The following is a 72,089-nucleotide window of genomic DNA, read 5'->3' as shown; positions in this document are numbered from 1 at the left end:
GGCTACCAAAAACCAGCATCATCAATTGGCACTGTCTGTGGGAAACGCTACAAGAAGCTAAGTTCTCGCCTTCTAAAAGGATAAGTCCTCATCTTCTAGAAAGCTAAAGATCTCACCTATTAAAAATTTAAGTTTTCACTCTCTAATTTCAATTTTTTTTTGAACTCAAAGGCATTTTTGAGCAGCACCAACATCTAGAACGAATATCAATTACTGGGGGGTAAAGACATCCGTGATGAACCTTGAGGACTCCCCTGTGACAATCAGACAAGTTCAGGCCGAACTCAACATTCCTAGTGCCTCAGATAGATACCCCACTACCGCATGTGAAGCCCTCTCCCACGGTAGAGCCATCAGCGGTTCCCGCCGGGATTGAAGCTCAATGGGAGAAGCTCGATGTAGACAGCAGCAGAACGATCTCAACTCATCCTCAACAGCAGTCAGCCAGAGCGAGGCCTCACCAGCCCCATGTCGGGAGGTCGCCTCTACAAGCCGAGTCCTTCGTAGCTCCCGTAGTAGTCGATAGCTAGTGGACTGCATGGACGACCTTGCAGGTCAAGCCCTCCAAGGCTCCAACGCAAGCTGGTGACCTAGAGTCGGTAGTGCTGCTCCCGCAGGTCGAGCTCCCAGTGGCCTCTTGTAGAAATGGATGACCGGCGTCACAACGAGGCTGATGTAGTGCAGCCATGGCCCCGAGTTGCCAACTCACACCCACAACAACATTATGTATCGGCCTTCGCAGAGGGGCAGAACGCGTACACAACAGTCTCATAAGCACATGCCCAGAAAGATAATCCAATGGGATGACGTAGTAGCAGTCATATGAGAAGTTACTACAGAATAACCACCCACTTAGGCGGAAAGGTCAGGTTGCATGTCGGCTAAATAATGTTAAGGAGAGTAGACCATGAGTCGCTCCCAGAGCCTAAGGGCTGAGATGCTAAGCTGATAAAAGACCTTGGCACCACATGAGACCCAGTTGCCTCTTCGGTGTGGGCAAGGATAAGGAGAGTGGACCACGACTCACTCCCAGAGCCTAAGGGCTAAGGTACCGAGCTGATAAAAGGCCTCAGCACCACATAAGACCCAACCGCCTCTTTTGCATGGGCAAAATAAAAAGCAGTTCGCATTCAACACGAGAAAGAGAACAAAGGAAAGACTAGTTCGCCCTCAGCACCATGATGGATGCAAACTTGGTCGATCTCTTCACTTCAGTTTCAGGCTCCGCGTCGAACTCACAGGCTACTCTTTTGAGAACCAGTTCGAGTGACACTACGTCATAGTCTACCTAGGTGGAGCGACCTAATAAAGTAGTCACGCGGTTAGAAACCCTTCTTGAGGACGGCATGAGGAGCTCCGCTCTTGAGGTAATAGGTCGGATTGCAGAACCCCTTGATGGTTGCATCCCTAATAAGGTAAATGTCCTTGGGATACCTGCTTCACCTCTCTTCGAGCGGATGCGTCTGCTCTCATAACTCGAAAATCAAGGCGGCGAGGTCTTGTGTAAGGCTACAAACACTTGAACTCTTCCGACCTGAGAAGCAAATTGGATTGATGCATACGACTATGAGCTCATCAAATAGTCATTCTGGCCAAAAGAAATGATCTACTCCTTTCACCGAGCTGCCCTCAGCTCGGGAATAGGGGGCAATTGATGAGGGCAGATTTGGCCCTCTAGTCACGTCGTGACACATGGCATCTTGGAACAGTTGGATGACACATGAACACCACCTAAGCGATGATTTAGAGTCCCAGATCGCGGTTCGTCTTTGCTCTGACCTAGCAACTTCGACCACAACTGAGGTCGGCTAAGAGCACCTTGTCTAGGGCCGACTTGTAGCACCTCGTCACTGGCCAATGTGACCTCGACATGAGGAACGGCCTCCCTCGAGGGCTTGCTAACCTGACTGAGGTCCAAGAGGTGACTTGCGAGTTGTGCTCGCCAACAAATTCGGTATGCATATCCTGACACTCCCAAGTTTCTCGAAAGTTGCCCCACGTACCGAGTGTTCCGAAGGATGGTCAATGTGCGTAGCGGTTACCTCTGGGGATCTTGGACAGGTTAGGCGACCTCCCAGAAATCTTGGATGCAATACATGAAGCCCATGCTAAACAAAGCCTATATAAAGGCACCAACCCCAATGACACAGAGAGGTACATGCGATTACTTGCTCACTAACTTAGTTACACTCAAGTATTCAACTCGTAACCATAATATAGTACTAACTTAAGCATCGGAGTGCCCAACCCGGGCACTCTGACATTGATTCCTTACAGGTTTCTCTGAAGAGCTACCCAGCTCGGCACCCGATCTACCCCCCAACTTGGCCTAGTCAGCTCGACATCCATGTCTTCATCCGACAAAAATCCTTCACTTTGGCCTTTGAGTCATCAGCCACCAAGAAGTAGCCAGACGACTAGAGAACAGTCGGATTGCACACTACTAATCAGTATCCGAATCACCAGCCGGGGGCTGCCAAAATCAGCATCATCAACCTCCTTTGAAGATCGACCGAGCTAAGTAGGGTATAAGTGATGACCGTCTATGGGAACAGTCAGATCGCGCGACATCAATTGGCACTGTCTATGAAAAACCAATACAAAAGCTAAGTTCTCACCCATTCTCTGAGCTTCAAGTAATGCCATCCTCTAACAAACAACAACAATGCTTAGATCAAAGGAACCCCCTATGGGGCAGAATCAAAATGATTAGCCTAGACAAGTTCTCCCAGTTAGGTGGGTAAATAACTTTCCCACCTAAGGGAAAAGTTGCCAACACTTGAATGGGACAAAATATGTCCATCTTAATAATGAATTTTTATGGCTAAAATGGTCATTACCTTATTTACATGAGAAATAAAAGAAAATGGGTAAATGCACTTACCCGGATAAGTGTTTCCCAAGAAAAACTTATCCAAGTAAATGTATTTACATGGACAAGTAACTTACTAAAAAATGAACGAGGCCTAAGTGTTTGTTTTTGTTACTACCACTTTTTCTAGAGCTATTCTTTTTGCAAGTTCTTGGGGGTTTAGATGTCAAAATAATGTTTTTGGGTCAGTTTTTCGAATTAATTTTGACTTTTGAATTCTTTACATAATTATGCAGAAAAGGAAAAGTTTCTTTGTAGCGTGACCATTGCCTTTTATCATATTTGGAGGATTAGAAATGATTTGATTTTTCTTCTTTTTTCTGGTAAGAGATATAATTTTTCTTATTGCCAAAAGGTCTTTGAATTGGGTATTGCATCGTATGTAGAGCTTTTGAGAAAAAAACAAGAATAGTATGACTGATTTTGTGGCAGACAATCATTTATCAAGGGTGTATGAAAGCATTTCTTGGTCATATTTATCCTTTTTGGACAATATTAAGTATTTAGCAACTAAATTTAACACTATCAAGTTTAGTCATGTATATAGACAGTTTAACCAAACTGCTCGTAAAGTAACTCAGCATGCAAAATTTGTGGGAGGTATAGTCCAACATCATAGTTAGATGTTTGTACTACCAGTGTTTGATCCAGCCAGTTTAACCATTGACCCATTTGATTTGGTCATCGGGTTGATTGGGGTGATTTTTTGTTTTGTAAATTTAGGTAACTTTTCGAGATTTATGCATTTCAAGCGCCTTGCCCCATTATTTTTGTAGAAAAAAAAATCTTTTTTGGCCTCAAATCGCAATTTTTAATATTTTTATAAATAAAAAATAAAAACTGAATTAAAAATTAAAAATTAAATATAAAATAATGCATATATCATATCTAAAACATAATTATACATTGTTTATTGATAAAATATGTATTTATACACACACATGTATATATAAATGCTGATGTGGCACGATCTGACCCATTCAACATAGAGGCAAAAATGGTTCAGCCTCCAGGTCAGTTTTTAAAACACCGTGTACTTAGTTAACACTTTTGTTTATTTAGTCTTAAAAAAAAAAAAACTAATCTTTTATTCATTATTACCTACAATTTATGTTATCATATTTTTTAGTAATAATTTTATCATATGCATTTCCTGCCATAAGGGGTATTCTATTTCATGGTTTGTTTATTAATCAAACTAACAATTTTGTATTTTTAATCATTTATAAAAAATGTTAACTTATTTGTTCTTTGCTCATTCTTATGCTCCCATGTCTTCCCAATTTGCTACTAATATCTTTTTTTTTTTAATAACAAATTTGCTACTAATATATGCAGCTATTGTCAAAGTTCCTTGCATGTGCTCTGTCCTTTCAATATAGATAAGGTTGTTCCAGTGGCATAAAGAAACTAGAGTTCTTCCAGGGTAGAAATATATGGTGCATGAAAAGAATTATTTTTGTTATTAATCTTTTATAGGCTATTGTTATGATATCTCCCATGGTTTGATGGAAAATGTAAATGTTATGGCTTAAAAGATTGACTTAGCAATTAAACACAGTCTACAGCACAATTCCTACAAGTGAGACATAAGAAACACATAGTGTTTGAGGAAGGCGCCAACTGCCTCAGTTGGTAAGGTCTCTGGCTGGTTGTAGTGGAAACTTGTGACCAGTTCCCACTTTCACCCAGGTTAGGGGGCAATGGCCAATGCTTATGGAGGATGGGCAAGAACCAAGTTTAACTTACATTTGTATGAAAAGTACATATGGACCTATTATAATTTATAAATTTATATTATAATTCATGATAATTTGTATAAAATGTTTAGGTGTAAACCCAAAATATACATAAATACACAAATACAAATCAATGTGCATAATGCATCCAAGATTAAATAATATTTTATACATGTGATTGGTGAACCTATTGCAAATTAGTAGTGTATAAATATTGAATAACTAAATTTATAATTTCTACATTGGATCCAGAAAGCATAAAGGCATAAACCAAGTAAACATAGTATTTAAGATATTCGTTTCTTAAATATGTTTACAGGTATTAATATATAATTTTTGTATTATATTTTAATCAAATTTAAAAACATACAAGTTTTATATGTAGTTAAATCCATTCAATCTGTATCTGCCAGGTATTTATGTATGACAACTCTAAGTCTAAAGGCTTTGAGCGAAAGAAAAAGTCTAAAGGCTAAGATTTGTTGGTTTAACATAATTATAGTACTCATAGAGGTTTATAACTTTTCCCAACCTGGTCCAACCCATACTTTCAAGTTAGGTTGGATTTGGTTAGGGTTGACTGAATGTGGTGAGGTTATGTTAGTGTAGGTGCTTCAACACCTCAGGGTGGGATTAAATTGACCTCAACGCTGACAGTCTGACCAAATCCGGCTCAACTTTTACCCTATGTTCAATCAATACTAAAGGATAAAGGTGGAATATAGCCGACATATTGGGTTTCAATAAGTGTACAATGCCCTTGTATCAAAACTCAAAATCCAATGAATCTGGATCTGCTGTTAACAGGACTCTGCACATTGCTGTTAACATTATATGGTGCCACCATCTGTCCCTAACACAAGGGACATTTCACATGTGAGGAACCAACAGCACTGTTTTTCATGAATGCTTCTCAGATCTAGACATGTATGCCCTCGTGTTAGGGAAAAATGGCAGCACCATATAATGTTAAATATTGAATCCATACTGACAATGTTAATTTCAGTAAGCTTCCCACTCGATCTGTTTAGGGAACCTTTTTTTCCCTCTTAATTCCTCAAACTGAATGAATATGAAACTTTGTTGAACAGATTAAAGCGGTAACTTGAACCATTTATTCTACCCATGTAACCAATCTCAAATGATTAAGATGATCCAATGGAAATTAGATTCAAAAGTGTCCAAATGAAGAAACATTTTAGGAAAGAACTTGACTCTTTCTCCGTTGGCATTTTTTATATAGCATGAAGAGTACAGAGAAAGGTTTCCAAAAGCACCCACTAAGTAACATTAAATACTAGATAATCTTCCTCTAAACCTAGCAAACCTCCTATGCTGAAGATGTTCCTCCACTTTTTTTTTTCCTTTCCTTACCACTGCAGTGACTTAGATACTGCAATAACAGAACCTTTTTGGCTTGTAGCAGATGAGACTGGTACTACAGTCCCAGTCTTGTTGTTTGATGCCTGTCGTTTGGTTGATCCCATTGCTCGGAATATATTGACACATATTGAATTGCCTATTCCATGGCAGAACTCAAAGCTGCAGGCATCACCTTCAAGTAAACGATTTGCTTTAGAAAATTCACCCCACCCATCTGACAGAACAACACGACCATCTCTCCTGAAACAGACTTTCACTGGCCATGGCCTCCCTTGAGGATCCCAAAGCAGAACCATTTTCACCTTGCTTGCAAGGCAAAACTGTCTTGCCACAGCACTTGGAATCGTCTATCATCCAATACAAAAGCAAAAAAAGTGAGAAAAAACATACTGAAAGCAGGATTTTTATTTGTCAACAATGAGTGGGTGAATTGGACCCATTTCCTTATTTATGGAACACCTTCCCAACCCCATTTGATTAGAGCCAGGGCCTTGTTTGTTGTCCCAAGCCCTTATCTATGGGTGATCAGGTTGTAGGCTTGTAGCCATTGACATACCTGATACCTCTTCTGGTTGATCTAGAGGATTCAGGTATAGATTTTAATGAATTTTCTGTCTTTTGTTATAACTTCTCTGGAAAAATAAAAATATAGAACAGAGTAGTTCTACAATTATGCTTGTATCTAAAAATAAATATACTTCAAATTTGCAAAGTCAAAATCAGGAATTTGTAGCATCTTCGAATATGAAATGCTTCCCTTCTTCCAAATCGTTTTTCCTTATTTCATTTTTTAAACAAGGGATTGGCTCATTAGGCTGAACATTCAAATGAATCTGGATATTAATTAGGATAAGAAACTGACCATGTAATATCTTCTAGAGTTTCTCCAAACTCCAATAAAATATGGAAACTCTGTTTTGTATGAACAGGCAGCTTCAAACCCTCCATTTCTTCCATTCTTGATAATAGGCTTTCTGTTTGGCTTGACACATCCACCTTCAAATATGATGCAAAGTCATATTTTACTAAAAAGAACTAAACTTTTACCGTAAAAGAAGTACCTGTTTCCTTGGTGACTTTGGGCATCATTTTGCCTTGCTTTCCATTCGTTGGGTGGGAAACACTTGTGCTCTGAATCTGGGCTACAGGTGGTAAAGGCATTTGTTTCTCACAAGCACTTCGGTCGTATATCTTAACACTGAACTTTGAATTGCCATGGTAGCTGAAAACTAAAAGGTCTCCAACCACCAAATCATGATGTTTCACAAAGCTCTGCCAACCCTTTTGGAAATAGAATCTTTTCTCAATCTTTTTCACAGTTACAGGCCAACATTTTCCGGTCGGACTTCTAATGATGGATCTTCTGGGCACTGATCTATTGAAATGCTTGATAAAAGGTGGTGGTATCTGCTACAAAATTAAAAGTCGTTCGGCCAAAAGAAGAAATGGTAAATCTAAGCGTAGAGTAGAATGAAGAACAAAGCAGCACCAGAAAGGGTAAAGGAACTAGACATGTTCAGATAAACTGGAGAATGGAGACTAAAGAACTTCTGCTTGATATTCTTACCAGCAATTTGGAGTAGTGAGAGGGGAGCAAGACCTTGAAAAAGGAAGGCCTCTTGCGTCGAGAACACTTTGTAGTATTACCCAGTTGGGTTGAGCACCGATACTTGGTCATCATCTCCGGCTTTAACAGGGTGGTTATTCTTCGAAGCACAGAGATCAGGGAAAGACTAGTTAACTAGTTAGAAAACCTCAGCCTCCTCCTCGTCCTCCTCCTCGTCCTCTATCATCTGAACTCTGAAGGGTGATTTGCTGTGACCGATGAGACTTAAACGCAGCATTTTTAGGCGACTTGAAGCTTACTCAGGAGCCCAAAGTCCAATGAAGCTTGATGCCTCAACGAACGAGGCAACGAGCCACATCTCTCTCCGTATCCGTATTTATATTAGGGATGCAAACACTTTCGCTGTGGCAGAGATTCTTTACCCATTAAAAAAAATGAATCCACTGCAATGGCTCAAGTGGTGTCCAAACTTTAAAATGCGATGATTCGAACTTTCAATATATAATAATTCAGTATCCAAATTTCAAAATATAACAATTCAGTATTTTTCATTAATGATATTTGAAAAGTCAAAAATTTCTTAAGAATGTCATCTACTTCTCTTTATCAATCATCCAAATATTAACAATAAAATGAATAGTCTCAAATTCTATATTCTTCTAATTCAATTTTTTGTCACATTTGGATGGTTGATAAAGAGAATTAGATGGCATTTGAAGGGCATTTTTGACTTTTCAAATGTCACTTAATGGCTGATTAATGGACTGGTTAACGACAAATACTGGATTGTCACATTTTGAAAGCTTGAGTATTGGATTGTCACATTTTAAAGTTCAAGGATCAAATTGTCACTCGAGCCAAAGTAGAAGGTACTGATCGGGAATTTTCCCCTTTATAACACACACACACACACACACACACACTCTCTCTCTCTCTAACATCATGGACGACATGGGATTTGGTCCTTACGAGGCCGTGCTAACATTGTTCGCACGGTAAAGTATTAATCCACAGTCGTAAAAGGTTGTGCGAATGGTGTGAGCACTGAAGCACCCAACTCGAGCTTGATTCAAGTTAAAGATTTGAGCTCGAATTCGGTTCGAGTCAAAAGCTCGTAAATTCAAATCGAACCCAACTCAAGCTCAAATGTGACTTAAATGTTTTATAAAAATAAAAAAAATTATATATATATATATATATAACTTTTTATTTGATATTTAAAAAACTAAGAATTATAATAGTTAATTATTATTATATATATAAGCAAAATTATTATATATATAGCAATACAATCCACATTACCTATCTTCCCCTTGCTCCATTACCCCCAACCCATTGGGTTCTCTCCCTTCCCATTGGGTTCTCTCCCCCCCACAACTCAAGTCTCTCACTTTCTATAACAACCTAACTTCTCTCCTTAATTAGCTCAATAGATGTTTTATCATCTCCATCACTTCTATCTCTAATTCCCCTCTATTCTCTTCACGTTCCCATAAAAATAGGATCATAATTTATTAAGATTTGGTTTTCCAAACAAACAATATTTATATATATAGACGTGATTTCAAACAAAGAGAGGGAAATAAGGGGAATTCAATGTTTCTTATATATTCATGGCATCTTCCATTATTGTTAAATAATCTATTCTTAAATAATAGTCTATTGTTAAATAATCCATTAGTTATGAAAATTATTAAAAATTTCTAAAAAAATATTCTACCAAAAATTATGAAATAATTATTTCATAAATAATCCATTATTTAACAAATGTTTAATAATTTAATAATCTATCAGAAATTAATAAACAATTCATTATTTAATGATTTTTGTTATTAATAAATGTTCAAAATTTCAATGTTTAGTGTAATTACATTAATCATTGTAATTTAATAAAATTTCATTAAATTTTACAATAATAATATATTGATAAAAGATATTACTAATTAGCATAATTTACTAATTTCTATAAAATTAATAATTATAGTTAATAATTATCAAATAATTTAGGGAAACTCTTTAACTAATAATCCATAATTATTTTTTAAACAAGTAATTAAAAATTAAGAAATTAATCTATGAAAAGATATTCTCAATTGGCAAATCAAGACCGTAATCAGTCCAATTCTTGATGTAAATTAAGAGAAATGAGAGAAAGAGTGTGGGTTAACTTGAGTTGTGGCCCCACTCAACTATTTATATTAAAATTAAAATATAAAACAATAATTACACTAATGCCCCTACTGCTTAGAAATAACTAATAGCATTAGTGGGGACCCCAATAAATAAAATAACTGACAACAATATATTAGCACTAATTATTGCTCTACATCTCTCCATTCTCCAGAACTATTTAAATAATAATCCATTATGATTATCCAACTAAATAATTATTAAAAATTTTAAAAAAATTAAATTAAGAAATTAATCTATAGAAATTGTTTCATAATTTTTTAAATAAAAATACATTATTATTATTTTAGTAAATAAATATTAAATAATTTAGGAAAATTATTAAGTCTATCCACACCGATCTAGACCACTTGATTGACTTCGATCATACCTAGTTTTACATTAATTAACAACAAATGGTTTACTTTTAATTAAAAATACTGTAATGTACTACAACTACATTACTTTACTATAATTACATTTACTTTGATTAATAGTAAATAATTTAGGCTTAAAAAGTAAATAATTTGCACTCATTTATTGTTATTGTAAATAATTAATTTACTATTCATTACTACTATCAATAGCTATTTCAATATTTTTTTTTGGAAATTATCAAAAAATATTATAATTTATTGTTATTTAATTTACTATTATTTAATTAGTTGTAGAAAATTATTAGAATTGTAGGGATGGCAATTTTCCCTATAAAACTAAGGCCTTACCTTACCCCGCCCCGAATATCGCATGTTTTCTCAAATCGATCTTAAACAAGGACAGAGCAGAGATGGGGTGGGGATAGGGAAATATTTTTGCCCCAAATAAGGGATGGGGTTTGCATATAATTCCCAAAACCAATGATAAATTTGTAAAGTATCCATAGATTTAATATTGATTTTTAAATGTCTCTAACTTTTCCTCAAGGATCCCATAATTTCATTTATAAAATACCCCGAAATTGTTATAATCCAAATCCTAAAATACCCCCAAATTCCCATAATCCTATTTATAAAATATCCACAAATTAGATTTTTTAAGTGGTTACCTCAGGGTGGGAAAAATTTGGGGATTCCTCATCACCGATGAGGAATGGGTGCCTCGCCCCAAACCCCCTCGCCGTTGGGGGTCGGGTCGGGGATGGAGTAGAGTGCCTTGACTTGCGGGGGTGAGGGACAAGGAAGGGTGCCCCATCCCGTGCATTGCACAAGCCCCCGCCATATATATATATATATCCTATTTAATTCTAATCTCTAATTCCCCTCTATTCTCTCCACTTTCCCATAAAAAGAGGGCCACAATTTATTAAGATTTAGTTTTCCAAATCAAACAATATTTATATCTATAGACATGATTTCAAGCAAAAGTGAGGGGACTAAGGGGAATTTGATGTTTCCTATATATTCATGGCATCTTCCATTATTCTTAAATAACAATCTATTGTTAAATAATCCATAAGTTATGAAAATTATTAAAAGTTTATAGAAAAATATTCTAATAAAAATGATGAGATAATTATTTCAGAAATAATTCATTATTTAACAAATATTAAATAATTTAATAATCTACCAAAAAGTAATAAACAATCCATTATTTAACCATTTTTTGTTATTAATAAATTTTCAAAATTGTAATATTTATTGCAATTTACACAATAATTGTAATTTAATAAATTTTCATTAAATTTTTACAATATTAATTTATTGATAAAATATATTACTAGTTAGCGTAATTTACTAGTTGAATAGTTTCTATAAATCAATAATTATAGTTAGCAATTATCAAATAATTTAGGGAATATCTTTAACTAATAATCCATAATTATTATTTTTAAATAAGAATTAAAAAATTAAGAAATTAATCTATCAAAATAAATATTTTCCAAAACTATTTAATTAATAATCCATAATTATTATTCAACTAAATAATTATTAAAAATTTTAGGAAATTAATCCATTAGAAATTGTTTCATAATTATTTAAATAACAATCCATTGTTGTTATTGTAAATAATTAATTTACTATACAGTACTACTAATCAATAGCAATTTCAATAATTTTTGGAAATTATCATAAAGTATTGTAATTTATTGTCAGCTAATTAGTTATAGAAAATTATTAGAAATGTAGGGATGACGATTTTCCTTGTAAAACTGGGGCCTTACCCTGCCTTGCCCTGAACGGGACAAGTTTTCTCAAATCATAAACGGGGACAAGGTAGAGACAGGGTGGGGATAAAGAAAATATTTTTTCCCCAAATTAAGAATGGGGTTTGCATATAATTCTCCAAACCTAATGGTAAATTAGTAAAATATCCATAGATATAATATTGATTATTAAAATATCTCTAAGTTTTCCTCATCCAGTGCATTAAACAAGCCCCACTAGTATATATATATAGATAGATAGATAGATAGATAGATAGATAGATAGATACACACACACACACACACTAAAATACAAGAGTGAAGAAATTTTCTCCTTTTTTTTATTTTTCTATTTTTTATTCTATGACATTTTTTAAACAACCAATGAGATGCTCTCCTTCCCCATAAAAACTAGACAATGACTCCCGTACTAAGTACGGGGTAATTAAATGTATGTATAATTTATTTTGAAGTTTACTATTTAGTTATTAAAAATTAAATTAAAAAAAAAAACTAATATGGGTCTTGCATCTTTGTAATTGACAGTCTATTCTGACTTATTTTATTTGAAAACCATTATTAACTTATGTTTTTTTAATTTGATATAAGATATTAAATGAGATCTTATTTGTAAACAATAACCCACTTTATTTGGTATTTACTATTTATCTAATAAATCTATTTTGAGTTATCTATTTTTAAAAGTTAAATTAGATTGTTTCCTAAAAGTTAAATCAAGTTTATAATTAAGTATTTTCTTTTTGAAAAAAAATCATTTAAAAACAAACATGGGTTTATGGTAATAATAAACTATGGATAAACATGTGCTAAACTAATAAATAACTGTCTATTTAGAATGTTTAGGAGTGAAACTATCCACTTTTTGAATCCTATTTCTTGAATTAATAGGATGGTTGTGGGTTGTGAGCTTTAGCAACAACTTTTTAAAAAATGCCACATGTCTAGCTTTCCAGAAAAATGAGAAGGCCACATGGCTGAATGGTGGAGAGTTGTAGCCTAGTAGTGGGTTGTGGGCTTTAGTAGGAATTTCTCAAAAATTGCCACATGTCTAGCTTTCCAGAAAATGAGAAGACCACTTGTCTGAATGGTGTAGTGGGTTGTGGGTTTTAACAACAACTTCTCAAAAAATAATTATAATAGATTTAATAATATTTATATTATTAATAATTTAATATTTTTACAAAATTCAACTAAAAATTATGTACTAACAAAATAAAATATGGTTTTCCAGATTATTCAATCTAAATGCTATTCAAATAATAAGAATTTAACATTAAAAAATAAAATATTATTTAAATATTTCAATAACTAAACATCTTAAATAACAAAATATTAAAAATAGCTAAATAATTATATAACAAAATATTTAATATTACATAATAACTTTAAAATAAATAAAATTCAAATAACAAAAAGTTTTAAATATTTTATATATTATTTAAACATTTAAATACTTAAATATTTGAACTAATGAAATATTTAACATAACTGGATTTTAAATATTTAAAATAATAAATAATAATTTAATATTTTACAAAATTAATAATAAAATTATGTAATAATAGAAGAAATTATACATTTATGGATTATTAAATTCAATAAATAATTAATATTTTAAAAATTAAATAATTATATTATTTAAATAACGAAATAATATTGTAAATAACTAATTTCACTTATATCAATTAATAATTGTAGAAAATAACTTTCAAAAAATTTAATATGTATTCATAATAATTTTAAAATCTTTATCTATATTTATATATTTATATATAATAAAATTAATATTTATTATATTTAAAGTAATTATTTATTGTTTTTTGTGATAAATATATTTTCAATAATTATTGGAGATTAAACTATTTTTATTTATTAGAGATTAAACTATTAATTTATCTAAAATTATTAGTGTTCACGGGTTGGTTTGGTTCGATTGTTGGTTGTTTAGCCAATCAAATCGACTTGGTTAGGTTGGGGAGTTAGTTACCAGAAACCGACTGACCATTTGTGAAAACTAGCCAACTCAGGTTATATTAGTTTTGGTCAATTTTCAGTTTGGCCAGTCAGTTCCAAAGATTTAAACTGAAAAAAAATAAATTAAAATTTAAAATTTTAATTTTAAAAATTACAGTGGCATTATTAAAAAATAATTTTAAAAATTTAAATTTTTTATATCAAATATTTTATACTAAGAAATATGAGAATTTTTCCACTTTCCCATATTCTAAAATTATATTAAAAAATATAAAATATCAATATGTATCTATGGTTGGGTCATTCAATTTTGATCGATTTACAAATGGCCAAAGCAAAACTGATCCAACCTGGCCAAGTTGGGAAATGGTTGCATCAAAGCTAACAAAAATATTGGAAAATTAACCTACTCAAGCCAGGTTGGTCGGTTTCATTAGTTTGATGAACAACCATAGCTGAAATAAATTGTTGTTATTTTTGTACTTAAAAATTATTAAAAGTAGTATATACAATATAAGGGAAACTCTATGATGCGGGAAAGATATGGTATTGGAAGAGTTTTGACCAATCAAAATCCACCCACAAATTTTGATAAATAACACCTGATTGGCTACCATGTCGAAGGCACCAATTGATTGGTCAAAAAAAATTAGATATCATATCTTTCCCATATCATAGTCAAGCCCAAAATATAAATAATTATTAATTTTTTAAAAACTTAAAAATATAAAACAATTGTATACTTTTATGTGTTTCTGTTATTTAGCTTTCACTTAAGAAATCTCGTGCATTGCACGGGTCCCCACTAGTACTATATTAAAAAGTGATTAGGCCTTACGTCAGCAATCCTCTCCTTCTCCCATTCCCCCTTCTCTTTTCTCTCGTAAACCTCTCTCATTTCTCCCTTACCCCTTTCCAACTCTCTAATTCATTTTCTCTCTTTCCCCCTCTTCCCTCTCAATAGGTCACGTGGCAAGTGAGTCTCTGCCAAATAAAGTGACATATTAATCTAGGCATCGTGATTTTCTGTTCCCATTGAAAGAAAATCATGCATAATCTATATAGAAAGAGAGAGATAGACTTAAAATCAATCACTATTCTACAATATCTCTTCTCTTACTCCTCTCTCCTAAAATCTCCCCCCCCCCTCCACTCTCTCCCACACATTCCCAACAAACTAAATGATCTCTTCTCCTAAAATTTATCCTAAACTACCTCCCCCACCTAAAGAAGGATTTGCCTTCCTAATGTCTATCTAAGTGGCACCACTATCCCCCACTTTTTCCTAAGTTATCTCTAATTCCTATTTATCTTCTAAATTATCTCCAATTTCTATTTATCCTCTCCCCCACTTTTTATCTACTAGTAAACGTGTATGTGCATTTGCACGTCGCAATATCTCTAAGACAAAACTATTCATAATTCATGGGCATTTTCTAAATGATTATAACTTATAAGTGGGTACTTTCTGAATAGTTATGAGTGGACAGTTTCTAAAGTGAAAATAAAGGACATATATGCCCTCTTTATGCCCGTTGTGTGCTTAGACAAAAGGGGTAGAATACGTCCAATGAAAAGTCCAGAAAAAAGGGGAAATCGCTCTTTTATAGGTAGTATAGATATCTATCTAAAGAAAGTTTGAATAAAAAATTTAAGAGTTATTTAAATATTATAAAACATTATAATATTTTTAAAATATTTATGAAAACACAAAAAAATAATTATAATAGATTTAATAATATTCATATTATTAATAATTTTATATTTATCAAAATTCATCACAAAAGTATGTACTAACAATATAAATAATAATTTCACATATTAGTCAATTTAAATATTATACAAATGATAAATTTAACATTAGAAAATAAAATATTATTTAAATTGACCTCGTTTTTTGCACCTTAGTTTAACTTAGACATGTAGGAATGCAAGATGTGAAATGCATGTATACTCAATAGTTGGGATTTGGGCCTCGAGATGTTGAGGCATGCTTGATTTTAAGTTGCTCTCACTGATTAAGCGTTGGGCCCAAATTGTTGAGAGTCTGTTCAAGTTTTGGTATTTTTGAGGTATACTTGCACGAGGGTTCAAACATCGGTTGGTCGAGGTGGTTCAAAACCATGTATGCTAGTTCCCCATTGACCAAGGGTGTCCATCCCAAGGTGAGGAGGATGCTCCAAGAGAGGCATGCGAGCATAAGGGGGGTGGAGTCACCTATGTGTTGACTAGTAGCTAAAGTCAACTCCTCATTTAATCAAGTAGGCCTATTTGCCACATGACCAATAGGGTTGTGTGCCTTAAACCTTGGTTGTTCCTAGTGATTCATAGGGTTTAAAAAGACCACCAGTTAGAAATCATCACATGTTAGCAAGGCTAGGGGCAAAGTGGCCAATTAACCTCACATTACCTTAGAATGCCAAGCTGACCTAACCAAGTTCACCTAAGGCCAGATAACCTAGCCAAGCTAACCTAATACGACAGATGACCAAGTTAAGCCGACTTATCCGAGCTTACCTAAGCCCAATTAACCTAGCTAAAATGACCTGACTTGGCCAAGTCAACCTGATACCAGCTCATAAGTGCATCTAGTCAACTAAGGAAGCAACATGTAACATGTACCACACTTCATTTATTGCTTAATTAGGTAACACCCAACCACATGGTGCCAGCTCATGTAATGTGGACAATGAATGTAGTCCGATGTGGGAAGCATTATGGAGCCCTTCAATTTGACATTCAATGGCCATAGGCAATGGGGCAGAAGGTACAACTCTTATACACTCTTGCATTATCTCCCCCCACAGAACACCTCACTTCACCTCATATCATGTCTCATTGGCTTCTTCAGCTCATCTTCTCTGCTTTTGGTGTTACTGAGTTAATTGATGGAATACACACTCCTTGGATATCATTATGGGGCCTCTAACGTTCTCTTCTAATCATAGGTGCTCCCCAACAACTGAGGTACTAACTCGAGGTCTTTAGTTGATGTGATACCTTCTCAATTGAGGCCACTAGAAATTTCTCAATTCCATCCTTGTTGCAAATTTGGGCAACAAAAATATCATATATGTTTTTTATAATGTAAAATTAAAATCTATATATGGGTTAGGCCTTTGCCTAGCCTACATAACCCAAGTCCAAGCTTGGAATTTCTGGATTGGACTGTGCTATCTAGGCTAGTATGAATATAATGATACCATAAAGAGAATTATTTGTTTAGGAGTTGTTGAATTTCAGCAGTTTCTTATGTTTTTCTTGTTTATAATCACTAGTTAGTGTTATTGGGCCCAAGGCCCATTAGTTTATGTTATTTTTTTTGGAGCTATTTTTTTTATGAATAGTAGTTGCCCCATTAATGGCATTTTATACTTCATAATTAATCTTTTTTATGAGTATATAAGGTAACGGGTGGGGTGGACAAATCATTATCAAATCACATTATTGTTTTTTTTTTCCTTCCTACTTGGTATTAGAGCAATTTTTTTGGGATTTTTAAGTCTTCCATAATGCATCCCTAGATCAGTCGACCGCATCGTGAGTTAGGAAAATAGTTGAAGACTTCAAAAGTGCCTAGTTCTTATATTTTTTTTTGTGGATCTAGAACCCTTTGTATCAAATCTTGAGTTGATCATCAAACTTAAGAAGAACCGGAAAAGGAGGAAGAGAAGAAGCCTGAGACTAATTATTCTCAGTGGGTACAAGGGAATTACAGGGTGATGAGTGGTAACCTAGTTGTGCAATTCAATGTTACTCCATATAAGAAAAAAAAACTTTTTTATGGGCTAACACAACTAAGAAGATCCGGGATGGAGTTGCAAAAACTTACTCACAAAGTGAGAGTGTTGCTAGGGCCTACCAATTGAGGAATCAGGTTATTGCTACTTCGTAAGGAGATAAATCTATTGTAGTTTATTTTTCAACCCTTAAAATTTTATGGCAGGAGATAGATCATTTGAAAACTATGGTTTGGGAGAGTAGTAAAGATGTGACCACATATCAAAAGTTGGTAAAGAAGATTAAAGTGTTTGAGTTTCTAGCAAGACTCAACCTAGAGCATGACATTGCATGACAACATGTCTCGTGATAATGTAATTCTCTCTCAAGCATATGCCTTTGTTTCTGGAGAAGAGAGTAGGAGAAATGTGATGATGAGAAATTTAAATCTTAAGCAGTTGACTATGGTTAGTATAGTGAAACCTAAGTTAAGTGGGGATAGTAGTGGTAGTGATGATAAGAAGGAAGACAAGAATGAGTTGATTTGTGAATACTGTAAGAAACCTAAGCATACTAGAGATACTTGTTGAAAGTTTTACTCACACTTTATACCAAGCTGATTCAAAAACAAGAAAGAGAATGCTAATATGACATTGATTGGTGATTTATCTAGACCACCTATTATAGCTTCTTTAAAGTTAGTTGCAACAATTGCAATCAGGGATGAGTTGGAGAGATATGTGTAGTTTCTAAATCAATAGGATACAACTAGTTCCAACTCCTTACAGGGTGGACAACAAGGTGCAAGTGGCCCAAGAACCAGTCAATCTACTTCATTTTCACATACATGTAGTTCACATGCTATGCAAATTAAGCTTCCACTACAGGTAAGGGAGGACCTTCCTAGATTATAGATTCAGGAGCTTCAAAACATATGATTAATATTTTCACCATCTTTTCCTCATACCACCTCTGCTCTAGTAGAGATAGAGTATCTACAATTGATGGCTCCCATGTTCACATTGCTAGAAAAAGGGTTTGTCAAAATAATTGATACCATCATGTCAACAACAAGAGCAATGACTTAGAGTTAATGGGTCAAATTATGCTTTGGCATAATTAGTTACGAAATTTGTCTTTTGGGTATTTACATTTTTTGTTTCCAAAACTAGTTAAGTCTATTAAATTGTCTAGTTTGGAGTGTGAGGGTTGTCATCTTGGAAAATATTGTAAACATTCATTTAAGGCAAGTAATAAAAGATATTCTTCAGTTTATGACATTATTCATACTGATGTTTGGAGACCATATCATGGTAGCCAAGATGAGTTTAGTTCGGATCCTCTTATCTCTAACAGTTGCTTACTCTTGGATCCTCTTTCAAATTGATGTGAAGAATGCTTTTCTTAATGGAGATTTGTAGGAGGAGGTGTACATGAACCTTCCAACCAGTTTTCATAGTGATGTGACTAAAGGAAATGTATGTAGATTGAAGAAGTCCTTATATGGTTTGAAACAATCATCCTAAGCTTAATTTGACAAATTTAGGAGTGCATTGATTTTGTTAGGTTATACTTAAACCCAATTTTATCATATTTTGTTTATGAAGAGAAGGGGATCATTAGTATTAGTGTTGATAATGTATGTGGATGACATTATAGCCACATGAAATGATTTGAGTGAGATTGATGCATTGAAGAAAAACTTGCGCTAGGAGTTTGAAATTTAGGATCTTGGGGAACTTAAGTATTTTCTAGGAATTGAGGTGTTAAGGTCCAAACATGGGATCTTCATTTCCTAGAGGAAGTATGTGCTAGACCTATTATAGGAAACAAGAAAACTTAGGGTTAAACCAATTAATACACCCATTGACCATAATCACAGAATTAATGCTTCTAATAGTGAGCTAGTAAATGATGTTTGGAGGCATCAAAGATTGATGGGCTGGTTTTTATACTTATATGCGACAAGACTAGATATTTCCTGTGAAGTTAGTGTGGTGAGTAAATACATGCATGCCCCACGAGTTCAACAATAAGAAGCTATTGATAGGGTTCTTGCCTATTTAAAAGGACATCTAGGCAGAGGGATATTGTGCTGACCATGGACATTTGAAGTTGGAAGTTTGCATGGACGTTGATTGGTAGGATAACTATATGACAAGAGATCTACATTAGGAGTGCACACTCTTGTTGGAGGTAATCTTGTTACATAGAAGAGTAAGAAGCAACTAGTTGCAGATAGGTCAAGTGTAAAAACTACATATAGAGCTATGGCACATTGTCTTTCAAAGCTTTTCTAGGTTCAATTCTTATTAGGAGAGATTGGAGTTAATGCAGAAGAACCTATGATGTTGTACTATGATAATCAAGTAGCAATTAACATTGCTCATAGCATATAGAGGTGGATAGACATTTCATAAGAGAAAGGGTGACATCTAGAGAAGTGTGTCTATCATATGTTGCATCTAATTTACAACTAACTGATGTTTTTACAAAATGAGTTGCAAAAAATAAACTTGAACATGATCTACACAAGTTAGGAATATGTGACATTTACTTCCAATTTGAGGGAGAATGTTGAAATTCAACAATTTCTTATGTTTTTCTTGTTTATAATCATTATTTAGTGTTATTAGGCCCAAGGCTATTTTTTGGAGTTGTTTTCGTATTATGAATAGTATTCGCCCTATTAAGGGCATTTTAGTCTTTGTAATTAATTATTTTATGAGCATATAATATAATGAGTGGGGGCCAGATTATTATTTGCTTCTCCCCATCTCTTCTTCTCTTCTCACTAAGATCTCTCTCTTTCTCACTATTATCAAATCAGATTATTGTTTTTTTTTTTTATTGGGGTGAGATAATACAGTCTCACTTTATTGCGAGAGAATTGAGGCGGGAGGAAAGTGGTCCAAATTTTGCATCAGTTTTTCAGATGTAAATTTTACACTATTGTTGAGTACAATTAGACAATAAGTACAAACTGTGCATCAAATAAGAGTGCAAATCATACTTGCAAACAAATGAATATTCAAATTTGCATTACAAAAAAATAGTGTTTATTATTAAGGGCTATATCAGGAATAAAGTTAATGAAATCATCTCTATTTTGCTCTCTAAAAAAAGGAAAAAAAATCGATTTTGATCAATTGATGGATTTTCTTTTCTTTTTTTTTTGTGATTCTGATCATTCAAGAAATTTGAATCTAGAGCCACCTCTACCATGCTTTGGAAATAGGAAACAAACCCTTCAAGACATGGAATTGATGCATATAAAAGGTTCGGTGAGATTCTTTGAACAATAAAAGAACCGAAGTACCCCTAAGTTTTAGGAAATGAACTTACTCTACCCCTATGTTTACGAAATCCCTTGAAGTATCCATAAGTTTTCTAACAATTAACTAAATCCTCTCCTGTCAGTTAGCCTTTTGTTACAACCCGTTGGCATGTGACACTACATGACTCATATTTTTCATAAATGTCCATAATAACAAGGGGTTCAACTTGGTCCTAGTTCAGTTTGTTCCTAGGTTAACGAAGACCATAGCTTTTTTTTTTTAAGTCCCAGCTGATGACCAATAGAAAACCTCTATATGACAAACTAGTGATTTGGGCACATTTGACTACAAAAAAAAGGGAAACAAAACCAGAATTATAAAACCAACTTGGGTTTTTCTCCCTCTGATTTAGAAACGGGCTCAGTTTTTTTAATAGTTGTTGGAATTCTACTATTTCCACAAAGATGGAGCTTCTTTAAGTTAATTGCCCCAACTTACAACTATAACCACTGCCGCCCCACAAATGAATACAAGATTGTCCCCCTCAAGCCCTCTCCACTCACCAAAAGCAACCATGGGTTATTGGATGCTTTGTTATGATACAGGAAGCCCAAGTTATGGCTAGTGGCAAAAAAAACCCAAGTTATGCCGTGGAAACAAGCTCTATTTTCATGACATGCAGATTGAAAAAACATAGTTGTAAAACATTATTTGTTGTTAGCAAAAATATCATTGATTTTAGTTCAATTTTGACCTTTTCAATCTTATGAGATCAACTCTACAATAGTAAAATGGTGGTTGGTGTTCAGATTTGCACTTTGCTTCCACCAGTACCACCCTCACCTCCCCTACCAATCGGTTTAGCTAACACTGGTGCCCCCTCTCTCTAGTTATTACCACAAATGTCTAGATCTATAGTAGTAAAACGATGGCCATCCTAACCATTTGGGTTTGTGTTATCAAAGGAGTATATGAGAAATGCAAAGATACACAAGAACAGAAAAAGAAAGATACACTCACACTAGTAAAATGATGGAGAACAGAGATACCTAATAAATTGTTTTAGTGAGAGGAAAAAACATAGAGGGTATTGAAACATGTAATTAGGAGGGAAGATCATCATCTTGTTTTGTTGCAAATGAAAATAATGGAGTTGTTAATGGTTATGCTTTCTTGATTTGATTACTACTATGGAGAAGATAAACAAGATTGTTACAGTGATCAATGTATACGAAGAGCCTTTTATCACTTTAAAATTTTAAAAGAAAATGAAAAGTAAAAAGTCTTTTCTATCTTTCTTTTAGCGATTGTTAACGATTGTCCATTATTAGAAAACTTAAGGATACTTCAAAACATCCGTAAACAGTAATGGTAGAATAAGTCCATTTTCTAAAACTTAAGGGTAATTTAGAAGATTTCTTTATATGAAAAAAAAAAGAATCTTTCAATTTATTTGTCTGCCTCTATTTTCTTCATATATAAAATGAATCCGGATTTGCTCTTGTAGAATGCTCTTTACACCGAACTCACAGCCCTATCCCACTTGTGTACGGGGAACATCTCCATATGAATAATGACACCAAGTATGGGAGATGTTCCATGTGAGCTATAAGGTTGGTGTGAGGAACAGATCCGGACTCGGATAAAACCCGTTTATGTTTACGCCGAGTTTTTGTACTTTGTACCGTTGTACACCCAAAACCTACAAAACGGAATTCGGAACGGGTCATATCAGAAAGATGTAAAATAGGGTTTCTGTCGGTATACACCCTCGGGTCTCACAGTCTCACAGCAAAATAGTCAAAATTAGGGCTGTTCATAAGAAGGCCTAACCCGATCAAACCGATCAATCCGGACCGATTCAACTCGAGTCAGTCGGGTTTTCATCAGCACCGGTCAGTTTCGGGTTGTACAAATTCATAAACCGATGGTTCGGGTCGGTTTCGGTTTTCTTGTGTGAAAATCGAAATTGACTCGAACCGAACCGACTTAGTTCTTACTTAACTAAAAACTGAAATATCTAAAAATATATATTCCAATATCTATATCTAAAAAATATATATTATGAAATATGTCAGATATATATTTCCAGAAAATATATATTCCAATATATTTGTATGTATATTTTTGTTTCTATATATATATATATATATTTCTAAAATACATATTTCAGTTTTAAATATATTTCCAGAAAACTAAGTGGCCATGAGGGGCATGGATGAACTTAGAGCCGAAACCGATCCAAACCGACCCAACCCGACTCAAATCGACTAGTAGACCCTGTTCATGGGCTGGGCCGGGCTGGGCTCGGGCCGGGCTTTTACTCTTCATTATCAGAAATATGTTAGGCCCGAGCCCGAGCCCAGCCCGACCAACAGGCCTACAACTTGGGCCCGAGCCCGGCCCTAATAAAAAGCCCGAAGCCCGACCTAATAGAAAAAAATTAGAAATTTTCCCTATTCAATAATCAATATAAATCAGAATTTATTTACATTAAAAAATATATATAAATTCAAAATTTATTTATATTAAAAAAAGAATATAAAGAAGGGAAAGAGGTGAAAAAAAGAGGGGTATTCAACTAGGGTTTTAGGTTTTGTTATAGGTTGGGTCGGGTCGGGCTTGGGCTGGGCTATTTTGGCAAATCCCGAGCCCAGCTCGAATTTATTGTGGGCCAGGCTTTTTGGCCCGAGGTTAAGCCTGCGGGCCTATATACCTGTTCAAACCCGTTCGGGGGCTAGGCTGGGCCAGACCGGCCCGTCGGTCCACCCGGCCCATGAACAGGTCTACCGACCAGGTCGGTTTTGCTTAACACTGGGTCGGTTTCGGTTTCCATCTCAAGTAACCCGACCAGGTCGAGTCGATTGGAAAAACCTCAATAAACCGACCCAACCCGACCCGTGAACAGCCCTAGTCAAAAACCTTCCCAAGGTTAAGTGGGGCCTACCAATTGCACGTGGACTATGTCGATGGCTATAAGCAGATCAGACACTGTCAATCAGGTCCACTCGACGAATGGTGGGTCAACTTCGCGTTCCGTCACAGCCGGCCGGCGGTGCCCGGGGTGGAGCGTCCAAAACTTGGCAACTTTGAACCAGATTCATAGATGATGACACCTCACATGATCTTCTTCTGCAATGCCCTCTCTCCCCTCCCCAAATCGCATTCTCTCAATCACTCGGACCCGAAAGAAGAAATCCAACCGTCCCTGTGTCGTCCAACGCCTCATCGATCTCTGCTCGCAAGGGAAGCTCAAAGAAGCAGTCGGGTCCTTAGAGCTCCTATCCCGCCTTGGCCTCCGCTTAGACCATAGGACGATTGCTTTTCTCCTCCAACAGTGTGCGAACTCTAGATCTCTCAGAGAAGGAAAATGGATTCACCTCCATTTAAAGTTGACCGGCCTCAAGAACCCGAAAACGTTCTTGTCAAATCATTTAATTAATATGTACTTTAAATGCGGCAACGACCTCGAAGCCCGCCGGGTTTTCGACAAAATGCGGGTAAGAAATTTGTACTCTTGGAACAATATGCTCGCCGGCTATGCGAAGCTCGGAATGCTCAAGCCAGCAAGGAGATTATTTGACAGAATGCCTGAAAGGGATGTTGTGTCTTGGAACACCATGATAATTTCATTGGCTCAACATGGATTTTGCGGTGAAGCTTTGAGGTTTTATGCTCAGTTACGTTGTTCTTCACTTGGGTTCAACCACTTCAGCTTAGCTGGTGTTTTGACTGCATGTGTGAAGTTGGAGAATTTGTCTCTTACTAGGCAGGTACACGGCCAGGTTTTAGTTGTTGGATTCCTTTCAAATGTGGTTCTCTCGAGCTGTATTGTTGATGCTTATGCCAGATGTGGGGTGATTGGTGATGCTAGAAAATTATTCAATGACATGCCTACAAGGGATGTGCTTGCTTGGACAACATTGGTTTCAGGGTATGCCAAATTGGGGGATCTTGAATCAGCTACAAAATTGTTTGATGAGATGCCAGAGAAAAATCCTGTGTCATGGACAGCTTTGATTTCTGGCCATGCTCGGAGTGGTATGGGCCATGTGGCACTTGAGCTTTTCAGGAAAATGATGACTATGTGCATTAGACCGGATCAGTTCACTTTCAGTAGTTGTCTTTGTGCTTGCGCAAGTATTGCTTCGCTCAGGCATGGGAAACAAATCCATGCCTTTATGGTAAGGACTGGTTTCAGGCCTAATACGATAGTTGTCAGTTCACTCATTGATATGTATTCAAAATGTGGAAGTTTGGAGCTTAGTTTACGGGTTTTTGATCTCATGGGTAATAAGCAAGACACTGTGCTATGGAACACGATGATCTCGGCCTTGGCACAGCATGGTTGTGGAGAAGAGGCTATACAAGTGTTGCACAACATGGTGCAAGCAGGGACAAATCCAGATGAGATCACCTTGGTTGTCATTCTCAATGCATGTAGTCATTCAGGTCTCGTGCAAGAAGGAATTGGCTATTTTAACTGCATGACCCACAATGGTGGTATTGTTCCAAACCAAGAGCACTATGCATGCTTGATTGATCTTTTGGGCCGTGCTGGACGTTTTGATGAGGTGTTGGATCTGCTTGAGAACATGCCTTGCAAACCTGATGGCAGGGTTTGGAATGCACTACTTGGTGTTTGTAGGATTCATGGAAATATAGATTTGGGAAGGCAAGCAGCAGAGAGACTTATAGAGTTGGAGCCTCAATCATCTGCAGGATATGTGTTGCTTTCAAACATATATGCTGCACTTGGGAGGTGGGAGTCAGTAGAGAAGGTGAGACACCTCATGAATGAGAGACAGGTGAGAAAAGAACGAGCTATCAGTTGGATAGAAATTGAGAATAGGATGCACACATTCAGTGTATCAGATCGATCACACCCCTTGAAAGATGAAATATACTCAATTTTGGAACAATTAGCTGGTCAGATGGAAGAAGATACTTCTATTGCATGAGATTACAAGATTCTGAATCTGTTATTATTTCTTAACTCAGCAAGGAGGGTACTGAAGAAGTAGCACAGAAGCTGTACCATTTTGCTTGTTCCTGGCAGGTTATAGGCTCTCCTTTATGGAAGGTCATGCTGTAGGAGTTGGTCTCAATAGCGAGATACTTTTAGATACCCTTTCTTAATGAAAATTAAATTTGGTTACCATGTGCGAAATATCTAGCTTCTTGCAACATTATTTCATCTTATTGTTTGTGCAATAAAATTGATAAGAAAGATTCTGTCTATGCTTTATCATGTCGTGGTGGATATTTTATTGTCATATTATTATCATATTTTAGAAAACAGTAGGTTTATAGATTTTTTGTATGTATATAGTTGACAGTATTTTCTTAAATATTTTGCATAACATGTAATTTTGCATTTTACACTCAACTGTTTTATCCTTTTACTACCTTAGAAAATCATATATCTTTCCATGTGTACAATCTGTCTAATTAATATATTATGGTTTGGTCCCTTAATTTAACTTCGAAGATCTTGAATGCTGGAAAAATTTAAAATCAGCCAGTAGACAATTTCTCCATTAATTGCTTCAATGTTTCGTTGATAACTAAATGCTACCTTGATTGATGATTTAAGAAGTTTCTACAAGTTAATTTTCTCAAGATTTAAATATAGAATTAGACATGACATCCTACTAGGCCTTCAAAAGAAAGTATTCAGATGCCAGTGCTTCCCTCATCTCCAACGCTACACTCATCATAAATTATAGTTGTGTTCTCAAAGCTGTGTGTTCCTCGGGTACTTGGAATCCTATAAAGGGTACAAATGTTTGCACTTGCCCTCTGGTCGTATCTACTATTCACAGGATGTGATATTCAACGAAGGTGCCTTCCCATTTCAGCAATCAGCACCACTGACTCTGGCATGTACTCAACCTTCACATGTTCTTGGGCTGCCTCCTGTTGTTGGCCTACCTTCTCAGTCTTCTGTTGACACACAGATTCCAATATCCTTAGACCCCACTTGTATGGATACTACACCATTGGTGATAAGAACACTTCTAGTGAGCTTCTTCAAGGGAGCTCTTCCTCCTGAAATGGAATAGTACAGAGAAGAAGAAGAAAAAGTGATTTAGATATTTTTCATGCACTCTTAGGGTTTCTCATGCTATTTATATTGAATCAAAACAGGTTACTGTCAAGCTGCTTCCATGCACATGGGATTGTCAAGTTAGTTATGCTGATCTGGCCTCTTGGTGTAGACGAATTTGGTGGGATGAACTACATGGGATACTCTTCCTAATCTGCTGCCTTCGGTGATCAGATTTTAAAGTTGTGGGGTCTAGGCTTTGGTTGTTGTTTGCATACTGCTGGGCTGGTCTAGGATCCTATCAACCCCACCCGCTTCAGAATCAACCTTGTCCTGAAGGTTGAAGTCGGGGAATTGTAACTGCAATCTTGAGATGTCCTCCCATGTTGCATCTTCAACTGGAAGGTTCTTCCACTTAACCAGATCCTGTTGGACCTTTTTTGAGCCAGATCTCACCCATCTGAAGCCATGCACAGACTGGGGTTCCAGCAAGAGAGACCCTTTGTTGGAGATTTGAGGTAGAGATCTGCTAACTCTGGCTGAAGGGGATAGGCATGGTTTCAACAGACTCACATGGAACACTGGGTGCAATTTGGAACCAGCTGGTAGATCCAACCTATGGGCCACCTGTCCCACCCTCTCAGCTACCTTAAATGGTCCCAAGTAGCGTGGTGCTAGTTTCTGCCAGGGTCAAGATGCCGTAGAAATTTGTCTATATGGCTGAAGCTTAAGATAAACAAGGTCTCCAACCTGAAACTCCAATTCTCTGTGTTTTTGATCATAGGAGAGCTTCATGCATTGTTGGGCTTCCTGCAGGTGTAACTTCAGGTCCTTGAGCATCTTGTCTCTAGTGGATAATTGTTCTTTTACTTCAACTGCAGCAGTAGATCCCTTCTCATAGGGTAACACAATGGGAGGATCACACCCATAAAGGATTTTAAATGGAGTAGTACCTACCGATACCTGGAAGGTGTTATACCAGAATTCAGCCCATGGGAGCCATGTAGTCCACTGTTTAGGCTTGTCACCTCTGAAACACCGTAAATAGGTTTCCAGACAATGGTTGACCACTTCAGACTGTCCATCAGTTTGCGGATGGTAACTGGTTGTGTGCAACATTTGAACCCCTTGAGCCTGGAAGAAAGCCTTCCATAAAGCCTTGCCAATCCCATGGCAGCCATCTTTTTGGACCGGTCGAGCTTTTCTTCAAAAAGCCTTGCCAATCCCATGGCAGCCATCACCATTGGATGTCGCATGGCCTTCACTTCGAGTTTGATGTCTTCCCTAAGCCCACTGACAAAGCTTCCCATGAAGGCATTCTCTGGCCAGCTATGAACTTGAGAAGCCAGTTTCTCAAATTGATTTTGCTACTCTCTTACAGAGCCCATTTGTTGCAGCTTGGCAAGAGCTTCGTCAAAATCATCAAACCCAGAGAGTTCAAAGTGCACATTGAGTGCTTCAGTGAAGTCGAGCCAAGTCAGTTGAGGGTGAGACCTCCAATGCCATTTGTACTAGAAGTTGGCTTCTCCGTCCAAGTGAATCGAGGCGAGTTGGAGCCTTTGGGAAGTAGGGATGTCATGGTATTCAAAATATTGTTCGGCTTGATTAACCCAAGGGATAGGATCGTCCTCACTTGAGAAGGCTGGGAAGTTGACTTTCGCATTCTTGACTTGAGGAGCTCCGACTATTCGCTGGCTGTTGCTGCTGGAACCTTCTTGCTCATCATCCTTCATTGATCGTGCTGATCCTTTCTCAAACTGAGAGATGAAAACAGAGAGAGTCTCCTTCATTTCCTTCAAACCACCGTCCATCTTGTGGAGCTGTCCTTCCATCCTATAAGTTGTTGAGTGTAGGAAGAGGGAAGGAAGAAAGAAGAATGGGGTGTTACTGTTCACACCCAAAATATTCCATTATATGTTTTATCTGAAATTACAGTCATGTCCCTATAAGGGCACCCAAAATACAAATAATAAGAAAAGGCAACAATACCCCTAAAGCCAAATACACATTCTTTACACTCCCCCTCAAGCTGAGCATAGATATCTATCATGCCCAGCTTGCTCAAGTTTCTATCAAGTTTTGGCTTGTTGAGACCCTTAGTGAGGTAATCAACAAGTTGGTTCTTTGACCTAACAAAAGGCACACATATCTCTCCATTAGCTATCTTTACTCTAATGAAGTGTTTGTTAACTTCAATATGCTTTGTGTGGTCATGTTGAATAGGGTTATGAGCAATGTTTATGGCAGCTTGATTATCACAGTGTAGCACCATTGGGGTTTCAACTTGGATCCCAATTTCGGATAACAAAGACTTCTACCATAGCAACTCCAATACACCATGAGCCATAACTCTATATTCAGTTTCAGAACTAGATCGGGCAACAATAGATTGTTTTTTGCTTTTCCAAGACACAACATTACCTCCTAACAAGGTGTAGTAACTGGAGGTGGATCTTTTATCATCTATAGAACCTACCCAATCAACATTAGTATAAGCTTCAACCTTGAGATGTCCCTGGTTAGAGTATAACATTCCTTTACCTAGACACCCCTTTAGGTAGGCAAGAATCCTGTTGACAACCTGCATATGTGAAGTTCTAGGACTGTGCATATACCGACTCACCATGCTAACAACATAGGATATATTAGGTCGAGTCAGGCACAAGTAAAGAAGCCGACCAACAAGCATCTGGTAGACACCATTGTCTGGAAGAATATCTCCATCATTAGCACTCAGTTTATGATTGGAGTCAATAGGAGTTTCAATTGGCTTACACCCCAGTTTCCCAACCTCATGAAGGAGATCCAGGACATACTTCCTCTGTGAAATGAATATCCCTCCCTTTGACCTTGCCACTTCGATTCGAAGAAAGTACCTGAGATTCCCAAGATCTTTGATTTCAAATTCAGAAGCAAGGAATGACTTTAGTTGGTTTGTCCCAGAGTGATCATCTCCAGTGACAACAATATCATCCACATACACTATCAACAAGGTGAATAGGCCATTAACCCTTTGTATAACCAAAGTATGGTCCGCTTGTGATTGTGTAAACCCAATTTGGGAATAGCCTTCCTAAATCTATCAAACCAAGCTCTAGGGGATTGTTTAAGCCCATAAAGAGATTTTCTTAAACGACAAACCTTCTCCTCACTATTGGATAAGATTACCCCTGGTGGTAAATCCATGTATACCTCCTCCTGAAGATCTCCATTTAGGAAGGCATTCTTCACATCCATCTGATATAGAGGCCATGAATAATGAGCAGCAAGAGACATAATAACTCGGATAGAGTTCATTTTGGCTACAACAGAAAAGGTTTCTTGATAACCAATCCCATATGTTTGGGTGTATCCTTTTGCCACCAACCTAGCTTTGTATCTTTCAATTGATCCATTAGCCTGATGTTTAATGGTATACACCCACTTGTAGCCCACTGGGACTTTGCCTTCAGGAAGAGGAACAAGCTCACAGGTGTAGTTTTTTAAGAGAGCCTCTATCTCTTGGTTCATAGCATCCTTCCACTGAGGTGACTAAACTGCATCTGAAACATTACGAGGAATAGAAACTGAGGAGATAATAGTAACATAGGCATGATAGGGGGGTGAAAGAGCATCATAAGAAACATAGTTAGTGATGGGGTAGGCAGTGCATTTCCTTTTTCCTTTTCTAACTGCAATGGGAAGGTCAAGGTCAGATTGTGAGACATCAGGCTCAATAACAATAGGAGAAGGAAGCTCAGTGTTGCCTTTAGAGTTACTTGGAATCGGGTGATTCAATTGTTGTGGACATTCAGTCTCAGGAGTATCCTTCCTTCTACGCTTTATAAACCACTGTTGTCAGGATCGCTAGAGAGGAACAGGAGGAGGAGCAGGAAAACTGTTACTACAAGGGGAAGACAAACTAGGAATGTCCATAGAGGTAGGAACAGGAAAACAAAAAGGAGTCCGATCTTCACAAACACTCTCCTCCTGAAGAGAAGGACACATGAACTGAAAATATGGAGTAGACTCAAGGAATGTAACATCCTTAGATTCGTACCTTCGGCCAGTATGGGGATCAAAGCACTTGTACCCCTTTTGGACTAAAGAGTAGCCAAAAAGTATGGCTGTATATCGAGCCTTCTTGCACTTCTTGATAACGTTGTCTTGAACCCCACTAGGGCGGATTCTAGAATTTGGACACCTACCCCCAATGGCATTTTCTCTTGTGCTTCGTTCTTCAAAGTCTTAAGTCAGTCCACCAGTCCTACCTTGTCCCCTTTCCCTGTTGGTGAGGTTTGGTGCAGAGTTATACCTCCTAGGGTTGGTAGTTTTTGTTGGGAAGCCTATCTGGAAAGAATCAACACTGGTGATCTACTCCAAAAGAAGAGACCCAATACTTGCTTGTCACCTCAGTGGTGTGTTCTGTGTAAAGCAGATGGGAAGACTGGTTTTCACCTAATGGTGTCTTGCCACTTCGCGAGGTCATTGTGGGATTGGGCTTTCTCCTTATTTGGGTGCAACTGGAATCCCCCATCAGACATGCAGGGCCTTTTCTCACCTTCCTTTTTCAGGTGGCGGTTAAAAAGGGGAAGGACAATGTGGAGAGGACTAAGGGCTGCAGTATGTTGGACACTGTGGGAAGAAAGAAACTCCAGGATATTCTCAGAAACTCAGAGAGGAACAATAGATCTGAGGGCTATCATACATTTTAGGGCGGTACAGTGGCTGAAATCTTTGAAAATATTCACAGATTACACTGTGGATGACATGTTGAGGAAGTGGGGTGAAATTGCAAATTGCACGCAGACCAAGTCAGTAACGAGTGTGGCTTGGACCCCCCCACCTAGTGGATTCTTGAAATTAAACTTTGATGGATGCAGTAGGGGAAACCCGGGACAATCGGGGATCGGGGGTGTTTTTAGAGATGAAAATGGGGTCATCTCTGCTATGTTCTCAGGCCCAATTGGAGTGGGTGACTCCCTTAGAGCTGAGATATGTGTAGTTATGGAAGGAGCCTGAAAAGCCAAGGAATTGAACATCAAGAAACTTATAATTGAAGGGGATTCAGAGGTGGTGATAGGGTGGCTGACTAAAGATCAAAATGACTTATGGAAGTATAATAATGAGAAGAGGAAATTCAAATGGCTGGTGCGGGAGATGGAAGTTAAGACATGTTGGATTAGAAGGTCAGCTAATTCCCTAGCTGACGGTTTAGCAAAACAAGGGGCAGAAAGGGATTCTTTGTTTTGGGCTAAGCTGTAACGTTAGTGTATTTGTATCTTTGTTTTTTCTTTTTTCATTTCTTGAAGTTCTTTGTGACTCTTGGAAGATAAGTGTGTTTGTCTTCCACTTGTAAATTTTCTACTGATGAATTAATGAAAGTGTTATTGATAAAAAAAAAGTAGCCAAAAAATATGCATTTGATAGATTTAGGGTCAAGTTTCAGGCAAGAAGGACTCATGTCATGAACAAAGCAACTACAACCAAAGACTCTGAGAGGCAAAATGAAAATAAGATCCTTAGGAAACAAAAGTTGATGAGGTGATTGAAGAGAAAAGGGATCGTGAAGGAAGTTTATTAATGAGATACATTGCTGCTTTAACTGCATCTCCCCAGAATTGAGTTGGTACATTCATTTGGAAGAGAAGGCCTCTTGCCACCTCAACAACATGTCTGTTTTTTTCCTCTGCTACACCATTCTGTTGCGGAATATGAGAACATGAACTTTGATGAATTGCTCCCTTTCCTTCAAGGAATAATTGTAGATGCTTTTTAAAATACTCCTTAGCATTGTCAAACCATATTATCTTGATGTGCCTTTCAAATTGTGTTTCCACAGTCTTGAAGAAGTTTTGAACAATGGAAGGGACCTCATCTCTACTCTTCATTAGGTAAAGCCAAGTATATCTAGAGTAGTCATCAATGAACAATATAAAATAATTATAGCCGCCCATACATGGAATAGAGTATGGGCCCCAAACATTAGTGTGTATCAAGTTGAAAGCAACATCACTCCTTCTATTACTTGCAGGATATATAGTTCTACATTGTTTTGAGAGATGACAAACTTCACATTGCATATCCAAACTAGACTTAGACTGACATAAGTTTGGAAACAAAAATTTAATGGACTTAAAAAAGACACATGACCTAGCCAACAATTCCCCAACTTCAAAAAACTCAAATTTTCATCATGATATGACTCAGTTTGGCATAGTAATCCTTGCTCAGAGGTTTGATAAAAAAGGTAAACTCCCTCAGCTTCATGTCCAGCTCCAATCGTCCTCCCCGTTCTCAGGTCCTGAAAAACACAATGAGAAGGGAAAAAGGTCACTGAACAGTTATGAGATTTGGTAAGACTGCTAACAGATTAAAGATTCTTGTACAAGTGGAGGACATGAAGGACAAAGCTCAGGGAAAGATCACGAGTAAGCTTAACCTCCCCTAGACCAGAGATAGGGGTCTGAGATCCATTAGCTACAGTGATTTTCCCTTCCCTTGGAGCCAACTTATAAGAGGTGAAGTGGGAAGACATACCAGTCATATGTGCACTAGCTCCTAGCTCTAGAGTCCACAATCCAGGAGCTAGTAGGAGAAGATTGACAAGTAAGTGCACCGCCTATTTTTGCAAAAGTACTGGAAGGATTACTAATACTAGTAGAGGTAGAGAGCCTATTCTTCTCAAGGTGAGTCAACAGAATCTTGAGCTTCTCCATCACACCAGAGGAATCGTGTGTGGGATCTTGTACATTAGGAGGGCAATCAGCTCCAATAGTAGAAAGATGAGCATTACCCTTCTTTGCGGTTTTAAACTTGTCAGGCTTCAAATGTGGATTCAATTTCCAGCACCTATCCTTCGTATGTCTCGGCCTCTTGCAGTAATCACATATCACATCATCATGCTTTTCATTAGTACCCTGTTTGTTTGTACTCGACTTGGACCTTGAAGACATGTAGACAGATTGATCCATCACTGAGGTTTGCATCGTAGCAACCCTTCTACTTTCCTCTCCCCGCACTAAGGAGTATGCAGTAGCAAGGGAAACAATATCTGCACTCAAAATGTGTTGTCGAGTAAAATCGTACTCACCATTCAATCCAGCCAAGAAGTCAAACACTCGGTTCTTCTCAATATACTTCCAATACTGTTCACCGTCCTCAGGGTTCTTCCATTCCAAGTTCTCCAAATGATCCATTTCTTCCCATAGAGACTGCAAAGAAGAGAAGTACATGGCTATAGTTCTCTCTCCCTGATGTATATTACAAGCTTCTCTTCGGAGTTGATAGACTTGGGCTGTATTTTTTGCTCGGGAGTATGTGGCTGTAACACAATCCCAAATATCATTGGTAGTGGAGAGGAACATATAATTGGGGGCAATATGTGGCTGCATTGAACACACCAGCCATGACATAACCAAGGAATTATCCTGTTCCGATCTAGCAAGTTTGGGGTCATCAGCTTTTGGCTTCTCCTCTATACCAGTAATAAATCCCAGCTTACCCCTACCTCTAATAGTAAGCTTGGCTGATTGAGACCACTCTAGGAAGTTGGTTCCATCAAGTTTTACAGTGGTTATCATTACCATTGGAGACATCGACATTATCCAGCAGCACTCAGGAAGCAGTTTGTAACTCCTTAGGCACATCCATTTGAGTTGGGTAGGCCTTTTAACAGTTCTTCAGCACTACAACCACCAACCAACACACACAAGACCCACAAAAGATGGGAAACACTTGGCTGGAATCCAATGGGAGGCCCAAAACTGAACTGACGGCAATATAGGAAGGAAAAAAGACCTTCCGTAGAAAGATTAGTGGTTATAAGGATGTGGAACCACTTCCCATACCTTTAGTGATGCCAAATAAACCAAAACCAACAAGTTTCAAGCATGCATCGAACTCAGACAAGGAAGAAAAAAATCCAACATCAAACCGGTATTTTTCTGTAATTTTTGATTGTAAAATCCGGGAAAATCATAGACACATCAGATGAAGATAAGAACCATACCACAATAACCCTAAAACCAGGGCAAACCAGAGTATATCAGATTCGAGGGTTGCCGCCTGTTTCTGTACGGACAGCTGAAGTCATCCAGCGGAGGTCTGACATCAGTAGGTCTTGGTGAGTTCGGGAGTTGGCAGAGGAAAGACTTCTTCCTGCTCTGATACCAAGTTGTTGAGTGTAAGAAGAAGAAGAAGAAGAAGAAGAAGAAGAAGAAGAAGAAGAAGAAGAGTTACGGGAGAGAGTGGGGTGTTACTATTCACACCCAGAATATTCCATTATATGTTAAATCTGAAATTACAGTCATGTCCCTATAAGGGTACCCAAAATACAAATAATAAGAAAAGACAACAATACCCCTAAAGCCAAATACACATTCTCAACACTATCCATCCTTTCTTCCAATGAGCTTAGCTTGGGTGCTAGGCATCCTGGATTGTTGGCTCTGATACCAATTGATAAGAACACTTCTAGTGAGCTTCTTCAAGGGAGCTCTTCCTCCTGAAATGGAATAGTAGAGAGAAGAAGAAGAAGAGAGGTTGAAGAAGAAAAAGTGATTCAGATATTTTTCATGCACTCGTAGGGTTTCTCATGCTATTTATATTGAATCAAAACAGGTTAATGTCAAGCTCCCTCCATGCACATGGGATTGTTGAGTTTGTTATGCTGATGTGACCTCCTGGTGTAGACGAACTTGATGGGCTGAACTACACGGGATACTCTTCCTGAGCTGCTGCCTTCGGTGATCAGATTTTGAAGTTGTGGGGCTGATAGGCCCCAATTAATGCCAGGAAGAGGAAAGGTCAACAATCAGCTAAGGGGGGGGGGGGGAATAATTGAACAATTAATCACATGAGGGCAATTATAGCTGGAGGGAATAAGGAGAGTCTTGGGGCATTTATAGCTATGTCAGTTATGAATAAGAAGAGTTTTTGGGCATTAATAACTAGGCCAGCTGGGCATTTATAGAGGGAGTCAGTTATGCTATCAGTAGAGTATAAGAAGGGGCTTTGGGGGATGGGGGTGGTATGTTTTCTTTGAGTAAAGAATATTGTGAGTGTTTGGGAGAGCTGGCGGTCTCTCGAAGAACCGACCAACTGTTAATGTTTTCTGCTGAATGAATACTAGTTTCTTTTGTTGATGTTCGAGTGTGTGAACGCTGCTGTAAGTCTGTGAACTGCGTGTTAAATTTCTGGGTCATATCAGTGGTATCAGAGCGCGTCTTTCCTCGGCCATGGTGACAGCTAAGGAAGTGGCATCGCAGGTGGAGGGTTTCGAAGAACGCTTGACTTCTCTGCATTCTGAAGTGGATGGCTTACGTGATGAGATTCAACGACTCGATCCAGAAAAGATAGCAGCAGGACTTTCGAAGATCTCATCCCTGGAAGGAGGCGTTCAAGACCTGGTAAGACGTTTTGATCTGTTGCTTCAGCAACAGACCTTTTCAGCTCTTTTGTCTACAACTGACATTGCTCCTTTTGTAGCCGCATGAAGTCGTGCGGCTGACAAAGGGAAGAGTGCAGCTTTCCCGACGTCTTCTTCAATGTCAGTGCCAGAACATACTTCTGATCCACTTCCTCGGAAGTTGGAGTTGCCTATTTTTGATGGGGAAAATCCAGACGATTGGCTTTTTCGCACGGAGCGCTATTTTGAGATTAATGGCTTGCTTCCGGCGGAACGACTGCGGGCGGCTGTGGTCTGTTTAGAGGGTGATGCTTTGGAGTGGTATTATTGGGAGGATGGTCGGGGACCTTTTTGGAGTTGGGCAGAATTCAAGGAACTCCTCCTTGAACGTTTTTGATCGACTCAGGAAGGTAATTTACAGGAGCAGCTCTTCTCGTTACATCAGTCTTCTACTGTTAAGGAATATCGTCGCCAATTCGAGGTGCTCTCTGCTCCCTTACGTGACCTGCCAGAATCAGTCCTTGAAGCAGCCTTTGTTAATGGGTTGCGCCCAGATATCCAGGCCGAACTCCGACAGATGGAACCCGTTGGGCTGATCAGAAAAATGGTTGCAGCCCAGAAAATTGAGGAGAAGAATCAGGCCTTATGGGCTTATCAATCAGGTTCATTTCCTCGTGGGCCCACAACGTCCCTCTCTGGAACCCACTTTAACTCATGGGTTTCGCAAGTGACCTCTCCTGCTGTCACCCGACCTGTACGTGCCGCAATCTCTCCTTCTTCTTCATCAGCCCCTATTATTAAGGCCCCAACTCCTGCTTTCAAAAAGATGACCGATAAAGAGATGCAGCAGAAACGTGCGAAAGGTCTATGCTTCCGTTGCGACGAGAAATACAGCCCGGGACACCGTTGTGCTCAGAAATCACTTCAGGTTTTATGGGTTCAAGATGACGTGGAGGAAATCTGATGCGTCTAATTTGGACTGCACTTCTGGGGACACTGAAATTGCTCCGGCTCCAGAATCAGCTGCGCTTTGTGTTTCGTCTCTTGTTGGGTTGTGTGCGGCAAATTCCCTTAAGGTACGTGGACGCATTTTGTCACGTGAGGTGGTCATATTGGTAGACTTGGGTGCACCCCACAACTTTATCTCCGAAACTTTAGTGGAAGAATTGAAATTACCCCGCACCCCTACACACGAATTTGGAGTTCAGATGGGAAATGGTGAGGAGGTGAGAACTTCCAGAGTCTGCCGTCAGGTTTGCCTCAACTTACCCGAATTGGATGTCATTGCTGATTTCTTTCCTTTAAAGTTGGGCTCTATGGATGTCATTCTTGGTTTTCCTTGGTTAGCATCCCTTGGGGACTCGGTGATGAATTGGGGCAACATGTCTATGAAGCTCAATTTGGGAGGTGTCTGGGTGAAATTACAGGGCGATCCTTCTCTCTGTTCTTCTTAGGTATCTTTGCATGCTATGATACATAACTTACAACATGAGGGACATAACAGGGGTTTTCCACCTGGATATGATTTTGATGTTCATATCCACTATGGGGCTGATGCTTACATTTGTGGAGAAGAGACGGCATTGTTGGAAAGCCTTGAAGGAAAACAAGGAAAACCAAGGTTGAAGCCTCCTTTTCCAGCTAAGGCAGGGCTATATGGATGTCCAACAACTGTTACAAATGTTGAAACTGTGGCTGTTTCCCCCACCATGTTAAGGTGTGGTCCTGAATGGTTTGCTAGTTTTGGCAGGAAGAACAATTCTGGGACAAAGCTATTCTGTGTCTCAGGCCACGTGAATAAGTTTTGTACAAATGAAGAGGAGATGAGTATTCCATTGAAGGAGCTGATAGAGAGGCACTGTGGAGGAGTTAGAGGTGGATGGGATAATTTGCTTGCAGTGATACCAGGGGGTTCTTCTGTTCCACTGATTCCAAAGCACATATATGATGATGTGTTGATGGATTTTGATGCACTCCAGGCTGTCCAAACGGGTTTAGGGACAGCTGCTGTAATTATGATGGATGAGTCAGCTGATATTGTGGATGCGATTGCTAGGCTCTCTTACTTCTACAAGCCTGAAAGTTGGGGGCAGTACACACCATGTAGGGAGGGGACAGGATGGCTGTGGAGGATCATGGAGAGGGCTGAAGGTTGGAAACTCGAAGCTGGAGGAAATAGACATGCTTCAAGAGGTGAAAAAGCAGACACACCATCTGTGCATTGGGCGATGCTGCTGCTTGGCCTGTGCAGGGACATATCAGTACGCGGCGTGCGTCCATCCACTATGCCTGGAGCTACTGGTTTGGGAGTTCTTATTCATTGGCTGGGCCTACCTGATTTTGAAGTTCTTGGGAGCTTTTTGACTTACTTCAAGACCAGTTTCCTCATTTTAACCTTGAGTACAAAGTTAGACTTTGGGGCGGGTAATGATAGGCCCCAATTAATGCCAGGAAGAGGAAAGGTCAACAATCAGCTAAAGGGGGGAAATAATTGAACAATTAATCACATGAGGGCAATTATAGCTGGAGGGAATAAAGAGAATCTTGGGGCATTTATAGCTATGTCAGTTATGAATAAGAAGAGTTTTTGGGCATTTATAACTAGCCCAGCTGGGCATTTATAGAGGGAGTCAGTTATGCTATCAGTAGAGTATAAGAAGGGGCTTTGGGGGATGGGGGTGGTATGTTTTCTTTGAGTAAAGAATATTGTGAATGTTTGGGAGAGCCGGTGGTCTCTCGAAGAACCGACCAACTGTTAATGTTTTCTGCTGAATGAATACTAGTTTCTTTTGTTGATGTTCGAGTGTGTGAACGCTGCTGTAAGTCTGTGAACTGCGTGTCAAATTTCTGGGTCATATCAGGGGCCTGGGCTTTGGTTGTTGTCTGCATACTGTTGTGCTGGTCCAGGATCCTATCAATTGGACTCACCAGCTTCTGTCACTTCTAACAGCCCTATTTGTACCCACTCACAGCCAGTTGTTTTTCAGCCCTCAACCCAGCCCATTTCAGAACTGTTAAATCAACTCATGTCCACCATCAATGCTGCTCCTTCAATTGGACCATTACCTGTCTCACCTATTGGGCCATCAGCCTCATTAAATACTCGCTCGATGACTACTAGGTCCAAAAGCAGCATTTTCAATCCCAATACCTATGCTAGTATCAAATATCCTCTTCAACAAGGTCCACAACCTAGCTATTTTCTCAAGGCAATAAGGATCCACTTTGGTGGGAAGCTATGACATCAAAATTCAGTGCTTTAGTCAAGAATGGTACTTGGGTTTTGGACCTCCCTCGACCTAATGACAAACCCATTGGTTGCAATGGGTCTTCCAAATCAAAAGAAAGGCAGATGATCCATTGATCAGTATAAAGCCCGTTTGGTTGCAAAGAGCTATAACCAGCATGAAGGGATTGATTACTAGGACACCTTTAGTCCTGTTATTAAACCCACAACCATCTGTGTTATTCTTTCCTTGGCAATCTCATCTGGCTGGTCTCTTCGACAGGTTGACATTCAAAACACCTTCTTGCATGGTGACTTGCAAGAAACCGTTTATATAAGTCAACCCCTTGGCTTTGTTCACTCTCAAAACCCATATTGCAGTATGTCTCCTATGGAAATCCTTGTACAGGATTAAGCAAGCCCCTCTGGCTTTGTTTCACAAATTATCATCTGTTTTTCTCTCATATGATCTTTCCAACTCTTAGTCAGATTCATCTCTGTTTTACAAGCACTCACAAGGCATCTCTTTCTATGTGTTAACTTATATTGATGACATTATAATATAACAGGCTCTTCCAAGGCTGCTGTTGATGCTGTCATTCACTCTCTGGTCTCCTTTATTGTTCATGATCTTGGACCATTTAGTTACTTCTTGAGCCTTAAGTCTTGCCCACACCATCCGGTTTATTCTTGTCACAGCGAAAATACGTTTCAGATCTACGAACTGATCTTCATTTGGATGTAGCAAAACCAGTATATACTCCATTAAGACAGTGACCCTTTGCTTGACCCACGAGAATATCACAAGACTGTTGGAGCCCTTCAATATGTTCTTTTAACTTGCCTTGAACTTTCTTATGCCATCAACAAAGTCTATCAATATATGCATTCTCCGACCACCACTATTGGAGTTATGTGAAAAGGATTTTACGATACCTCAAACATGCCATTGATTTTGGATTAACTATTAATCACACTCGCTCATTTTCTTTGAGTGCCTTGACAAATGCAGACTGGGCAAGTTGCCCTGATGACCACAAATCTCATGGCTGGTTTTGTATCTATATGGGTTCCAATCTCATCTCATGGTCTAGTCGTAAACAGGTTACTATCTCACATTCAAGCACAGAAGCAAAATACAAGAGTATTGCTTGTGTCGCTGCTGAACTCTTTTGGCTTTGTCTGTTTCAAGAGTTACACATCCCCATTCGTCTTCTCCAGTATTATGGTATGACAACATAGGAGCCACCTACCTTAGGTCTAATCTGGTTTTTCGTGCACGTAACAAACACTGAGGTCGATGTGCATTTTGTTAGAGAGCATGTCCAACAAAAGCTTCTTGTCGTCAAATTCGTATACACCAAGGACCAAGTCACTAACATTTTTACAAAGCCTCTTGGTGTTCCCTATTTTGCTTGGCTTTGTGGCAAGCCAAATGTTGGTTACCCCACCTTCACCTTGAAGGGGGGTGTTAGAGATGTTCAAGCACCAGTTAATGTCAATGAATTCGTCTCACCAAAGAGAGTCCACCTCAGCATTAACTTCCATTTTTGAATTGTATACTCATCCTCGTATAACTGATCTTGTAACGACTGCCTGTATACATTATAAATATCATGTAAAGTACTGCTACAAAATATAGAATAAACTACTTCTTTCATCCCACTAGGTGAGTTCTTTCAGGAGGAGGAGAGAAGAGGTACATTTGGTTAATTAGAAGGTGGTTTCTAGGACCAAGAATTAGGGAGGACTGGGGTTGGGTCATAGTTCTGAGAAGTATTACTGCTGTCCTTGGTAAGTTGCTATTGGCAATTCAAGAACAATCAAAATTCTCTTTGAGGTTTGGGTTTCTGTGATTTGCAGTAATTATGGGAATAACAGATTGGGTGGGAGCAACGCCCAACATCTCAATAGGTTCTCTTCAGCCAATCCTTGGAAAGATATAGCCTTTACGTAGTCACTTTTCTCCTCCTTAGATTCAGTCCAGGAGATGGCAATCTAATCAAATTCTGGACTCATTGATGGTTGGGGAATCAACCTTTCAGTGTGTCTTACGCTAACCTTTTCCTCGTCCTAGATAAATAGGCCTTGGTCTTCTCAACCCTCATTAGAGATAGACATGGTCTAGACTATAACTTTAATTTCCATAGGGCTCTTATAGAAACTGAATTGGAAAATTTCTTCCTAACTTCCCTAGTCTCTAATGTCTACTTCTCACCTTCCCATCCTGATAAGATAATTTGGTCCCTCACCTCTAATGAAATTTTTACGACCAAATCCTACTTCCAAGGGCTGATTGCTGGCTCTGCTTCCTACTCTTTTTCTGAACCGAAAGATCTGGCTCTCTTTGGTCCCTCCGAGAATTGCCTTTATATGGAAAGCAGCTTGTGGCAAGATAAACACATAAGACCATATTCAGAGGAAAAGAAAGGGGCAGCTATGATTTCCCCTCATGACAACATTTTAAGGATCTGATGGAAGCTTTCACTGGGCTCCTCCAAGTTTTGTTTGTGGTTTTATTTACCAATGCAAAAGCAGCAAGCTTGGTAAAAGAGGCAGCCTCTACTCTACTTGAAGGCAGTAATTCATGTGGTCATGTGGTGCATTTGGGAAGAATGGAACAAAAGAATATTTGAGAATTAATACACCTCCATAGAAAACCTGAGAAGATGTGCTCTGATCTTGATCAGTTCCTGGATGCTGACTCATAAGTTCTTCAGTGGCTTCAGTTTTGCTCAAGGTTCAAAATATCGATACCCTGATATGCTGGATGGGGTGTATCGATATTTCGAACCTTGCACATATTATTTATTTAGTTTTTTTTTTTCAAAATTTCAAAGGGGCGATTTTTTATGTTATTTAGTTATCAAAAAAAATTTTCTTAAAATTCCTTAAAATAGGCGTATCAGTCAGCAAAAGATACGATACGATATGCTTGATACGGGGCGCATCATATCAGAATTTTGAACCTTGGTTTTGCTGGACTAGATGGGAATCTCTTGGAGACTTTGCAATCCTTCCCTTTTGCTCTTCAGACCAGCCTGCCTCTTTCTCCGAGGTCCCCCTGAAAGAATGGTAGGATCCATCGTATGGACGCCAAAAATGTTGCGGAATGGGTGGGCGAATTTCAAAAATTTTCTACCTTCTTCCAACTGGGAATCATATTCCCTAAATTCAGAATACAATATTCAAGGGTTCTACTTGAACCATAATCGAACCAGATCTGAACCAAAGACAAGGGAGGAATTATACCTGATCCAGAGAAGTAGTATCTCCCAAAGTTGGTGTTCACGCCCAAAGATGACACCAAGATCCGCTCCTGATGAAGATGACACAGCTGTATGTGGAACGGAACCAACAGAGTGCGTCCTACACACTGAATCCTTCGCAAGAATCCACTGGAAACTCTGAGCACCAAATCTTTTCAGTCTTTTTGCAAAACTGATGTCAAGAACCAATTTCTTGATTTCTTTCTTCTTCAAAGATTGAATCTTGTAAGAAAGAATGGTGGCGGCTGGAGGAGAACTCCTGAGATGAAGATGGCTGAAATTTCTTCTCTTCTCTCTAGAGTGTGTATGAGATCCAATCTCAATTCATAGGATGTTTTTCTTGCACAAAATCCTAGGTTCAAAATCTGATTATTGCTCTCAGGGTTTCTCCTCTTTTCTTCTTGATTAAGAAACCTCCTAAGGAGGAGTTATCCCAATCCAAATCAGTATTTGGATAGGGGATGATCTTAATCCTATCTGCAGATTAAGTTAGCTTACTCCTGATCTTATCAGGAGGTTACCAGATTCAAATCTGATTTGAATTTGGTCTCCCAGAGTGGATAAGGTTAAAGGCCCAATCCTTTTTCTAACTTTAATCTCAGATCCGCCCCATAAATGGGTGATCATATCAGCCCAGTTCGAAATGGGCTTTTGGCCCATTAAGTGTTCAGTGCTTAACTAGTTTCCAATCTGCTGCCCAGTTGGGCTTCTTTGTATGGCGTGGGACCCAAGCATTGATTTACACACCAGCCACATGGGTTCGGCCTAGCCTTTATTACAAGGCCTAGCCGAATTCACTAAGAAGCTTAGTGAACCCCTTGAGCCCATCATATGGACCCTATGGGCCCAACTCTTACATTAAGTGGTCCCTGGGCCAAGCCATCTTATAAAAACCCAAGGACTGTGGGCAGGTGCAAGATTAGCCCATCAGGTATTATCCTAAATGGCCTTACACTTAACCTCTCAGCCTATAATGATCAAGCACCGCCCAACAAGAGAGGACCTCTCCCTCGGCTGCAAGGAACAGTGCTGCACTCTCCACTCACATGGATCCTGGGAATTAAAACCATTTGCAAACATTTCGAAACCGTATGTATATACATATATAAATTTTGCAAAACAAAATTCCAACGATTGAAATCAACTGTCAGTAGTTTGGTTTCCATCAGAGAGAGTGCATTCCCGATCATTACCTTTGTCCGACAAAGGGGCTGATCCTGTCACTATGATCACCCACTCAGATGAATTCTCAGACTGCCTCAACATGCCCAGGTTTTGACCCCCGCTAAGGATCTCACTGATTGGCACATCAAAGACAACCCGATCCGACACCTAGTGAAGTATCATAATTGAGTCTAGGGGTCAGGTGTAACTTTCCAGTTTTGCCCATCTGTCTCCATGGTCAAGGGCAATACTGGAAATCTGGTCCGGTTCAAGGATTCGAGTAATCCCATACTGCATGTGCCTTGGGTCTTACCCTGGTGGCCGAGACAGGCCATCCCAACACTTGGCGGCACACCAATATTAGCCTTGGTAGGATAAATCTCCCCAGACTTATCCAATGGCTGTGAACATTTAAAACTAACACGTGTCTCAATAAGTGTCCAGTTTTAGGGTCTTACACAGAATTATACAAAACAACATGAATCAAACATGCACTTTATTTATTTACACTAAATATCAAAAGTACATCAAATCAGATTGAAGCTAAGGGAATACAAAACTGTCTAACACCCCCAACACCTTTGTTCTGCACATTGATGGTAGTCTAAGTATATCTCGAGAGAACCTGCATGGTGCTGGCTTTGGGGGTGTCATTTTAGGTCCATATGGTAGCTTGAATGGGTGTTTAGTGGCCCTATCTTTATGGCTGATGTTCCTTAGGCTGTGTTAAAATCTCTTCTGAAGGGCTTCCAAATAAATTTATGCAAGCTGATCCCATTGCAATAGAAAGTGACTCCAAGATTGTTATTGGTTGGATTAACCTATGGGACTGAGCCTTGGGGGTTTTCTCACCTTTATGAAATAACAGATATTAAAGCTACAATAAATTGCGGGTTTAGAGTAAGAGATCTAAATCAGATTGCAGATTCTCTAACTAAATCAGGGCTGGCAGGTTTTGTATAGTGCAAACAAATTACCATTTGATTAAGTGGGCTTTTATTTTTGCTGCTAAGCCCTTTTGTACATCATCTCATGTACACCCCCCCTTTGATCCAAGTTCAAAGTTTTGGTTCAATATGCCCCGTATCGGGATTGTATGGTATCTTTTGCTGACTGATACACCTATTTTAAGGCATTTTAAGAAAATCTTCTTTTAATAATTAAATAACATAAAATTGGTTCCCTTTGGAAATTTGAAAGAAAGGAACTAAAAAGAAAAGTGCAAGGTTCAATGTATCGATACACCCCTTCCAGCATATTGGGGTGTATCAATATTTTGAACCTTGCTTTGATGTAATGAAATTTCGCTTTTCTCAAAAATTATATTCCTAACTTTCGTGGTTCTTCTCTTAACTTGGAAAACAAACCTGAGTAGTTAAGAAATACACGATTATTGCAAGGTATGACTCAAAAGGACCAACGTCAACTAAACTCAGCCTTAACCCCAACTATTTGGGGCTGGCTACAAGAATCTTGTCCCACCATTGTGCTTTATCAAGATCCATGTTCTCTTTCAAATCATAAATTCTTAAATCATTTTTTACCACTTCATACCATGTTTTCTTTTTGTCTTCCCATGCTCTTTTAGAGCCTTTTACTTACACAGTTGTACCAATATAATCCCCAATTGTTTGGCCATTGGCCATCAATGCACATGACCAAACTCTTTCATTTTACACTTCCTCGTCTCGTCATTAATTGGACATACTTCTATATCCTCTTTGATGTGTTCATTTCTAATTCTTTCCTTTCTAGTCTTGTCACTCATCCTTCTCAACATCCTCATTTCAGTTGCATTCAGTTTTTGAATATGTTTCTTGACTTCCCAGAACTCCATCCCATGTAGCAATTGCTGGTCTTGCAACTGTTCTCTAGAATTTTTCTTGTTAGTCTCTTTGGTGTGCTGATCACACAACACATTTATGCACCTTTCCAATCAACCACTTTGCTCTAATTCTATGAGCAACATTCTCTTTAATTTCTCCCTCATGATGTATATTTGATCTAAGGTACTGAAAGTGGTTAGCTTGAGGCATCTCTTGACCATCAATCTTGATTGCACCACTGCTGTTACTACGATATTTACTAATATTGTAATACCTGTATACTGGTATAATTCAAGAATTTCACCTGAGGGGTAGATTTTAAGAATCTCAACAAGAGAGCATAGTTAAGAGACAATCCAACCTAGCTGCCTCCATTATTGTCCTCCCCCAACTGCTAACATGGGGCTGACAACAAACTAACATTTTTGTGTATGTAACCAGGCACCTGTCACACCTGTACACTTGACTGATGAGGTGGCATAGCAATGAAATGATAAGAGGTTGAGGAAGTCAAATTCAACATGTACTTAAGGCTAATAAGCAACATCACTTTTGAAGTGCGGAAATGGTATAACATTAATTTTTTAGAATTCATAAGTCAAACAATTTTAAACCCTTTGCTAAGATGACCATATATATTAATAGAGAAATGGATATATTGAACTGGACATTTGTGTCTGCAACTCTTGTGATCCAAGACATTTTGTTAAGGTTGTGTTTGGTTTGAAGGAAGAAGTAGGGAAAGTAATGTTTTAGTATTTACATCATACAAGTTTTAACTAATCAGTAATACCAACGAGCAATAGTCTGTGATTGACTTGTCTTGACAAAATATCAGTTTCGTATCATCACTGGTGTTGGGACAGTGCTTTAGAATGGTACAAATCAAAAGAAAGAGGGAATGGAAAGTTTATATTTTGTTCTCACTTTCAACCATTACTATCTAAAACTACCTAAATATTTTTAATTGCCATTCATCTTTTCTTTACATCAACTTCTGCTTAAAGTAGATTTTCTACTACCTTGGAGAGCTTAATGATTCCCTTTCATATGCCCTAGGGTCTGGACCACTCATTGATGTTTCAGAGAATTGTGCTTTGTTCATATTCTTCCTGGTAAGATGCCGTATTTTATGTTGACGTTTGTCCTTTTTTTTTCCAAAAACTACTGGTCAAGTATATAACTTTGGCTATCTGATTCTGTTTTAGCTAAATTATTAGATGAATGTGCTAGCCTTAGGTCTAAGGCTGTGTAGTCAAATGAAGCAGAGGATGACCCAACAGGAGGACATTGTGGAAAGATTGCTTGATAAGTATGCTGATTACTTTTTGTTATCTTCCATATTGATGCAGGGGCATACCAATACCTTAACTCCTAATAAAGTTGGGTTTATATTCATAAACCAGTCCTTAAACGATCCACTAATCAGGTTTTTGTTTGGGCCTCTAAACCATTCAATTGTCAAGCTCAAGCCCAAGATCATACCCAAAGTCAGGCCCATATACAGACCCATACAAGAGCCCAAACCCAACACCATGCCCATGTGCACATAGTATGCAAGTTCATATAAAATATTATACACGTGTTGACTTTTTTTAAGTAAATGTCCCAAATTGTGATTTTTCAAATATATGGAAAAATGTACAAATAATTTGAGAAAAACATATGACATAAATAATTTTTATTTTTGAAAAATACACGACCAAAAAATTGGGAATTAAAAACATATTTAATTTTTGAATAAGGTAAAGTAATGTTTATTAGTGGAAGCTAAGTACAACGCATGATAAACAGTGAATCATTGTATACTCTTTCCAGTAACATTTGAATACAAATCAAATATCAACTGGTTGGTGGCCCATTGGTAGGATCTTGGCTTTGTTGTAGCAGAGACCTTGGATCAAATCCTGTTGCCACCAGGGATGAGGGGGTTTTAGGGGATGGGGAATGGGCTACCCCCTGTTGTATAGCCCCTCAAAGAAAAAAAGAAAAAAAATAGAATACAAATCAAATGGTACAACATTGGAATTGTCCTCAGTTACCATGAAACCAACTCTGTTTGGGTGAAAAAACAGATAAACTGAAGATTGCCTGAACTCCTCCATAGATGTCCAGGACCTAGCCTGCGGCCTGCCTAATACATTCTGTAATAAAGCGTCTTCTTCTGAGCTCTCATTTTCAAATATTCTTCTATTTCTCTCTGTCCATATAAAACCACATGATTGCAGTTAGAATGGCTATCCAAGCAATTCTTCCTTTCTTGTTTATTCACACACCAAGCTTCCAAGAATGCTTTGACAGATTTAGGGGCTGTCCAGCACATTTTCAAGAGTTTAAAGAAGTGAGATGAGACCAAATTCTATGTATAACCGGACAATGTATGAAATTGTGATAAGAGTTAAGACTATCCCTTGTTACACAGTTGCCTAGTACAGCTGTCCAAATTAGAAAATAAACTTTTGATGGAATGGATATTCTCTGTGCTTTATCTGGAAAAGAGTCGTTCTGGTTTTCTTCAAGGATCTCGATGAAGAGTTTAACAGAGAAGTACCCACTATCTACCAAATCTAAATTCTCCTGTCTTCCCTTTCTATGTTCAGTTGAGTGTCAAACTGTAATGAAACAATGTAATAAGTTGGCTTCACTCTTCACCCCCCAACCCTGGAAATTTTAAAATATGTTTATATTTTACATGTTTTTGTTTGAGAAGGTAAGGTAAAGATGTTTTTGATAAACGAGACAAAGTTACAACTCCTTCCTGGAGCCCCACATCTTGTAAGAGGGAAAATTACTGACTCCAAATAGACTGAGTACAAAGCAGCTGAAATACATTCTGAGATTTAAACTCAGGGGAGACAGATGACCAGGAAACAAGTTTAGACACAGCAGTCTGAATTTAGTCCTCCGGTCTTCTCACTTTGTTGCAGAAAATCCTATTTTTTCTTTCAGTCCATAAGGTCACTAAAACAGCCACAGGGATGGTTCTCCAGATCAGATTACCCTTCCTCTTCAGGCCAGGTAGTTTCCAGCAGCATAAAAGATCTTTAATAGAGCCCGGCATGACCCAACAGACCCCAGGCCCCCAGCCACCTTTTGAAAGTGCTCCCAAATTCTTACCGAGGTCGAGCAGTGGAAGCCCAGGTGATCAGCTGTCTCTGGCAACAGCCCACATAAGCCACAATTTAGATCTGAAACCTGGACCCCTCTCCTAACCATATTAGTCCTTGACACACACTTATTAAGGGTCATCACCCACACAGAAAATTATGTTTAGATGGACTGACAGTGTTCCACACCTGCTTACTTGTGAAATCAGAAGTGTTTAGTCTACTCAGTTTTGAAGCCAAGGATTTAACAGTAAAAACTCCATCACCACCTCCATTCATCCTCCAGATTAACCAAAATAGCTTGCTTCTGTAACAGTTGCAGATCTAACAGCTGATCCATCTCCCAATCAAAAAGGTTTCATCTGAAGAGGGGGCACCCAGAGATTGGTTCCCCAACCACCTCATAAGAATCAGCAACTGAGACTTCAGGGCTGCGGGCACATTGAAAAAGTAGAGGATAAGCTTCAGCTAGGGGAATGTCTAAATACCAGGAGTCCTTCCAAAATTTCAACCTATCTCCCCTACCAATCTTGAGAGCTAGGCCTTCAGAGAAAACCAGCAAGTATTTCATAATTCCTTTCAAAGAGAGTACCCCCAGCTCTGAAAAGATTTCCAATTACCCTAGTCCACCCCATATTTAGATGCATTAAGGTCCTCCACCAGGCAGTCCTCTCCACACCAAACCTCCAAAGCCATTTTCTGAGAAGAGAAGAATTAAAAACCTTCAATTTCCTTATTCCCAAGCCTCCATCCTCCACAGGGAGGCAAACCTGGTCCCAGTTAACAAGGTGGATTTTTCTTTCTTCCTCCCAGCCTCTTCACAGAAAATTCCTCTGAAGGGACTCCAACTTCCTTGCTATTTTAGAAGGGATGGGAAAGAGAGATAAGAAATAAGTGGGAAGGTTAGGAAGAGTACTTTTTAGAAGAGTAACTCTACCCCCCGAGGAAAGATACTTCGCTTTCCAGGATGCTAGTTTTTTTTCCACCTGTTCTACCATTGGGTCCCAGGTAGCACTTGTGGTATACTTGGCCCCAAAAGGGAGCCCTAAGTACCTACCAGGAAGATGATCCACTTGGCAGGCAAGAAACTCTGCCAACTCATGCAAACAGTCAACTTGACCCACTGGAAATAAAACACTCTTCCCCAAGTTAACTTTGAGCCCAGATATCACTTCAAACCAGCTTAGGATCCCAAGCATACTCTCCAACTGGTCCCGCGAAGCATCAATAAAACACTAAGTGTCATCCACAAACTGTAGCATGTGCACCTTCTCCCCCCCTCCCAGGTTGATTTCAAATCCCTCCCACTGACCATCAGAAACAACCACCTTACTGAACTGAAACAGCACCTCCATAAGACATATAAAGAGTATAAAGAGCAAGGGAGAAAGAGGATCCCCTTGTCTAATACCCCTCGAGCTCTCAAAGAAGCCTGTAACTTGTCCATTGACCAACGAAGTAACATAAACTTACATCCAGTTCCTCCATTTTTGCCCAAAATTCCTTTTTGCAAGCACAAAATTCAGACATCTCCAGTTCACATGGTCATAAGATTTCTCAATATCCAATTTGTAAATCAGGCCTGGAGTCCCAGCTCTTCTCCTAGAGTCAATGAGCTCGTTTGCAATAAGCAACTGCCCAACATCTGTCTCCCAGGAACAAAGGAACTTTGATTTTCGGATATCACACTAGACATGACCTTTTTCATCCTCTCAGCCAGCACTTTAGCTAGAATCTTGTAGAAGATATTGAGAAGACTAATAGGTCTGAAGTCCTTGATGTTTACAGTCCCGGACACTTTAGGAATGAGAGAAATAAATGTGGCATTTAGACTTCTCTGCAAGGAGGCACTACTATGGAAAGTCTGGAATACATTCAGAACATCTTGCTTGATGAACTCCCAGCACTTCACATAGAACAGGTTTGTCACACCATCGGCCCAAGAGATTTCTCAGCCTCCATCTTATTAATTTTTTCTTTAATTTCCATCTCAGTGAAAGGACCTTCAAGATAAGCTTTCTGATCATCAGAGAGCCTTTTAAATTATATTTAAAATGTGCCAACTTTTTTACACAAAACTTTTTATATAAGAATGCATTAAACATGAATGATATTTGGTTGATCTTTTATTGTATTACACTTATTTGATTTAATTTTTGCCATGTTTTTTGCTTTTGATTTTGAATTATACACAAACATTCTCATATAGAAAGGGTAGGTCAGAGGTGAACTTGAACTTGTTAGAAGGAACTTAGGAATAGCTTCAATTGGTGATAAAATGAGGGAAAGTAGACTAAGATGGTTTGGTAGGATGCAGAGAAAACCATGTACCTGTAAGAAGTAATCTGTTACAAGTGCAAGTTTCAAAAGTTTTTGCCAGATTAAAGCTGGGAGTTTTTGGGGTGGTTCCAAAGAAGAAGGGGAAGAAGACGAAGAAAACCTTTCAGATAAGAAAAGAAAGTTTGGTTTCAGACATTGGAGGCAATGAGGAAATGGGTAAAGCATGATGTTTTACCCGTTGAATAGGTTTCTGGGTTCAGTCTAGGTGTTTTTGTTTTAAGGGTTGAGATAAAGGTTTAGGTGGGAGTGATCAGTTTTGCTTGGTTGTGTGAGTTTTAATGGAAGGGGATGTTATGTTTACTCAGGTTTTCAGCTTTGGTTGGGGTGGGTATCTCAAAATGTAATTGATTTTTCAGGGCTGATTTTTTAGGTGTAAGGGGTTAAGCTGATGTTGTTTTTCCTGGGTTGGGTGATGTCTTATCACCCGTTTGTATCCTCCTTTTTTTGTTTCATTAATAAATTTTCTTCTTTATTTATAGTAGGAATCAGCTGAATTAAAAAATATGAAAGAAAGTAGTTTCTTGAAGAGAGAAGGAAGAGAGAAGGAGAAGAAGAGAAGAAGAGAAGAAGAGAAATTGAAAAGAAAAGAGAGCAATAATCTGGCCGCCCCCTTCACTTATTATTTATACTAAAATAATAGAACAGTACAAAGACAACTATGCCCTTATAGGGCGGCAAAACATAAAACAACATATATAACACTCAAAAAACATAATAAAATTTGGACTCACATAACTACTGTGGTCCCCACCTCCTATCTAACAACTAACATAAAACATCTACTCAAAAAAACATCATAAAACAAATTAATCTTCAACACTCCCCCTCAAGTTGGGAGTAAATGTCACACATTCCCAACTTGCGTAGATCATGTTCAAGCTTGTTCCTTGCCACCCCTTTAGTGAGAACATCAGCCAGTTGCAACTCTGAAGAGACATATGGCAAACAAACTTCTCCGGTTGTTACCCTTTCTCTTATAAAGTGTATATCAACTTCAATGTGTTTTGTCCTATCATGCTGAATTGGATTGTGGGCAATATTGATTGCAGCCTGATTGTCATAGTATAACATCATAGGTTCCTCTGCTTTCACCACAATCTCACTCAAAAGAGATCTAACCCAAAGAAGTTCTGAGACACTATGAGCCATGGATCTATACTCGGCCTTTGCACTTGACCTTGCCACAACTGCTTGCTTCTTACTCTTCCAGGAGTTCAAGTTTCCACCTACAAAGGTACACACTCTTGATGTAGACCTCCTATCATCTAAGCATCCTGCCCAGTCTGCATCTGTATAGGATTCTAATTTTAGATTCTCATGATTTGAGAAAAGAATGCCTCTGCCAGGGTGCTTTTTCAGATATGCAAGTACTCTTTCAATAGCTTCCCAGTGCTAAACCCGAGGTGCATGCATGTATTGACTCACAACACTGACAGCATAAGAAATATCTGGTCGTGTCATACACAAATACAGGAGTGTCTGTTGGTTTGGTCCCCAGCCAGTCTCTCGTTGTAGGTCAAGTACATACTTTCTCTGTGAAATGAAGATCCCATGTTTGGATCTTGCAACTTCAATCCCTAAGAAGTATTTGAGCTCACCAAGATCTTTGATCTCAAATTTTTGCTGCAATGATTTTTTGAGATCATCAATCTCCTCCAGATCATTTCCTGTCACCACTATATCATCCACATACACAATTAGAATTGACACCAAAGCATCTCTCCACTTCACAAAGAGTGTGTGATCAGACTGTGTTTGTGTGTATCCAAAACGGATGAATGCCCCTCTGAACCTGTTTTGGTCCATATAGAGATTTTCTGAGTCTGCACACCTTTCCTTTACCAACATTTTCATAAAAGCCTGCTGGAATGTCCATATATACCTCCTCCTGTAAGTCACCATTGAGGAAAGCATTTTTGACATCAAGTTGGAACAAGGGCCATGAATAGGTGGTTGCTAGAGATAAAAGGATACGGACTAAACTCATCTTAGATACTGGTGCAAAGGTTTCCAGATAATCAACACCATAGGTTTGAGTATACCCTTTTGCTACCAGCCTTGCCTTGTACCTCTTTATCTTTCCATCGGCCTTATACTTCACTGTGAATACCCATCGACATCCGACTGTCTCCTTGTCTAGGGGGAGATCAACTATTTCCCAAGTTTGGTTTTTGACCAAAGCATCCATCTCATCTCGCATGGCTGTTTTCCACTCAGGTTTGGAGAGAGCCTCAGTAATATTCCTGAGTATAGACACAAAATCCAGGGAAGAAAGCAAAGCACGGTAGGAGGGTGATAAGGCGCTGTAGGAAAGATGGTGTGAAATGCAGTGGGCTGTACACTTTCTCTTCCCCTAAAGAAGTGCAATGGGAAGATTAAGGTCAGTGGGATCAGCTGCAACAATGGTGTAAGGGACAAAAACATTATCATCAGAAAACATAACCGGCTCAGGCTCAAGAGGAATACCTGGAATTGTATCTGCCGAATCTGGAGTTTTAGAAGGACTGGCAGAGAGTGGTGTGGGTTGAGGATGTGTGGAGTCAACCATCATCTGCCGGCGCTGATATTGCTGTGAGGCTGCCCGTAGTGGCTCAGGTAATGAAACTGGAGGAGCAGGTGCTGGTTGAAGTGCAGGTGGTGGCTGAATTGATGTAGATGCTAGCTGAACTGATGGAGGCATCACAGAAACAGGAAGTGGAACAAATTGCGAGTTCTTCTCCCCAAAACTCTCCCCCTGAGGAGAACCACTCGAGAAGAAGAATGTGGATTCATAAAAGGTAACATCCATAGTGACAAATCTACTCCTCAACACTGGGTCATAACAACAATACCCCTTTTGGTTCTGAGCATACCCAAGAAAAACACATTTCTTGGCCTTAGGATCCAATTTTTTGCGATGAGGGCCAAGAATGTGAACAAAAGAAACACAACCAAAAACCCTCAGAGGTATATGAAATATCTCTCCATTTGGAAAAAGAAGGCTAAATGGCACCTTAAACCCCAAAGTCCGTGAAGGAACACGGTTAATCACATGTACAGCTGTAAGAACTGCATCTCCCCAGAACTGCACAGGAACTGAAGCACACACCATAAGACTCCTTGCCACCTCCACAATGTGTCTGTTTTTCCTCTCAGCAACTCCATTCTGTTGCGGTGTATATGCACAATTGCTTTGATGAACTACACCATATTCTAAGAGATACGTGGTTAGGTCCTTCTCAAAGTACTCTCTGGCATTATCTGATCTAAAAGCCTTAGTTCTCACTCCAAATTGTGTGAGGACCATCTGGTGGAATTGTCGTACTAAGTTAGGAACCTCATCACGTGATCTCATCAAATATATCCAAGAATATCGTGTATAATTATCCACAAACAAGAGAAAGTAGCGGGATCCTCCCATGGAAGGGATTTGATATGGCCCCCATACAGTGTGAACAATATTAAAAGCAGAAGTACTTCTTATATTACTTGGTTTAAAAGACTGTCTACAATGCTTTCCTAACTAACAACTCTCACACTCCAAAGTAGATAATTGAACAAAGTCAAACAACTTTGGGAAAAGACATTTCAAAGAACCAAAAGAAAGATGTCCCAAGCGATTGTGCCAAAGCATAATCTGGTTCACTGACTCTAACCCACTACTGCTGCTGTTAACATGATGGCCTTGATGTCTCGGGATCTCATCCAGAAGGTAGACTCCATTCACCTCATGACCACTCCCAATCATCTTCTTTGACTCCAGATCCTGCAAAACACAATTAACAGGAAGAAAGGTCACAGAACAATTCAAATCTTTTGTTAAAGAACTAACAGACAGTAGGTTGGTCTGAAGTCTAGGGACATGTAAAACAGAAGACAAAGTTATATCATTGGTCACTCTAACTGTCCCCTTCCCAGCAATGGGCATATGTGAACCATCTGCTGTAGAGACTCTGTCTCTACCAGAGCACAACTGATAGGAACTGAAAAAGGTAGGGGCATTAGTCATATGCTCAGATGCTCCTGAGTCTATAATCCAGGGAGGTCCCTCCTTACCTGAAGTTGATGCAAGATTTGCAGTTGCATATGAACTACTTGTATGTGCAAAGGAAATGGTGTAGTTGGCTCCTGCATTCTGCTGTCCATCTGGAAGGCTAGACCTGGATGCATCTTTCTTGCTCATAAGCTGTCCAAACCTCTCCAATTTTGTTCTCACTACTGCTACTGCAATGGATTCCCAATCAGTTTGGGAGAGAGGGGCTGAAGAGTCTCCTGTAGTGGATACATTTGCATTTCCCTTCTTGTTTCTTATCCGAGCAGGCATAAGATTTGGATGAAGCTTCCAACAAGTGTCCCTAGTATGCTTAGGCTTCTTGCAATAATCACACACCAAGTCCTTATCTTCCCTTCTAGTCTCACTACTCCCCCTATCTCCATTCGGCTTAGGTTTTGTTGTACCAACATAGCCGACTGGTCAATCCCAGGCTGTCTCAGCATTACATTCCTCCTACTCTCCTCTCCAGAGACAAAAGTATAGGCTTGAGAGAGTGTCACACCCTCTTTAGAAAGAATATGCTGCCTAGCAATGTCAAATTCAAGGTTCAGCCCTGCCAAGAACTCAAAAACCCTATTCCTCTCTACCAGTTTGTGATAAGTTGTTGCATCATTTACACTTTCCCATACCATAGTTTTTAAGTGATGTATTTCCTGCCATAGGGTTTTTAGCATGGAGAAATACACAGTAAGAGGTTTTTCTCCCTATTTCATACTTATCACCTGATTTCTTAATTGATAGGCTCTGGCTTCATTTTTCTTCTGAGAGTAGGTTTCAGTCACTCCATCCCAAATCTCCTTAGCAGTATTAGCCCATAGGAATTTTTTTGCAATATGAGGTAACATAGAATTACACAGCCAGGACATTACCATGTAATTCTCTTGCACCCATCGGGAAGAGTCTGTATCAGGTTTCTTCTCCTCCCCAGTGAGATACCCTAATTTTCCACGGGCACCAATAGCCATCTTAGCTGATTGTGCCCACTCCAAATAATTTGTACCATCAAGTTTTACTGTAGTAATGATCCCAGACCAAAAAATATCACTACTACCTCCAACACCCAGTCCCACAGTACCGATATATTTCATCTCAGTATTTCAACACTCCATTTTACTTCAAACAGTTCAACAGTAAGAAAAAATAGATTGGAGACCTTCAAAAAATAATTTAATATCACACACACAGAAACCAACCCTTCTAGAAGAAGAAAACCCTAGCTGGAGGAAAATCTCTCTCCTCCCCACGCCTCCCAATAGAGAGAAAAGTGAATCGATCACTCCAGGAGGCCTAGAAAATTTCAGAAACCAAACCGCCCTCTTCAGAAAATCAAAAGAAAACTAACAATACCTGTGCGCCCAAGATCAAATAAAAAACAAAGAGTACAACTTTTCTAGGACTCTTCCCCGTACTCCAGTTCTTCCTGATTTTGATGCCGAACAGTAGATCACCTTCCTGATGTCTAGATCCCACCAAAAACTCCAAGAACTGGGCAATCTATAGCAGATCGATCAGCCCTTTACTACTTCATGCAGTCGGTTGATCTAGGCTGAGAATGCTTCAAGAAACCCTAGCTAATGCTCTGATACCAAGTAGGAATCTGCTGAATTAAAAAATATGAAAGAAAGTAGTTTCTTGAAGAGAGAAGGAGAAGAAGAGAAGTAGGAAAAAAAAGAGAGCAATAATCTGGCCGCCCCCTTCACTTATTATTTATACTAAAATAATAGAATAGTACAAAGACAACTATCCGGTCCACCCCTCTCAAGATCCCAGAGTAGCTGGACTAACATTGGATAATGGCCTTTTTTCTTTAATCTTTGTCATGACTATGATAGGAGTTCTAAAACACAGAAAAGGAAATAAACTCACAAGTTGGTAGGTGGACTTAGAGTGATCTCCATGTACCATGATTCTTAATAAAATTTGTAGTCTGAGTGAAAATCTTACTCCCAAGAACCAGCCTTAATTTTATATATTTGTTCTTATGTTTGTATTTTGTAATTCTACAATGATTTGAATAGGCTATGTATGATGTCAGAACAACATTCATGAAGCAAAGGTTTTTTGGATCTTACCGTGCTCTTCAATCTGCTGTCCTCAAATTGTTTCCTTGCTCTTTAAGTCCTATAATATACAAATTTTTGTTATGATGCAGGCCTGGCAGTTGGAATATCTTGTGCAGGTACTAGTCTAAATGAATCCATATATTTGTTGGAGCTTCTTACATAAGGTGTTTTGGATTCTGTTTGTCACGGAGCTGTCATATTATTTATCTTTATTATCTGGACTTGTAGAATTCTTGATGCTGGGAGAAGGAATGCAACTATCAATTTGCATTCTAAGATGAAGCATGATGAGTTCACTGCAGTTGTTGGTCTTGCTGTCTTTATCTAGCTTTGGTATTGCTATTCCCATGTATATTTTATAAGCCCTTCTTCTCACTCCTATCATTCACTGGGCTGAATAAAGATCTTAAAGTTCCAACTTCCCATTGCTGTTCTATCAACATCTGCAGAAGCCAAAGCCAAGGTTAAAATGAAGCAGATGAGAAAGCTGATGCTGAAAAGCCATCCAGAGAAGAATATTCTTTAGTTGGTTTGAACCTGGGAAAAGGAAAATCAACCAGTAGCAAGGACAGGGTTCTGACTATGCTGATACCAATTTTTACTAGCTATATACTAGCATCATTTAGAAGGTAATTGTTCCCCTAGTTGTCAATGTGTTGTAGAATAGCAAATGAGCATGTTTTGGATCTTTGATTTCTTTCCCATATTGCACAAATATTTTAGAACATAAAGAGATTGCTGAAGCAGTTTTAAGGTACAAAACAGCGTCCAAATCTGTGAATTAGTGCTGACCGAACTGTCTCCCATCTGCAGTTGCTAATGGTCTACTAACCTATATTCATCAAATTTGTAAGCTGATGCTCCTTTACTTGCTTTTAGTTGATAGCCCATCAGAAAACAGGTCAGAGCCTAAGCCATCTTTTGAAGTTTTGACTATCCCCAACCTGAATGGTTCTTGTTCAAGAAAAGTTCGTTTGAGTTTCTGAAGGAAGGCAGATATGTACCCATTAGCTGGCACCTTCCAGGTTTGTTCTCCTGAGGGACTTGTGAGTTGTGGCTAACCAAAGTAGAAGTGATCTCTTTCCACTGTCATCATTTCATTTACAGCCTCACTCGCAAAAGGATCAAGCATTAGGTCAACAGGGATCAGCGGAAGACTGTTGATGTAGAACCTCAACGATCTTGGCCCTTTTGAGTTTTGAGTATGCCACATCATTGCAATCTTGACCAAATAGAGTGTTTCTTCATGTAGTAGATCGGGGAGGTCAGCTATGTGAGCAGACAAGCCTTTTCCCGCAACTGTGACACAAGAGGTGGATGGCTGCTTGAACCACATGTTTGTTTACGAGGGAAATAAAAATTTATAAGCCTAACGGTATTTTTCCAGCTTAATCACATTTCGAAGTGAGGTTGGGGGCCTTGGGGCCCTTGCCCCTTGGGGGTAAGGGTGTCAATGGACCGGATTCGGGTTGGACCCCGTTCAAATCGCATTTAAATTGGACGGGTTGGACGGTCTATGCTTTGGCATCGGGTTGGACTGGTCCGTATTATTTTGGTCCTAAGTAATTGGTGGATTGAAATGGACGAAGTCGATTAGTCCGCAAACCACCTGAGGATCGATTTTACTTCAGATTCCAACTCTCCAAGTCTCCAACCTAGGGTTTCTCCAAGGGAACTCTCTCCAACGGCTCTTTTTTTTTCCGACGGTTCTCTCACCGACCAGTCGGTGACTATCTCCGTCAGTTTGCTTGAGCTGCATGTACAGAGAATATATTGTCTTCACTTTGGACTCCAACTCTCCAAGTCTCCAACCTAAGGTTTTTCCAAGGGAACTCTCTCCAACAGCTTTTTTTCCGATGGTTCTCTCACTGGCGAGTCAGTGACTATCTCTGTTAGTTTGCTTGAGTTGCATGTGCAGAAAATGTATTGTCTTCACTAGCGGCTATCTCTGACAATTTTTCTCTCCAGCAGTATCTCTCTAACATTTTTATCTCCACCAGTTTTCTCTCTCCAACGGCCATCTCTCTTCTGTGATCTGCAATCAATTGTTGAAATAGGTAATATATCACCCCTCAGTGGGCTTCCTTGATGGTGCAGCTCATCTGTCTTGTAGTCTAGTTTATTATTTGATTCATTTTTGAAGTGGTTGTCTAATTGTGTTTGTGCTAAGTCTAGTGATGTTTAATGTTGCTTTGTCTTAGGTAGTATCGGTCTGTTTTCTGTTTCTTTGTTTTTAGAAAAGTCAAACTTAAGATGCCTGGTTGTTAAGTAGTGGTTGTTCCGGCCAGTTGTTTGCTATTTCAGTTCCACCAATTATAAACATCTTTCACATCTTTTGCTTTTTGAACCAAATCATGAGCATCTCTGGTGAAAGACCTATATTTATATACAAAAGTAACCTTGGTCTGTTTGTTTTCTGTTGTTGTGTTGCGTTTGTTTAGTTATATTTATCCTTTTTTACAATGAAGATATTGCTTACCCAAAAAAATAAAAAAACTGGATTGTTCAAGCTTTTCAGGCACTGATTGGCAAGAAAAAGTGGGCAATACATCCATTTTTTGCAGTTGACAAACCAGAAATAGAGATACATTTTTATCTGAATCAGAGGGTTTTCTCTTTTAGTGAGAGATTGTAACAGAATAAAATTCACAGTTTTTAGTTTTAGGAAATTTATGGGCCATATTGTTATTCCATTGTAGGATTGCATCTAAAAACATCTAGAGATGATTCTCAAAATATTGAAAGAAAAAGATGAAGGGGTGTTCTATGTGAATTATTTTTCATGTGAGATATGTGGCAGCTAGATATGTGGGGCTAGAAGTGGAACACGAGTGGAGAGTTTTCAGTTATTGTTCAGTGGTCATTCTAGAATTGCAACAGTAATATACTTTTTAATTTACTGCTTTTTTTCAGATAACATGATTGATTAGTTTTAGTGAACTATCCATTGCATTCTTAGGAATTTTGCCTTGTTAATTGCTCTGTTTCTTTGAATGTGTCTTAAATATTGTCATTACTCACTCTAGTTATTCTTTATTTCACTAGAACAGGGAATTAAAAACTAAAATTCTGATGTTTTTTTAATCCCATTTCTTATATTTTTATATAAGAAGAACTTATAGATGAATTACTAATCATATAAAAAGGGGCTACTAATTGGTAAGATCCTTATTAAAGATCTTTTTAGACTATTAGAAAATTCTTAATATAAATCATTGTCCTCTGCCTCCAACACCCACCTCCTGTGCTATGATATTTTTACTCCAGAACCAAAGGGGATACTAAATAGAAGATGTGTTCCATTAAAGATTGCATGTTCTGTTCTGTCTAATTTATATTGTTGTCTTTGGCTTTAATCGTTTCTGCAACACCCTCATAGTTCAAATGTTTCTGATTCCAAAAACCATTGATAGAAGTAGCACACATGAACCACTTACTACTCAGAGAGTCAGAGATGAGCATCTCACCCACCTAGTCCATCATCTGTCATGTGAGTCTGTGACAACAATAACATGGTTGGGTTGTGATGATATTAAAAATAACATGGTTGGGTTGCTGTCCTGTGACAGCAATATCTTTTGAGTTAACAAAGAAAAGGTAAAATAAGGCAGAGCTTCTAGTCAAAACAGTGTTCTCAGACTTGGACTGCACAGAAAATCAGACCAGAATGCTGAGAGTGATGGGTCATGGAGCTCATGGATTGGTTAACTAGTAACCAGGTCAAAATTCAAGGTTCCAGAGAGAGATCATGGGGGCGATTCTACTAACTTATTTCAACTGTGCAAGTTGGATTGAATCAAATGGTTATTAGACGTGAGTGTTGGTTATTTCTTGTAACTATGTGGTTTAATTGGCTGATAGAGTAGTCAATGCAAAGTTCATTTTCAAATGGTAAAACATATTGTTTGAAGTTGGGTAGCTTGATCATTTTTCATGTCCATAGCCGTTTTCCACTGATTAATTAATTCTTTCGCTTTCTATACATTTGTTTTACAGGCATTGCAGAACTCAGAGTGATGATGATGGCAACTTTTTTGGGTAGTTGTTTCCTCCAAGTAAGCTGTGTTTGGAGACTTGGAGTGATGATGATGATTTGTTGTAACAGAAATCTTAGGTAATAAATTGGATATAAAGGGTTGGATGATCTTGACAGAAAAGATTCATGGTGATTATCAATTTAATATCTTGATTTTCTACCTAAAAAATCTCTAACTCTATGGTGTGACCCATTTACTGTGTTTTTTTTTTTTTGGTGTGGGTCCTCACACCTCTCCCTAGTAAAATCATGTTCCTGGTTTGCCAGAAAATCAATTCCCTAGCTGAAATTTGTTTTTTCTTCACGGGATAAGAGTATAAGGAGTTCGTTCTTAACTGCATTGCTTTTGTTTCAGGACTATGGTTTCTCAGAGAATCAGCAAATTTCAGGAGAAAAGCATTTGGGGTGTGTCCATACACCTACACAAAGTGCTCAGATTATTTGGGGTGTTCATCATGGGAAGTGTACCTGGCTAGTGGCTCCTCAAGAAGCAGGAAATGGAAAGCAGAATCTGTTTGGATTCAATTGATTCAATTGATAAGTAATAACTTGCATAAGAACAGTATGCAGTATCTCGTGTATTCTTCGGTTAAGAACTTGTTAAGATGGTTGGAATTTGGTTCATCTATTGTTTGTTTTTTTTTTGTGTGTTAGTATTGAATAATTAAATTCTAAAAGATTATATTGACAAACTCTTAATATGGAATGAAGTGTTGCATTTCAATCTGGTTTGGACTGTAAATCTGTAATTTTTAAACAACATCCGTGTTTCATGAACAAAGCTTCATTTAATTTGGACCGGATTGGGTCCAATCCGGTCCATTTACATTTCAATTGGACTGGATTGGATCCAGTTTGTATGGGGTTTGGACCAGACTCGGTCCGGTCCATTTGTAAATGGACCAATATTGGACTGGATCGGATTGGACCAAATCCAGTCCAACTGACAGCCCTATTTGGGGGTGCTGGAGATTGTAATCGCAGTTCATTCATTGTTCCAATAGGGTTGTCTACGTTAATCCTGTTGTCATTCTGTTCAATTATGGTGCCATATCCATGTGCTTAAATCATTTTTTATTACTTCCATCCAAGCCTTTTTCAGTCTGTTCCGTCTTTTAGCCCTTCCAACTTGTAATTGACCATTTCGCTAGACAGGTGTTATAGATGATCTTGGATGCATGCAATTGAACCATTTCAATGTTTACTCTTACTAGCGGGGCCTTGTGCAATACATGGGATTTGTTAAGCGAAAGTTAAACAATAGAAACACGTAAGGGTAGACAATTGTTTTATATTTTAACTTTTAAATAATTAATATATTTATATTTTTATATTATTTTTAAAATTTTTAATTTATTTCAATAATACTGCTATAATTTTTAAATTTAAATTTAAATTTTTAAGTTTAAATCTTTTGAACCGATCGACCAAACTGATACAACCCGAGTTGGTCAATTTTCATTAATGATCGGTCGGTTTTGGGTGATCAACTCCCCAACCCAACTAAGTCGGTTTGGTTGGCTAAACAATCTGCAACCGAATCAACCCAATCCATGAACACTCCTAATTTCAGCAAAATTAATAGTTAAATCTCCAATAAATAACAATAGTTTAGTCTCCGATAATTATTGATAATTTACAGCGAAAATACACAATTATTGAAAACAAATTTATAATGAAAAATATAATAAATAAATAATAAAAATATAATAGTTACAATAATTAAAAACTAAATACAATAAAATATTAAAAAAGTATTATTTATTTGAAAGTTATTACATAATATTAAATAAATTTGTTATAATTTTTAGTTGTTTTTAATAATTTTTATTTAAAACATTTAGTTATTCAAATATTTAAAAATATTTTAAATATTTATCATTTCAAAAGAAATTTAAATAATTTTGTTCTTGGAATTTATAAAATAGTATTTAGTTATTACATAATATTGAATATTCTGTTATATAATTATTTAGCTATTCTTAATATTTTGTTATTGAAATATTTAAATAATTTTGTTACTAAAATTTTTAATCCATAAAATCATAATTTACATTGCTTATTATATAACTTCATTATGAATTTCATAATAATATAAAATTATTAATAATCTGAACATTATTAAATGTATTATAATTATTTTTTGTTTTTAATGAATATTTTAAAGTTATTACATTATTTTGTTAGAATAGTTAAATAAATATTAAAATTTTTAATTCAAACTTTCATTAGATAGATATAGATGAAAAGTGGGGGGAGAGGATAAATAGGAATTAGAGATAATAAGAGATAATTTAAGTGGAAGAGATTGGACGTGTAGGATATATTAAGAGGTGTTTTAGGTGGGAGAAATAGCTTAGGAGGGGTGTAATTAGAAACATGAGAGAGAGGGAGTTGGAGTGGGACACTAGTGAAGAGAAGGCTGCCACATGGCTACATGGAAGGGTTGGGAAGGGGTAAAGGAAGAAAGAAAGATAGAGAGTTAAGGAGAAGCTAGGATTGGGGTAATGGAGTAAGGAGAAGGTTGTTGATGTGGCCGATATCACTATATAATATAATATAAATATGAGATTAATGCTTAAAAATGACACATGTCCAAATATTAAATATTTTTAATATTTAACTCCCTTATATTTTTTACACATGCATACCATGTGTCCTTACTCTTTCACTACTAGATATTTTAAAGGAAACAAATTGGATCGGATAGGGTGAGATCCATATTGAATTATTGATATGATCGAATTTGGATCACCCTTAACCATTTGAGGGGAAAAGTTTGCAGCCCATAGTTGACTGCGAGTGGATATGTTTTCTTGCCCTTTCTTTGCTAGTCACTAACACTATGAATTACGTTCTTATTGAGAGATAGTACCTTCCACATATGACCAACCAACCAATGTTGAGTAGTTGTTTAAGAGGGCTAAAGCATGGTGGCTTCTACTTTTCCCAGGTATAGCTTACATGGACAGCCTTTTAAGTTGAATTTGGTGAAAAATCTTGAAGCTCAAATCAGTTACCAATCTATATTTTTTGGGCTGTCTACTTTAACCTCTTTTGAAAGCTTATCTGGAATGCCTCAAAGTAGCTGAAGCAACTTAGTTGAATGCTTGTTTGGCAATGTTGAATTGTTTCAATTGCTTTGAGGCACTTTAGATAAATTATCTAAAGAGGTTGAAGTACACAACCCAAAAAATGATTGATAGTCCATTTGGGTGAGCCTGGATCTGCTCCTTATAGAGCACACCTCATACGGACCTCATAGTTCTATCCGACTCTGTATGGGGAACATTTTCTGTACTTTGTGTTATTATTTATGGGGAGATGTTCCCAATGTTAGATTGTGTATGCCCTTAGCTCCAATCATATTGTTGTACACAAACATTTATTTATAAATAAATAAAGTACATTGTTGTTTCATGTTCATATTGGCATGCTTTCTGTGTATTACTCCTTAAATTGGACACTTAAGAAACTCGTGTTAGTTTAGAAAGTTCTCAGCCATTAGATAGACTTAGGGAATTTATCCTGGCATGGTTGACATTGTTGTGCTACCAAACAGTTGGAATAGCTTGTCTCAATTGCTAGGGTTAGACCCCAAGCATAGCTAGTGGATATTCGCAAGAAGCACTGAACCTGGATTAATTTCTACTTATGCCCTGGACCTTGGAGATAGATGGGCAAAATTGGAAAGTTATACATAACCCTAGACTTAATTATGATACTGCACTAGTTATTGGATTGAACCCCTGTTTGACTTCACTTTTAAAAAGTAATTTTAACAAGTACTTCTTTTAAGAGCTGGGACCACACATTAAATGGTTATTAAGTGACTTTATGTGTTTGGTAAAAAAGTGGGAAAAGCACTTCTTAAAAAGGTGACCTGAAGTTGGTTTTTTTTTTTTTTGAGCACTTCTTGGATAAGTACTTCTTCCAAGAGAATGGGACGAACCAGTCCCTAGTATTTTTTTAATACCCAAAATACCCCGTGCGAGGGTTTTACCTCCCTCTCCTCTCATTCGAACACAACAAACTAGAAAATGACCAAAGACGGTGAAGATGGATTGATCTAGAGTTGAAAATATTGCTTGGTATCACTAGAGGAATAGGAACCTGAATCACTGTCACGCCGACGAAGAATAGAGGATCAAGGATGCATTTGAGGAGCAAAAAATGACAGAGGAAGTTGATGAAGCACTCCAGAATAGGATGTATTCTAGAAAACGGTAATAAACCACCGATGTATGATTGAAAACTAAGTGGATATCACCACTGTGAGCTGCTTTTCATGATCAGAGTATGGGGATGGGAAAGAAGCAGGAAAAGAAGATAAAGAGGAGAAGAGAGTAGGAATGAAAGGGAAGATGGACGAAAGAAGAGGGGGAAGGAATTGGAAACAGGGGGTTATTGCCATTGTATTCTCGCTTTCAGGATGAAGACGATGAACAATCCTTCAGCTTTGCATGTTTAAATCTATATGTAAGGGGAGGGGCAGTTCCTTAATTTTGTTAAAAATCATGCAAAAAGTTTCTGGAAATACTATTCAATATTTGTTAAATTATTATTATTGTTATTTATCAATATTATTCATGATTTGTTATTGTTATTGTTATTGTTATTGTTATTGTTATTGTTATTATTATCATTATTATTATTATTATTATTATTATTATTATTATTATTATTATTGTTATTGTTATTGTTATTGTTATTGTTATTGTTATTGTTATTGTTATTGTTATTATTATTATTGTTTTTGTCATTGTTATTGTGATTATTATTATTATTATTATTATTATTATTATTATTATTATTATTATTATTAATAATTGGGTTCACATGGTGCTTCATGTGTAGGTCCTCGTGGGCTCTCAGTTGTCATGATATGGCATATTTTCATTGAAATGTATAGTATAATATGTAAAAAGCATTGTATATATGTATGAGTGAAGTGAGGGCTAAAATTGTCAAGGTCAAATACCTAGGCATGTTGAAGCAATTTGGAAAATCACCTAAGTAGGTGATCATAGTAATAGGAAGGATCGGCCCTTAGTCAGACAAAGTGAATATTAGGGTTTACATTCTCTTTAAAGGAAATCTAAATTTTCGACAGTGGATTTCAACTATATTTGAAATCTGACTTTGCAAAATATATTTATATGTTATACTACTATTTTATGAAAAAGATTTGCAAAATGTTTTAATCCTGGGATCCATATGAGCAGAGAGTATGACATTGCACCTTGTAGCTAGGGGAGATGTCCTTCCTTATCGATATCATTAAGAACCTAGAGGTTAAGTGTAAGAGACCATTACAGGGTCGATTGCTTGATGAGCTTTATCTTACATAAGCCCATTATCATTGGGTCTTCATAGGGTAGCTGAATTGAAGGATCACTTAGATGTAAATGTTGGGTTCATACTGAGCCTATACTGATTGGCTTAGGGGTTCACTACCTTGAGTAGTGAATTCGACCTAACCTCTTTCAGGGATAGGGCCAAACCCTTATGGACTTGTGTGAGACCTTTGCGGGGTCCCATGCCATATAATATTAGGCCCAAAGTGGCCATGAAACACTTGGAGATGTGAGCCTTTAAGATAAATGGGCCTAAGGCCCATTACTAATATGATTAGTTAAGTGGTTACATGACAACTTAAGTTGTCATGTGATTTGGGTTAAAACTAGGTATAGATCTATGTACAGAGCACTTATTCTCTTAAGAGGATAATGCTTATTAAAAGAATGAGTTCTGATCTAAATCAGATTTGGACCATCTCCAAATTAGATTAGGTGACTTTCTTTATAAAGAGATAAAGAGAGAAGAGGGCGAATCAATCTTGCATTAATTCTCCCCTTCTCTTGCTTTCTCTTCTTCTCTCTTGTCTCCCAAGAAACCCTAATTTGACCTTTCAAGAACTGATTTTGATCAGTTTTCTTCTGGGTTTTTACAAGAAAAACATTGAAGAATATCAGACTCACACATCCCATTCGATGTAAGCAAGTTGGATAGCAAAATTACTAAAACAAGTGTTGTTGAATTGGTTTCTCCCCTACACTACACCATCTTCAGATGGAGGCCGGTTTTGGGACTATTATTGGGCATGAACTTCTACCTTGGGAGCAATGATTTGTGGTCTCCGTATTATGTATAATCTCCTTTCAATTTGGTTTCAAATATGGTCTAATTCAGCGCAAGATTAATTCAGAAAAATTCTTTTTTTCAAAACACCAGGAAATTGGTTCCCATAAGGGTTAGAAAATTTTTGCAATTTTGTCCAGCCATCTAGCATGGCTCGACTATCCAAAAGATGGATTCCAACCCTTCCAACAAACACCCACACCATGGGATGGGGTTGTAAGGTCTGTGTGAGGTGTTCTCTGTGAGGAGAAGATCCCAATTCCATTTGGGCTATCCATGTTTTTTTATCAATCATAGCCTAAAGGTTGTCTTTTTATGATGGACTTGGATTTGTAGATATACTCGGTGCATGATCTCATCATTCCACATTGGCTTCGTCCAAGTTAGAAGGACTATTTGTTGCGTGTTTGGCCCCGCAACACCTCAAATTGGACATTAGATTAGCACCGCCTATAGGAAACAGTATGAAAAGACTCCAGTTTCTCTCTCTCTCTCTTCATGCACTAAAGTGATCATGCCTCCCAAAAACACCTTTGATCGCTCTAGCGCTCAGTCCCCATCATGGGGATCTCACTCTCAATGCACCTCTCCTCCTCGTGAAGCTCGCCAACTGGGGTAGGTGAACCTTGAAGAGTTCACTGCCCTACAAAAGATGGTTGGCCACCTTGTAGAAATGATGGAAGTGCTAGGACAGCTCGAACATGCCCTAACAACTGCACTACAAACTCAATGGTGCCCACTGTGGCTGATCCTCTGGCCGAGGACCCCAAAGGATGCCCAAGAGACCTTCTGAAGCCTAGGGTCGAGCATAAGTGACCTCAACCATCTCAGAAGTCTGACTCTTAGGCTTGAATCCAAGCCCATGATGCTCACTCGCGATCCCACCATTCCTGGTTGAGCTAAGCTTCATTAAAGATCACCACGCACCACTAAAGACAGAGAAGCATGCAAACCTCGACATCGAGATCAAGGATATGCAAGAGCGTATGAATGAGCTTGAGAAAAGCCACCTTGGCCAAAGTGTGTCTACCACAACAATTCATCCCATGAAGGAGTCGATTTTCACATAAGAGATCATGGATGATCATCTATTCGTAGGATGACGGCCCCCTCAGTTCTAAAAGTGCGATGACACTTCAGATCCCATTGACCACCTAGAGGGATTTAAAGCAAAAATTCTCCTCCATGGCACCTCTGAAGTCCTAATGTGCAAGGCCTTTGCCTCCACCCTCCAAGGCACGCCTTGACAATGGTAGACCACCCTAATTGATTGCCACATGGGACTAGTTTAAAGAGTTCTTGGCACAGTTCACTAGTAGTTGACTACACTAGAAGACTTTGGCCAACACCATGTAGGTCAAACAAAGGGACGATGAGTCCCTGTGGAAGTACTTGGTGAGGTATAACACCAAGTCCATTAAAATCCAAAGCATGAACCACTTTGTGTCTAGGGTAGCCTTTATGAACAACCTACGATCATCATCCCAGTTTAACTTTTTACTCTAGAAGAAATCCCCGATTAACTAACCTCCTGATATGAGTACAAAAGTACATCAACCCCAAAGAAGTGCAGATGTAGTGTTGATAGGATAAGGAAGGTGGATGTGATAATAAGTGAAAAGACACGAATGATGACCACACTGATCATGATCGAAAAAGGTTGAATAACCGAAGAGACCATAGGACAAGGACCCCGCCATTGACATTCTAGAACTTCACTTCACTCCACTCAATGCTATATAGACAGAAGTGATGATACAGATCTGTGATTACCACTTTGTTAGATAGCTGGAGAAATACTATGAATTCCACAGACAAGCCTTTTCCCGCAACTGTGACACAAGAGGGGGATGGCTGCTTGAACCACATGTTTGTTTACGAGGGAAATAAAAATTTATAAGCCTAACGGTATTTTTCTAGCTTAATCGCATTTCGAAGTGAGATTGGGGGCCTTGGGGCCATTGCCCCTTGGGGGCAAGAGTGTCAATGGACTGGATTCGGGTTGGACCCGTTCAAATCACATTTAAATTGGACGGGTTGGACGGTCCATGATTTGGCATCGGGTTGGACTGGTCCATATTATTTTGGTCCTAAGTAATTGGTGGATTGAAACGGACGAAGTCTATTTGTCCGCAAACCACCTGAGGATCGATTTTACTTCAGACTCCAACTCTCCCAGTCTACTCTTTTTTTTTTTTTTCTGACGGTTCTCTCACCGACCAGTCGGTGACTATCTCTGTCAGTTTGCTTGAGCTGCATGTACAGAGAATATATGTCTTCACTTCGGATTCCAACTCTCCAAGGCTCCAACCTAAGGTTTCTCCAAGGGAACTCTCTCCAACGGCTTTTTTTCCGATGGTTCTCTCACCGACGAGTCAGCGACTATCTTTGTTAGTTTGCTTGAGTTGCATGTGCAGAAAATGTATTGTCTTCACTAGCGGCTATCTCTGACATTCACCCCTCAGTTGGCTTCCTTGATGGTGCAGCTCATCAAGGAAATGGTATTGCTAACAGGTGAATCACTTTAGGTATTGCTAACAGGAAATGGTAAATGAGCTTGTTTGGCTCGGTGACATGTATTACAACATTTACTCAAATAAACGGTAGAAACTCTAGGAATGAAAGCAAAGGTGAGTAAGTAAGATGTGGCTTGGTGGTGGGATAAAAAGTGAAATGGTATAAGCCATCACAGAGCTCACCCATCCCAATCACAGTCCTAGAGCATGGGTCAAGAATGAAAAAATGTGGAAAGAAAATATCTACGTAGTTCAGTTGTTCAGTAATCTTGCTAGCAGAGAGGAGATTATAGTGAAAAGTAGGAACATATTGGACATTATGAAGGGTATGCGATCTAACAATGACAGATCCCCGTTAGTTAGTGTTGGCAAATGATCAAGATAATCCAGTCTATATTTGTAATGTTAGGATAGGAGTGGCAATGGGGCTGGTTTGGGGCGGGGATCATATTCCTCGTCCCCAACCCCGATTATAAAAGTAGCTCTTGTCCCAGTCCTCGATCCCTAATTGGGGTCGGGCAGGGCGGGGACCTCAATTCCCATCCTCAACCCCGACCCCGGTCGAGAATTCCAGCAAAATCAGTATTAGATTCTCGATTCAGAAGATAAATTAATTGAGTGTACCGATGCATAGAAAGTCGAGTCACGGGAGAATTATTAACTGTCAAAGAAGGTTCAGATTGATCAGTGTTGTCTGTAGTGATACAAGATGCAGCTTGTGTATTCTTGAAAGAACTAGTTGTTGACGATGACTTTTTGTCATTTCCGTGATGGTTCCAATTAGGTGGATAACCAATGAGAGCGTAGCACCGATCCTTGGTATGACCAGTCCGTTTATAGTGATCTTAGTAAAATTTAGATCAAGGTTTGCCAGCAGCCTTATATATCCTTCGAAGCATTTGCTGTAAGCATCGATGCTTCAGGTTGTAAAGAACGGGAGACTGTTAATTGCTGGTGGCATTCTTCCTATATGATAAAGGCATTTGATCCAATCATTCAAGTTCAGATTGTTGGCTGTTGGTTTTGGTAATGATCCATCAATGAAGACGAATTTATTCTTTGCTTTCATTGCATTCATCATCGCACGTTGCCACATAGCCGGTGGGAGGGCAGGAGATGAGCACAGCTCCCGGACTGTTAGATGGAGAAATAAAATAGGGAGAGTTTGCACCAATTTCCATGGTGAAGGATTGTTAGGTCTCTATCAAGAGAAGAAGTGTCGAATGCGATAGACCGAAAAAAAAAAAAAAAAAAAAAACAGAGCAGCGAAAAAATGACGTAGAGGAGCGAGAAATGTGGATCACTGCTCTGATACCATATAAACTGGTATCCGGTGCCAGAAAACTGAAATATCTGTTCTTTTTTTTTTGGTAAAAAATATCTGTTCTTGATTGAATTGAATTTCTATACAAATTTACACGTGGTAAATATCAATTCCAACTGCCATGGTACTGATTCCAATGTTCTTTGATACTCTAACAAGAATGTTCGTTTTGCAAACCTACCGGTGGATCAGAATGTTCTTAAAGTCTCTCAAATTTTGTGTTTTCTGATGCAAGGCATTTGTGCTATCTCTAGAGGTCGTTTGTGCTCTTGACAGTTTGTAGTTGAATTTCTTTTGAATAAAAAAAGTTCTCTCTAGTAGAGATTTTGTGACTTTATGCATTTTCGTTGTGCAATTTCATATATCAAATCCAGAACCACAAACTCTGCTTCATTTAGTATTAAACTTTCTGCTCATAAGCATGTAGAAGATTTTCCACACATGCACAGAGATAGAGAAAGAGGGGTCTACCGGTGATATTTTTTTTTTGGGACCGACGACAGAATACAGGGTGAGGCGGGAGAAAAAGGAGAGGAGGAAGAAGATTAGGCTGTTACGGCTCAAAAGGATAAAAAAAAAATTTGTAACCACTCCCGACTCCTGTGATTTTAATCAGATGGATTCGCACGGGGGAATGACTTTTAACGTGTAAAACTGACGTGGGCTTTTGCAATTTGTCCCACAGTGACAGCCCGCTCAACAGAGTGGGGCGTTCAGCTAATCCGAATTCCTCCCAATCCC

The 72,089-nt window shown here is 38.3% G+C and overlaps 4 protein-coding genes and 1 pseudogene across 25 annotated transcripts in view; 3 read left to right on the top strand and 2 right to left on the bottom strand.

Moving 5' to 3' along the window:
• Window positions 1–5,753: 5,753 nt before the first annotated feature.
• On the bottom strand, window positions 5,754–8,011 carry LOC104589321 (putative B3 domain-containing protein Os03g0621600). 2 transcript variants are annotated; one of them, XM_010247595.3, is made up of 4 exons: window positions 7,562–8,011; window positions 7,056–7,404; window positions 6,857–6,990; window positions 5,754–6,341 (listed from the first exon to the last, which is right to left on the bottom strand). In XM_010247595.3, exons 1-4 carry the CDS (start codon window positions 7,673–7,675, stop codon window positions 5,982–5,984), a joined length of 957 nt encoding a protein of 318 aa, XP_010245897.1. In that variant the 5' UTR covers window positions 7,676–8,011; the 3' UTR covers window positions 5,754–5,981. The 2 variants fall into 2 exon arrangements, with proteins under 2 accessions (XP_010245897.1, XP_010245898.1); XM_010247596.3 differs by having other exon boundaries at window positions 7,056–7,401; window positions 7,562–8,010.
• Window positions 8,012–23,860: 15,849 nt separating this feature from the next.
• Window positions 23,861–62,093, top strand: LOC104589319 (pentatricopeptide repeat-containing protein At2g21090). 21 transcript variants are annotated; one of them, XM_088887999.1, is made up of 9 exons: window positions 23,861–25,925; window positions 46,848–46,903; window positions 57,421–57,447; window positions 57,560–57,960; window positions 58,145–58,356; window positions 58,439–58,496; window positions 58,587–59,388; window positions 61,328–61,445; window positions 61,723–62,093. In XM_088887999.1, exon 1 carries the CDS (start codon window positions 24,004–24,006, stop codon window positions 25,825–25,827), a length of 1,824 nt encoding a protein of 607 aa, XP_088744125.1. In that variant the 5' UTR covers window positions 23,861–24,003; the 3' UTR covers window positions 25,828–25,925; window positions 46,848–46,903; window positions 57,421–57,447; window positions 57,560–57,960; window positions 58,145–58,356; window positions 58,439–58,496; window positions 58,587–59,388; window positions 61,328–61,445; window positions 61,723–62,093. The 21 variants fall into 21 exon arrangements, with proteins under 21 accessions (XP_088744125.1, XP_088744124.1, XP_088744112.1 ...); XM_088887998.1 differs by having other exon boundaries at window positions 58,584–59,388; XM_088887986.1 differs by having other exon boundaries at window positions 57,560–57,664; window positions 57,781–57,960; window positions 58,145–59,388.
• LOC148791511 (uncharacterized) lies at window positions 33,449–34,498 on the bottom strand. Its single transcript, XM_088888205.1, has one exon. It carries the CDS (start codon window positions 34,496–34,498, stop codon window positions 33,449–33,451), a length of 1,050 nt encoding a protein of 349 aa, XP_088744331.1.
• On the top strand, window positions 35,760–46,223 carry LOC148791510 (NADH dehydrogenase [ubiquinone] flavoprotein 1, mitochondrial pseudogene; annotated as a pseudogene).
• A 9,374-nt stretch (window positions 62,094–71,467) lies between the features above and the next one.
• Window positions 71,468–72,089, top strand: part of LOC104589318 (Pentatricopeptide repeat (PPR) superfamily protein) — a 3,530-nt gene continuing 2,908 nt past the window's right edge. Inside the window, exon 1 of the mRNA XM_010247580.3 lies at window positions 71,468–72,089. This exon is cut by the window's right edge and continues 238 nt beyond it. The gene's annotated coding sequence lies outside the window, so the exon portion shown is untranslated.

This window comes from Nelumbo nucifera, chromosome 5 (genome assembly GCF_055504915.1).
Source record: "Nelumbo nucifera cultivar China Antique chromosome 5, China Antique-T2T, whole genome shotgun sequence".
In the NCBI taxonomy this organism is placed as follows: domain Eukaryota; kingdom Viridiplantae; phylum Streptophyta; class Magnoliopsida; order Proteales; family Nelumbonaceae; genus Nelumbo; species Nelumbo nucifera.
This window is presented reverse-complemented; position numbering and strand designations above follow the sequence as displayed.

What these genes read in the sequence shown, in the direction of transcription:
- LOC104589321 (XM_010247595.3), bottom strand. Translation starts at nt 7,675, where the DNA reads ATGATGACCAAGTATCGGTGCTCAACCCAACTGGGTAATACTACAAAG. An exon ending in CAAAGTCACCAAGGAAACAG is followed by an intron (nt 6,991 to 7,055) that starts GTACTTCTTTTA and finishes TCATATTTGAAG; the next exon opens with GTGGATGTGTCAAGCCAAAC. An exon ending in ACTCTAGAAGATATTACATG is followed by an intron (nt 6,342 to 6,856) that starts GTCAGTTTCTTA and finishes ATTGGATGATAG; the next exon opens with ACGATTCCAAGTGCTGTGGC.
- LOC104589319 (XM_088887993.1), top strand. Translation starts at nt 24,004, where the DNA reads ATGCCCTCTCTCCCCTCCCCAAATCGCATTCTCTCAATCACTCGGACC.
- LOC148791511 (XM_088888205.1), bottom strand. Translation starts at nt 34,498, where the DNA reads ATGTCGATGTCTCCAATGGTAATGATAACCACTGTAAAACTTGATGGA.